General features: G+C 37.4%; 5 protein-coding genes across 6 annotated transcripts; 4 read left to right on the forward strand and 1 right to left on the reverse strand.

Moving 5' to 3' along the window:
- Nucleotides 1-9,562: 9,562 nt before the first annotated feature.
- LOC131643494 (uncharacterized) lies at nucleotides 9,563-16,957 on the forward strand. Its single transcript, XM_058913725.1, has 18 exons — nucleotides 9,563-10,037; nucleotides 10,598-10,822; nucleotides 11,407-11,470; nucleotides 11,565-11,694; nucleotides 11,788-11,932; nucleotides 12,181-12,429; nucleotides 12,510-12,594; nucleotides 13,298-13,400; nucleotides 13,939-14,064; nucleotides 14,145-14,258; nucleotides 14,796-14,914; nucleotides 15,032-15,119; nucleotides 15,228-15,320; nucleotides 15,431-15,520; nucleotides 15,665-15,784; nucleotides 15,897-15,988; nucleotides 16,126-16,183; nucleotides 16,680-16,957. Exons 1-18 carry the CDS (start codon nucleotides 9,848-9,850, stop codon nucleotides 16,755-16,757), a joined length of 2,169 nt encoding a protein of 722 aa, XP_058769708.1. The 5' UTR covers nucleotides 9,563-9,847; the 3' UTR covers nucleotides 16,758-16,957.
- Nucleotides 16,958-18,180: 1,223 nt separating this feature from the next.
- Nucleotides 18,181-19,267, reverse strand: LOC131611981 (early light-induced protein, chloroplastic). The gene is made up of 3 exons (XM_058883798.1): nucleotides 18,985-19,267; nucleotides 18,763-18,864; nucleotides 18,181-18,638 (listed from the first exon to the last, which is right to left on the reverse strand). Exons 1-3 carry the CDS (start codon nucleotides 19,132-19,134, stop codon nucleotides 18,294-18,296), a joined length of 597 nt encoding a protein of 198 aa, XP_058739781.1. The 5' UTR covers nucleotides 19,135-19,267; the 3' UTR covers nucleotides 18,181-18,293.
- Nucleotides 19,268-35,050: 15,783 nt separating this feature from the next.
- On the forward strand, nucleotides 35,051-38,016 carry LOC131643495 (perakine reductase-like). 2 transcript variants are annotated; one of them, XM_058913726.1, is made up of 7 exons: nucleotides 35,051-35,197; nucleotides 35,849-36,019; nucleotides 36,168-36,371; nucleotides 36,463-36,635; nucleotides 36,788-36,884; nucleotides 36,996-37,149; nucleotides 37,361-38,016. In XM_058913726.1, exons 1-7 carry the CDS (start codon nucleotides 35,135-35,137, stop codon nucleotides 37,537-37,539), a joined length of 1,041 nt encoding a protein of 346 aa, XP_058769709.1. In that variant the 5' UTR covers nucleotides 35,051-35,134; the 3' UTR covers nucleotides 37,540-38,016. The 2 variants fall into 2 exon arrangements, with proteins under 2 accessions (XP_058769709.1, XP_058769710.1); XM_058913727.1 differs by having other exon boundaries at nucleotides 35,060-35,197; nucleotides 35,849-36,014.
- A 149-nt stretch (nucleotides 38,017-38,165) lies between these two features.
- LOC131643496 (early light-induced protein, chloroplastic-like) lies at nucleotides 38,166-39,344 on the forward strand. Its single transcript, XM_058913728.1, has 3 exons — nucleotides 38,166-38,465; nucleotides 38,583-38,678; nucleotides 38,790-39,344. Exons 1-3 carry the CDS (start codon nucleotides 38,316-38,318, stop codon nucleotides 39,132-39,134), a joined length of 591 nt encoding a protein of 196 aa, XP_058769711.1. The 5' UTR covers nucleotides 38,166-38,315; the 3' UTR covers nucleotides 39,135-39,344.
- An 18,772-nt stretch (nucleotides 39,345-58,116) lies between these two features.
- On the forward strand, nucleotides 58,117-59,285 carry LOC131611993 (early light-induced protein, chloroplastic-like). Its single transcript, XM_058883808.1, has 3 exons — nucleotides 58,117-58,396; nucleotides 58,517-58,615; nucleotides 58,748-59,285. Exons 1-3 carry the CDS (start codon nucleotides 58,247-58,249, stop codon nucleotides 59,090-59,092), a joined length of 594 nt encoding a protein of 197 aa, XP_058739791.1. The 5' UTR covers nucleotides 58,117-58,246; the 3' UTR covers nucleotides 59,093-59,285.
- Nucleotides 59,286-68,834: the final 9,549 nt, after the last annotated feature.

Below are 68,834 nucleotides of genomic sequence, written 5' to 3' on the forward strand. Positions count from 1 at the left end.
TCATATACATCTCATGACATAAATTCACATTTGAAGTATCTCTAGTGCTATTAATGGTTGAGCATGTTATTTATCATTTCTTGCATAATAAATGTTTGAGAATGTTATAATGGTAACATAATTCTTGAACTAATCATGACACTTCTTATGGAAACATTCTTGATATTGGTTTTATGGTGATGTATATACAGATTATCACCTTGCTAGAGCACATGCATGTGCAGCATTCGGGAGCACCAATTGGAGGTGTCACGTAAACATGAAGCTTTTGAAGCGGCTCAAGAACTTTTGAATAAATTTTACTTCATGATCTTATGTTGCTTTATCGTGCTTTCTATTTTATGATATCATGTTTTTCTATTATGCTTTTCGTACGCCTAATTTGTCAGCATTAAATGCTTTATTTATATTCATTCATTTTCACTTTAACATCATTCTATGTCTGTTCTGTTATTGTTGATCAAATTTATCTTTGGAACACCTCTGAGTGGTCGTGTGTTTTACTTGATGCTTCTTAGGTTTTGTGGCTTTTTCTCTTTTCGATGTTGTCAAAGGGGGGGATATGGAGTTATGCAAGAAAGAACGAAGTTTGATTGCAAATATTAAAAGTATGACGCACATATTCAGAGGGAGATATGATCAGAGACTACAAATACATCATATGTTTTTCCATCATAAAAAAGGGGGAGTATGTGAGTGTAATATCCTCTCTTAGATGTTTTGAATGATGTCAAAACTAGGAATTATGTAGTATTTGTACATTGGATCTTATTTCTTTATGTCTTAGTTGCATTTTCATCTTAGGACACTTAGGGAACAAGTCAAAAGCATTTGGTCAAGTTAACAATATCACTATTTTCTGAAAATCATGTTTGGAGTCGACTCATTCGTGTTAGGAGTCGACTCCCACTGCAGCATTTTGAAAGAAAACTTTCTGTCAAAAAGGAGTCGGTACATAGGGGCTTTGAAGTCGACACACAAAACTAAGGAGTCGACTCCCTCGAGCTGTGGATCGACTCCCACTGAAATCTTTTTGCATTTTTAATCTCTTTCCAAAATGAGTCGACTCCCAGGTATTTTGGAGTTGATACATAACACGAAGGAGTCGACTCCCACGTGTTATGAATCGACTCCTACTGGAGAAAAATTTCTCAAAACTTTTATGTCCACTTGGATTGTAATCTTAGGCAATATGGGTAGACTCCCTTGATCTTAAAAGTCGACTCCCATTTCGAATGGATTGACTCCCACTGTTCAAAATGTCCAATTTTGTATTTTTTTGTCTTATTCTTTCACACACTCACACATATATAGTCATTCATGCATCATTTCTCACCATTGAAACAAAAAATATACAAAGATTTTCATGATTTTCATCATCTCTCATTGTATACATACAACAACTACACCTCATCATTTTTTTTGTGTGATCAAGAGATAGTTTGATAAGGTCCAATTAGGATTTTGTGTAATCAATTGGGTTGAAAGATCTTTGGGAGTTTCAAGATAAATCCATTTGGGGTTTCCTTCCAAGATCAAGGATTGATTTGGGAGTTTTGCATAACATTATACAATTTGGATTTAGCTAAGTGAAAGCTTTGAAGAACGGTGATTTCTGTCAAAGGAGTAACGGTAACCGGAGGATCACTTTGGTAATCTTGGGTCACGATAAGTTCGCAATTTGGATTCAGCTGAGTGAAAGCTTAGAAGAAAAGAGTTAAGTAGAAGGAGTAACGATAATCGGAGGATCATATTAGAAGTATCGGGTTACTTGGTCGAGCTCAAGATAAAGGGAAGAGAAGAAGATAGGATCAACATCAACTATAGGGTTTGAAGGGTTCAATTGCTACTTTTTCACTTGTAAACTACATTTGCAAAAGTTGATTTTTTATTATCTCAATTCCTTTGGAATTGAGGGCAGGCATACCCATAACAAGGCCAATTGGGGGAACTTTCTAACCAGATCCTTCTCTCTCTCTCTCTCTCTCTCTCTCTCTCTCTCTCTCTCTCTCTCTCTCTCTCTCTCTCTCTCTCTCTCTCTCTCTCTCTCTCTCTCTCTCTCTCTCTCTCTCTCTCTCTCTCTCTCTCACACACACACACACACACACAGACACACACACACACATTTGCATGCAAATTGTTAAGCCGTTGATTGTGCACTTGATACATAGAGATTATTTCTTTGTTTAATACTTCAAACAATTTTGCTGAGTTGATTACAATATATGTGATTGTAATTGGTTTCTTATATTAACAAAATAAAAAAATCTAGTTTGAATCAAATGCACTTAAAGTGTTCGACAAATTGTTTAAGTTGATTTTTGTGTATTATTTCATTAGAAATTAGTTACTACTATGTGATTATATTCAAACGCAAATCGCCAAAAATATATTGGTCGTCTTTCTCATCTTACGTATTCGTTCTATCAATTTACGCATATCCAGTCTTTTCCATAACGGTTTGGGATATACGATTCTCGAGCCGTGATTGTTTCCGCGCACCATATTTAAACATTTTTTAATACAAAATTTTATTGAGAAAATTTCTATCTATTCACTCCCTCTAGATTATAGCTTATCATCTAACACTAGAATTAACGCAAATATTTGAAGAAAATATCAAGACAAAGACAACAACAAAGTTAATAAAAGTGATATCAATCATATATTAATTGAAAGTAAATAATTCACAAGGTACATAACCAACATATAATGTTTACCAACCAGTATATCCAAAATACCAAGATACTAATACCAGTTGTTCGAAGATAATAAAGATACCAAAATGACATAATTAAAACCAAAATTAGCAATATAGTCAGGCAAATTGACGCCTGTACTATACAATAAGCATTGAAGTTAGTTGAATTGGGACTTCCTGCAGGTGTCCTGGACACTACATCACTCAATATCGAAATCTCTTGGAATTTTAACGTTTGAAAAGACATCGTTCAAGCTGAGTGTTGTCATTGGAGGCACCGTCATCAACGAGACGTAACCGACGTTGTAACGCCAACCGAAATTAAATCAACTCTTAATTAGAAAATTTCTTCACCCACCTCCTAACCTTCTTGCCCACCCCTGGTGAATTTACCACACTACCCCTTGTTTCGGAAGTTCATTTCTGAAAAGGTACTTTTTTAGTAAAAAAAGGTGTTTTCGGAAATGTATCTCCGAAAACGTGTTTTTTTTAATATCAAATATTGATTTCGGAGATGCATCTCCGAAATAAAGTTACTTTTCAGAAAATGTGGTGTTTTCGGAAGTTCATCTCGGAACGCACCCCCCTTGAGGGAATTCGGAAATGAACCTCCGAATTTATGTCTGGACAGAAGAAAAATGAAAAACAACAACGATTCGCTTTATTTAATCGGGTGAAGATTACAATGATAATATTATTGAAAATTAAAGTTTCATATTGTTGAACACGGGTAGGTGGGGATGAGTCAACATTTTGATAACGTCGTCCGCCGATCTTTGAAGTTTCGCGTCCAACTCGATCGGGCCTTTCGAAGAAAATCGGTCAAACGTTGTCCACAAAACCGCTAAATCTTCGTCGTTCTTGATCTCAAAAGGTGTGAACTTAATGCCTCCCTCGTCGTTAAGCGATGGCGAGCGGTACTCGAGCTTGACAACCTTTCGATTCTCGGGATAATGCAAAAGCGTGTTAAGCGACGTTATCAACTCCGCAAACGGCGTGTCGCGTGAGAAGCGAAATTGGAACGACATCGGGTAGCCGGTTTCAAAGTAGACGAATGCTAGGTGGGGGTAGGTTTATGTCATTTGTGTTTTGTGGTGTGAAGAGGATGAAGAAGAGTGTGTAGTATTTATAGACTTATTGGAGCATTGATGGCCCAACAAACCTTATCCTGCCTCAGGGGACTTTTCGGAAATGAACTTCCGAAAATAGGAGGCAGAGATGTATATTTCGGAAGTTCATTTCTGAATTATGCAGAAACAGACATAAATTTTGCATTTTGTTGATTGCTTAGTGTGTTGTGTAAATTGGACAAATGGAAGGTACATTAAACATAAATTAGACAAAGATGACATAAAACATACTTATATTATATATGTATTGAATCGGTCCGATTTTACATGATAAACAACAATACATACAAAAATGGTCATTACAAACCAAAAACGATCCGGAACGAACTAAAATTCACCGAACCAATCGGTGGATCCTAAGTCCAAAATAGGCACGTTCTTCGACCGCTCTCTATTTTGCTCGCGCTCTTGGCTCATCATTTCTTCAAACTCCACCATTCTTGAAACAAAAGGATCCGGCCAAGTCTGCGCCTCATTTGAACGATGTGCGGTCCATTGACAACAAGTAGCCGGTATAGGACACCCCGGTTTCAAAAACACTTGGACGAAGTGCCGCGATCGTAGATACCCGATGCATATGATCCGGCCCGACGAGTCCAATGGCGGTCGACTATGAAGTGGAAAGAAAGTCTCACTTAGTCTAAACCTCGTCAAATCGACGCATATAATATCATATGCACTTGCTATTAGATGACCCATATCGGGGAATGACATCCACTTCGAGACCAGAGCGATACCGGTAAGTGATGGAACAAGTGAATCATGAATTTTCGCAAACTTTTCTTGATTTTCATATAGTCGGCCGTAGATGTCCCGATACGAAGTCAACTCCGCAATAAGTTCCCGTCGGACTAAAGTGTGATTATTTTCCCCTTTACCGAGCAAACCCGCAACGGCCCGATATCCACAACTGCCGTCGCCTCCAACATCAACGATGTTATCGATATATTTGTGCATAAAAAGTGGCATCTCATCAATGTAGACAATGGGTGATTTTTTTATCGGCGGTGTGCGAGGTGGCTTCGAAATACGGGCACCTTTGTTACCACTACACTTGGACTTAGGTGTCTCATGAATTTCCGGGAACGATGCATCAACATGTTCAAAGTAGGAAGGAAATCGTTTTGTTGACGTGTCATCTTGTGTAATTTTGGACTTTTTCGGTGCACCTTTCGTCTTAACCGGTTGAGATGGCGGTTTCAAATCGGTGGTCTCCAGAAATGCGATCTTTCGCAATTGTTCTTTTATATGCATTTTTGTTGTGTCGTCCGCTTTAGCAAACTTCTCCATTATCACTTCCAACTCGTCGGAGATGGTGATTTTGGAGTCATTTTCTTTCGGCGGGTCAAAATCATCAAAACGAAGTTTCTTCCAATGGTCGGCTACCTCATCCAGGCGTATGGGTGAATTCAACTTTTTCTTTTTTGCAAGTATACAAGCACATGGAAGGCCGTATGTCTTTCTAATGGTGCACCCATATAATGAACTATCCGTCCCCGTGGTCTCCGACCGCTTAGCTTCATGAAACAAAAAATTCAAACCCGTTCGAGATATGTTGTAAATCAATTGGGAGAATAGAATTTGGCCCTTATACCGGTGTTCCATAACCGTCTTTCTCCGACCGTACGATGTTTGAATTTCATTGTGTTGATTTTGGAGCATTTGGTTGATGGTGTCCCATCCCCGACACAAATCTCCCTTGCTATCACCCAACCACCTCTTGAAGACCGCATGTGCGGATTCAACTCGGTTAGTCGTGGTGCAACCAAGATGTCTAACCCGATTTGTCCAAGCGCACACGACTTTTTCTCTAACTTTGTCAAGAATGGTAGATTCGACGTAATGACAAAAAGTCTTAATGGAACCACACAAAGACCTAAAGTGTACCAATTTCTCGGTATACACCTCTTCGGAGTATGCATCCAAAATTTCCCTCCATGCCGCCATTATCCTATCAACCATAACACCGGCTTTGACAACTTTACCATTTTCATCCGGCCTATCTTTTGTCCCAACCGCGGGTTTCAACTTGCTTCTCACGTTGCAAGTTATGTGATACCGGCAAAGTAAAGCGGTAGATGTCGGGAAGACGGTATCGACCGCATTCATCAAAGCATTGTCCCGATCGGTGACAATGACGTTTGGCATAACCTCTTGAACAACTAACAAAGACTTGCAAATTCCCAAGGCCCACGTAAAGTTGTCTTCTTTTTCACACTCCAAAAAAGCAAACCCCACCGAATAAGTCTTGTCCGTCGAGGTCACACCGACTATCTCTAGAAGCGGAAGCCTATATTTGTTTGTCTTGTACGTCGAATCCATGACTAGAACGGTTGGAAATGTGTTGAATAATTTGATACTTTCGGGATGAGTCCAAAAAATATCACGCACCGTAACTTTATCCTCGGAGGTTCGGAAGCTTGAAACATATTTGTTATCGCCTAGTAGTTTCAAAAGTTGTTGCATTTCCGACCGAGGGCCCATATTCAATACTTTGAGATTGTGCCGTTCATTGTAAACTTGCTTGATATTTGAAACGCTATCCGGATTCTTACGCTTCAAATCGGCAAGTATGTTGCGAGGTGCCACTTTGACTATCGTTAGGTCCGATATCACATTCCTCTCTTCGCGGGACAAACGACACGCCATTGGATGTCCGTGTAACTTAACATCCAAGGCATGATTATGAATTCCACAAATTACGGTTAACCGCCACAAATTATCAACCCTCCGAGTAGCACGCAACTTAAACGGACACCCGCACTTTCTCGATCCCGTGTCCTCGTGTTTTAGCACCCGGTTTGATTGTACATAACTACCACCCCGTTTGCAATTCAAAACAACGAAAGCTTTCCGCCTACTATTTCCGTTGTCCGACCTTAAAATAACAATTCCAAATCCATGTTTGTTAGCTTCCTTCCGAACCCAATCAATCAATTGTTCGCGACTACCGAAGCTCCGATCATTTGTAGAATGTTGTCGAACATCGACCGCATTGATCATAGGAGTAACGTCAATAACCGGATCGTTATTAACGTTGACAATTTCCGGAACTAATACTCCATCGTCTCGCACAATGTTGTCCGGATGCACCATACCTAACAAATGAATAAATTAGCAAAATTGGCCAAAACTGTTTTTTTTAACTGCCAGGGCATATTTCGGAAGTTCATTTCCGAAATTTATTAGGTAATATATTTCGGAAATGAACTTCCGAACCATATCAGTTTCAGCATAAAATTTATCAATCAATGTAGTGAAATAGGGGATGAAATGAGTGATGTTTACCTGAAATTGTAGCTTTCTATGCTCCCTTTAACGTGATCAACAATTTGAAACTTGATTTTAGGGCGAAAAATGGATGGAGATTGATTGGGTTTTGGAGAGGGTTTTGAGATGTTTTGGAGAAAAATGATGAAATAGTGAAGGAGGGAAATTTGTATATGCAGGAATATTTTCGGAAATGAACTTCCGAAAATATTCACGTTTTTAAATTTTTTTAACTTCGGAGATGCATCTCTGAAAACACCACTTTTTTGGTGTTTTCGGAGATGCATTTCCGAAGTTAAAAAAATTCAAAAAAAAAATAACTTCGGAGATGAATCTCCGAAGCAGGGGCAGTTTTGGTTTTTCGCTGGGGGTGACCCCCATAGGGAGGTGGGTAAAGAAATTTTCCTTAATTATGTGTATTGGTATAAATCAGTTACAATTGAGTTTTTCTCCGAGCATTCAACAAACATATATGACTACCAAACATCATAACAACCATTTCTTCATTTCCCCAATGAAGCATTCACACCAATGTCACATTCAATCGACCAGTCTGCTCACCAATAACCCCATCAACCCAAACAACACAACCCAATTACAATGACATGGACAACAAACTTAATTACAACAACGTATTTATGTAAGATTGCAAGAACTTCTTAAAGAATCTGGTGATGGTGATGCTCCAGGGATCTCGTATCAAGTACCTCAGGTGAATCAACATAGACCTATACGAGAAAGGATACCTAGAAGATGTGGAACTGATGAAATATATGATCAAATAAGTCGTTATCATTAGTATTGTAAAAAATATTCTCGTATTTGATTCGATTTAAATTAAATATTATTAATTTTATTCAAAAAAATTAATTAATTAATTGTGTTAATTTTTAAAAAATTATAACACATTGAAGCCAAGAATTGACACTTTCTTTTAACATTTACATAGCGCCAATTTGGTCGACTATAGCCAATTCAATTGATGCGTGTTTGCATAGTACATGCTCTAATTGATTTCACTGTACACATAATTTTTTTATTTATTTAAAATATGATTAATTTGGAAATTAAAAGGAAAACGTGATTATTTAAAGAATTTGAATTTTGTTGAAAAACATGATAATGTTGAAAAAAAGTCGTATTTTAATATCGTATAGACAAATGCTTGAAATAAAATCTTGCAAGAAAACAAATAAATACTAGTATATTTATTTTCTTTTTTTGTCGGTGGGATGGGATTGTCAATATAGTTCTATATTCTATATATTTATTCTACTTAGTACTTGGCCAATATCCACTGAAGTGGAGAATGATCTGCTAATAGGAACAATCTTACCCACAGATTGATTCAAAGACTTTCTGTGTTCAACAAGTTTTTTTTTTTGATATTTTTTTTAATTTTTTTTAATATTTACATTTTGAATTAATATACAATATATTGAAAAAGATGGATCGAGTATTTGTTTAAAAAATTAAAAAGATATTTTTTAGAATAATGTTTTTAAAATTATTATTTTTAAGAATATTATTTATACCTATTAGTTTGGCTTAAATTTAGATTTGTTAATAATAAAATTTATTTAATTTAAAATTATCACAAATAAAAAATAATAATAAATATGAATGATAATGAAAAGTTATAATTGATTAAATTTATTCTTTAAATTTTGAAATAAAAATAGGAGAATCGTGTGTAAATAATATTTTCGAGAATAACATTTTTTAAATTATTTTGCAAAAAATTTGAATCAAAAATAAAAATATTGCATTATCATATTCATATCTCTAAAATATTTATCAATTATTGAAACAAGCACAATTATATCTTTTCATAGAATAAAATGCATTTTTTCTCAAACAATTTTAAAAAACTAATTCCAATAGATGTATATATATTGTTGAAGAGTTTGTTATACATTATTATAGTTATATACTTACACATTTATGATAATAATTGTCATTATTTTTAAAAATGGTAGTATATTGTTTAGCATTAGGATTTATATTGAGAATTAGATGAGTCAAGTGTTAGGCTAAATGCAGAATTATGGTAGGTCATTAAAATTATGTGCATAAGTTATTCCCCCATAATTACAACTACTTTATTCACAATATGTGTCGTTATTTATCCATTTGCAATGCAATTGAATTTATATTCATATACTAGTATCAAATCAAATATCAAAAACTCCGAAAGCTAGGTTATACCAACTAATTTCAACAAAATATAAAATTATTGAATATAAGATGTTATTATTGTCTTATTATTCACGAATCACAATAGTTATAGACTATAGTTTAGTTATACTTATCCTTCACTGTATTTAATTAAATAAATAAATATTAGAAATTAAAAAAAATCGATTTCGAGGAAATTAAAATTAAGACTTGTTTGGATTGCATCATTTTATCCCAATCGGCGACGTTAAAACCTTATTACTATTAACAGATAATAACCGCTCATCCAAACAAGTCCATATAATTAATTCATTTTTCTCTGCAAAACCTTCGTTTCGAAGAAGCTCCTCTTATCGTTCTTCTTCTTCTCTTCTTCTCTTCTTCTTCTTCTACACTCTCTCTGTTCCCTTCGAGATTTTCAAAACGCATCTCCATTTACGTTTTTGGATCAAACACTTTCGATCTCTCTGCGAGTTTTCACACAATGCCGTCGCTTTGAATCTTCCTCCAAATCAGAGCAAACGAGATTTGAACACTATCGCCGACAATAACCGTTTTTTTCTCACGAATGGGGTCGATACCGTCAACGCCGCGTAGAGGTAGTGAATTCTCGCCGGAGACGGTGGAGTATCTGATCGGGACTTTTGTTGGCGGTGAATCCTTTCCTCTGTCGTCGGAGTTTTGGCAGAAATTGCTGGAGCTTCCTCTCAATGTTCAATGGCCTGGTGAACGTGTTCAACAAGCTTGTGAGCTATTAGGTTAGTCGTCTTCTTATTACAATTTACTTTTAGGCTTGAAATGGATAGTGGATTCAAGAGGAAACTTCAATTGATCCATTTGTGGACAATAACACTAGCTAATAGCTAGGTTTATTGAATTCAATTGCTAGAATGTTAGAATCTGATTTTCTTTTATCTCAAAATGATGATAATAGTTAAGCCTGCTATTTGTGATGTCTCAAAATATTGGATTCTAATAGAAATATAGAATTAGTTTAGTTTGCATGGTTGATTATTGAAGTGCGATTTACCTTTCACAAAAGTTAAGAGGACAATGAATGTAGTTTTTAAGAGGATTGGGTTTGCCATCCAAAAAGAGGTAGCGGTGCTGCTTGATGCTCGTTTGCTTGCTATTTCTGTATAATATTGATTATATAATTAAATCTTCCTATGAGAAGTGATTCTGGATGATTTTTAGTTTTAATCTCTTCAATTCCATAGAGTACTTGTTATGTTGATTTTAATGTGATTAAATTTACTTGTCGTGGAAAGTTCTTATGTGAATTTTTGCTTTGGGATTTTTTAAAATTGTTTTGCAGCCAAAAACAATTGTCACACCAGGCATCTTGCAAAGCTTTTGTTTCATCTAGCATGCTACTTGCAAGAGTTCATGTCTACTTCTGATGTGCCACCTTTGGTTTATGAGAAGGCTGCTAATGCAGTGTATATCAGTTCTGTGTTTTTGAAGCACCTGATTGAAAGTGGCTTCCAGTTATACCTTTCTTTCGATGGTGATGAAGCTGTACTGAGGGATGTTTTGGGAGGTATGTATAAGTGCATGTTTGATTCTACTCTTGAGATCTGTAGATTAGAACCATGACTTGAGAAGGTTTCCAATGCAAAACGAAACACACTATAACCATAGTTATTTCTTATTTAGAATTTAGATCTGCAAACATACCTCCATACATGTGGCATACAAGACTCATGTAAAAGGCTTGAGCTAGATTTTGGCATTTACTTTGGTTAAAATGTTGCAAATTATTGCATTTGATGTGATTTATGCAGTGTGGTTAAATGGTGGCCATGGCGTGGCATATTGTTTGACAACCGCCATAGGCAATACGTAAAGGGATGCCCACCTTGGTGGCACAATAGTCAATAGGCCTCAACAGCGGGTTTACATGGCAGATTTTTGGCCACCTGCCATCGATAGCACTGGATATATCATCAAATATGCATGATTTTCACTTTTGTTTGATTTGGAAATTCTTAATGTTTCATGGGATTCATAATTTATTTTTCATTTTCTCATTTCAAGTCTCTATTTGTTTCTGTGTGCATTTCCAGGGTGATAAGATTATCCGAAATTCTCTTAACTTTTTTTTTTAAAATTTTTTTTATACAGATCAAACCATTGAAAATCTTGTAATGCGGAATGTACTGAACTTTATAGTATCAGTAGAAGTGAGGTATATCTCGGCTCATAAGTATTTGACGGCTAATTCTTGTTGAGTTATTGTGTGAACTACCTGTCCTGACAGTTTTCTTAAATTATTATTGTAGTCCCAACACATTTCTTCTACATCTAGAGCTGCTTAATTTCATGATTATTGCAATGTCAACTCAGCTTCTCTGTGGACCATCTCCTGGACCAAATGATGTGAATCCATTTCTTGATGCCGCAATGGCTCAGGTTAGAAGTTGAAATTTTAACATCAACTGTTGTTCATCGAGTTATTATTTATTTGCTGATAAATAACAGGTTAGCACATTGTTGTTTTTGCAGGACAGCTCTCTGGTTGGTTTAGTTGTCCGTAAATTACTTCTAAATTTCATTATCCGCCGTAAGGTTCCATTTAATAGGGCAACTTATCCCATCTTGTATGACGAAAGTCAGAGTAGTGTGCTGCAGAGAGTTGGTTCTGCAGCTGGTACGAACTGGTGACTGGATATACTTATCTATTTAATATTTAGGGTTTTTTTGAAGTCAAATATGCCTTTTAGATATCGTTGTTGTTATTATTATTATTATTATTATTATTATTATTATTATTATTATTATTATTATTATTATTATTATTATTATTATTATTTATTATTTTCTAATTGCTTCAAGATTCTTGTGAAAGTTGGGAACTTATTTGATAGCTGTTTTATATTTTGATTTATTGCCTTGCAGCAAATATTGTTTTATTGCCATTCAGTTATTTGGTCAGTTCAAGCGGTGAAGGGTCAAGAAATGCTATAGCGGATAGCAGTCTTGACGCGCTTCTTGTTCTCATTCATTATCATAAATGTGCTGTGAGTGAAGACTACTCTGCCATTGAAAATAAAAAATCTTCAGCTTCAGATTTATTACTCAAAGAAAATCCTCATTTTTCTGATAACCCTTACTGCAAAGCCTTAGAGCATGCAATTGACTGTGAATGTAATACATTTTTCATACCTATATATACCATTTTAATTGATTAAGAAAGCTAGCCGTTTTTAATCAGTCTCTAAATGCAGTGGATCGTGTAGACGTTGAAGGAAATGCGCACAGTGGTCAACACATAAAGTTACCTTTTGCTTCTTTGTTTGATACCCTTGGCATGTGAGTATCTTGGTACCTGTATATGTGTTTGAAAATTAATATACTATTATTATGTCCAGAATGTCCATATATACTTTTATTAATGAGTCAAACTCTGCAAAATTTAATTCACATGTTTGTAATTGTATATTATTATCATGGTGGTAACTTGTATTGATCAGAATATCTGCCAGATGTAGATCAATCTTATTATGATATTGTGAAAATTGACTCACCAATTAGTTTTCTGTTCACCAATCAATACTTAGAAGTTGTAGATCAATCTTATATTTTTCTGTTCACCAATCAATACTTATATCAAAGAGAAGGAAGGGAAAGTAAAAGAAAAGCAGGAAATCACAATTTATTCCATTTTCCCCCATTTCATATTTGCTCTTCAGTCAGGCAGTATGGATTTCATCTTATATATGTTAGCACATAATTGTTATTTATAGTTTTGCGTATCTGTTACCTTATTTTCTTGGTTTGAAGCTCGATTATCGTGTGGCCTATGGCTATAATTCCAGTTTTTTATCAAGTGTTCTTCATTTTCGCTGCTCATAGATACAGCTAGAACTCATGGATTTCTTGCCACTTTGGATATTTTTTTATATGTATTCGTAACTTGACATTTACTGTCCGACACTCGTACTAGTTGCAATTGATTATTTTGGATTTTTCACATTTGTGTTTTAAAAACCAGGCATCTTTAATTCCTCTACAGGTGCTTAACTGATGAGACAGCGGTCCTACTGCTTTACTCGTTGTTGCAAGGAAATTCTTCCTTTTTGGAGTATGTCTTGGTGCGGACTGATATGGATACTTTGGTATGAGACAGCAAACTTGAATTTCTCTAATGAAAGAAAATGGAATTAATTTATTATTATTTATGGGAGAAAATGCAATCGCCTTGTTTGAGATATCTTTAAATGGCATACACCTTTTTATTTTTTAAACAAACACTTGCCACCCTTGTTTTTTGTAGAAGTAGCACTCATTTTCCCGTAGGTCAATTAAATGACACACACACTCTTTATTTTTACGAGATAGAAAGGAGGTCAGTGTAATTGAGGGGAGTTTTGTATTTTTTTCAAAAAAGTAGGGGTATTTATCATTGGGGTATATATTTGAGAAGGTGCGTGAAATTTCCCTTAATTTATATATTTAAAAAGCAAAATAACAATTTTCAGATCAAGTTTGATAAGACTTGTTACTTTGCAAAACAGGTATTCACTTTATTATCATATGATGTGATATATGTAACCACTTGATTTAAGTCATTGTAAATCATATGGGTCCGACTGATAACATCTAGAATGGCTAAAGATTGAGTCTTAATCCGATTCTTGTTTATGACATTAACAGTTAATGCCGATTCTGGAAGCTCTATACAATGCTCCAACAAGGACAGCTAATCAAATATACATGCTGCTGATTGTATGTCTTATACTTAGTCAAGACTCTTCTTTCAATGCAAGCATTCATAAGTTGGTAAGAGTTTTATTCTCCATTAGAATATTCCTAGAACAGCAACAATTTTGTTAAATGTTAATTAGGTTATAAATGAGCAGATATTGACGGGTGTTCCATGGTACAAAGAACGTCTCCTCCATCAGACCTCTCTTGGTTCTCTTATGGTCATAATTCTTATCAGAACTGTACAGTATAATTTGTCCAAACTACGGGTATGATTCTTAAGCTTAGTTCGATTATTAATTTATTCTCTTGTAAGTTGCATCTAATTTATAAAATGTCCTTTTCTACTTGGCCTAGTAATTTGGTTATTACTGAGATGTGATACTGTTATCTGTATCGATTGGTGGAATATATAAACCTGTTGATACTGTTGACTGCTCTGTTTCTCTTTTATGGCAATTAATTTTCCCTGCTCTAGTTCACTTGATGATATTTAACCCGCAATGACGAATATTTAATTTTCTTTTGATGCTTAATTGCATCTGGCATGGTTTACTGTTATAACCTCGGTTTGCCTTGAAATTTTAAGAAGGCATTAAGATTTGTTTTATGTACTAAAAGCAGTGATTATTACATATATCATATGCCAATCGATACATGTAGAATGGACATATTTCAATCTTAGAAATGTTTCTGATACATGGTTAGACAAGTAGTTTATATGGAATGAACTACTAAATTACTCTTATTTTGTATAGATTTTTGTTCTTCTGACAATCTGTTATTATGCATTAAAATAATGATAGGATGTATATCTCCACACAACATGTCTGGCAACTTTGGCTAACATGGCACCTCATATCCATCGTTTGAGTGCATATGCATCTCAAAGACTAGTTAGCCTTTTTGATATGCTTTCACGCAAGTATGTTCCCCTTCTTTCTCTACCTTCATAATGTACCATTTCCATTTAAAATATACCTTTTAGAGCTGATTGTGATCTCTGGTATTAAAATTTGACAATATCCTTCCTTCTCATTAGGTATAATAAATTAGCTGATCGCAGAGATAATAAGCTTCATATTGCTAAAGGAAACTCAATTGAAGGAAACAACTTTGTAGAAGATGTGGTATATATATATATATATTATATATTGTCTTAGTGCTTTTATGGCTCTTATTGATTACAACCGTTAGATCACTCTTTTTCTAAATTATTATGTATTTGTTTAATGCAGTCAACTGAATTGCAAATTTATACTGACTTCTTGAGGCTTGTACTAGAAATAATAAATGCAATTCTGACTTATGCACTGCCTCGGAACCCAGAGGTTTGATTTGATTTTCTACTTGATTAATTGAAAATTTATCACATCTATTTTTATCTAGTTCAAAATTATCCAAATTTACATTACTGTTATGCTTTATTCGACTGGAGCAGGTAGTGTATGCAGTAATGCACAGGCAGGAAGTCTTTCAGCCATACAAGAGTCACCCACGCTTCCACGAACTCCTTGAAAACATTTACACCGTAAGTTTTATATATATTATATTTTTGTGAGTTATAATAGATGCTTACCCTTTGAGACCTGCAAATTTTAAAGGAGTGTGTTTTGTGCAGTTTTTACATCAATTTGTTGTGTCATTGAAAAATGTACTTATTGAATATTTGCAGGTATTAGATTTTTTCAATACTCGTATGGATGCTCAAAGAGTGGACGGTGACTGGTCAGTCAATGAAGTGCTCCAAGTGATAATCGTCAATTGTCGTTCTTGGAGGGGTGATGGGATGAAGGTAACATAAGAAAAGAATTGTGATTTGTGGTTTGTTTTCAGTTGGGAATATATGATTAAGAATTTAATAGTATTACTTGTCCCATTTTTATGACACTGTTTATTTTTGGCAGATGTTTACTCAACTGCGCTTCATGTATGAACAAGAGAGCCATCCAGAGGAGTTTTTTATCCCATATGTCTGGCAGCTTGTACTATCCCATTGGTATGGTTCTTAGTCTCGACGCTACCTGTAGATATTTTACACTTAACAGTTTCAAATTTGTGGTTTTATTTCATTTCTTTCCTTTCAATTTTTTCATTCTTTGCATGTCACTAATGCAAAAATTGTGTCCTCTCCAGTGGATTTACATTCAACACAGAAGCCATAAATTTGTTTCCAGTTGATCTACACCCAGAAGTACGTATCTGACTCTCTCCTTTTATGTTTGAGTATACAACTTCTAATCGAGTTGTATAACTGCACTTCCTCTTTTTTTTCTTGGGTGATAATAACATTTCTATATTTTATTATATTAGTTTTTATTATGATGGATAAACATAAATGCACTTTCTTTTTTTTATTTCTTAGGTGATAACATTTCTATATTTTATTATATTAGTTTTTGTTATGATGGATAAACATAACTGCACTTTTTTTTTGGGGTGGTAATATTTATATATTTTATTATACTAGTTTTTATTATGATATGGATAAACACCAACAATAATTATGATTTTGACATCTCATTTGTTTAGTGTGCATAATTGAAGACACATTTATCATCTAAGAAACCTAAGTCTTGTCTATTAGACAAAATCAAACCCCACAATTTATTATACAACATGGTCTCAATTCTGTATTGCTGATTTCTTTACATTGTTTCTGTCATTGACTTTTTATGAATGAATTGCAGAAACTTGAAAATGGGGTGGTGGAAAGCACACTCCTAAATGGTGATTTTGACAAGCCTGAGTATCAGCTTGATCCATAGATGCTTGTATTGTTAGTACAAACGTGGCTGCCAATTATAATAGCTATTTGTACATATAAAGTAGCTGATAAGATTTCTGAATTTAAAAAAAAAATAGATGCTATGATGTGTATTGTTTTGTCATTCTTTCTGTTCATATAATATGTGAGTGTAGAGGTTCATTCCTTTAGATGAAAATGAGATATCCATGTATTGAATAAGCATAGTGTGTTCATGCCAGTTCCAATTGCACGGGTTTTGTAGATCAAAGAGTTCCACGTTCTCTATTACGTGTCTACATTTGTGTCAGCATTCTTGTTAAGTTTATATCAAATTATACAATGTGTATAGTGTTATACCAAAGTTACATGTTTATCATGATTCATCAATTTGTTAAGTGTTAGACAAGAGAAAGGGATATGTAATATTGTTTCAGTTGTAGTGTATCTTTTCTTATACTATTGAAAAAGTCAAAATTGATATTGATTTGTTTAGATGTAATTGAATAAAATTGATTTTGTCTTTAAAGCTGATTTTCATTTTAATCTAGAAATTGGAGTGTGTGATTGTAAAATCGTTTTTACATTTAAACTAATTAATCAGCTAATATTTAGATAAATGTATTGAATTATTTATTACTATCTAATTTTTCTTTTTGATAAAATTAAAACTTAATTCTAATCACCATGTTTTAATATGAATGTAGTTATTCTCATTGCGAGGGCATAAGTTTCTGATATGAACTAAGTTTTGTAAGAATGCAAGAACTATACGATTTCCTTATTATACTTGGTTCTGGTATATTTTTCTATAATTGTTGTAATTTATTTTTTTACAATAGAGACTTTCTTTGGAAATCTCTCACGTCACCCTTGGGATGCGTTTCCAAAACTTTTGGAAGTGAATTTACATACAGTAATTTTTTTTTTCTATATTTTAATTTAACATTAAATATTATTCTGTAGATGTATTTACAAACTTTTTATTTAATATTAATTAAATGATTCCGTAGATATATAGTGCTTTCAAAAAATGCACCTCCGAAAATAAATTTCACCAGGTGCCTGGCAATATAATGGGTTGAATTAAGATATACTCCTTTCTTTTTAATTTATTAAGCTTTCTCTATAGTAGTATATTAATTTAATGGGTTGAATTAAGATATACTCCTTTCTTTTTAATTTATTAAGCTTTCTCTATAGTAGTATATTAATCTAATGGGTTGAATTAAGATATACTCCTTTCTTTTTAATTTATTAAGCTTTCTCTATAGTAGTATATTAATTTCAATTCAAAAGTACAATTTCTTTCATTTTCTAAAAGTGTTATCGCTGTTATGATTTTGGCAGATTATGGACGTTCCCTTTGATTTTTAAATGGTTATATTTACCAAGCAAATATACCTCAATTTAAATTGGACAATTATGAGCTTTAAGGCTTCACATTATATCAAGAAAATAGCTTAAGATTAATGTTACAATTCTTTATGACATTACATAAGCATGTCTGACCACATCCTGTAACCTAATAAGCCATAACGTGTGCTGTAAAAATCTATTACACAAGGGAAGTACCCTTAACATACTCTGTGAATGCCAGAGCAACTAAACCTAACATAGCAATTCTTCCATTCCACAACTCTGCATCCGAGGACATGATACTTTTAGATTTAGACTCAACACTAACACCTTGCAAAAATGGAATCAATGAAGCAAGTGTCAACAACACACTTGTCCCCAAGAACCATGGAACTCCACCACCAGATAACTGTTCACCCAAACCCTGCCCTTTGGCTATCTCCACCCCTATTGCGGCTACAAAACCAATCATAGCCAACCTTCCATTGATCCTTTCAGGTGCCGGCCCACTAAATGCCATCAAATCCGAAAACTTTGTGCTCATCTGTCATTATAACATCAATATTATTATTAATTATAGGGTCACATTAATTTCTACCAAGATTAATGCTTAACATAAATAATCAAACATATAAAACAAAGTAGTAATTATGTGTTACTATGGTCACCTTTGGTGGACGAGTATAGGCTGGTTGCGGTGTTGGTATGGGTGTTGGTGCAATTGGTGTAGTTGGGTCTACAGGCACCTTTGATTGCTCTTTCGGCTCTCCCTGAATAATTTAACAAGTAATTAGCAACCCATCATCCTTAAATCGTAAATATATTTCATATGCACAAGCAAAAATTACATAAAAATAACCTTAAAATATGTTTGATAAAATCATAATTACCTCAGCCATAGATCGAACTTTGAGGCTAACATTCCTTCTGAGGCTTGGACTGTAGACAGAAGGGATATTGGTAAACTGGTTAACCCTAGATCTGCTAGAAATGTTAGTCATGGAGCTTGACATGATTGATTGATAAGATGAAACAGCCATTGATAACAGTTTCTTAATGTAACAATGCAAAACTCAAGAATCAAAGAGATAGACCAAAGTCTTTCCTGAATCTCGAAAATAAAACTCTTACAGAGCTAATAACTTAGATGGTTAAAGTTGGTAGATGAAGCATTGAAGAAGGTTGGTTATATAGAATAGAATGGAAAGCATATTGTGGTGGATATTTAAGTTCCACGTAGTGTGTAAAAAGATCCTAAAAGGTAATTGATTCACGTGGACTCATTTGTCGACACATGGTAAAAGCAACAGACGTGGCTATAGTTACAACCACAAAGTACTGCTGTACACAGAATTTTTAGGTTGTAAACTTGGTTCACTCGGGACCTCAATTGTTGCTTTTACTGTTTTATTAATATTAAATAGTTTCTAGATTATTCTTTAGAGAATTAAAAAAAAGAAGAAGCATAAACCATGATTTAAAAAGTATTTATGCGTAAAAAATAAAATCATTCATGTCAAATAGTTATTCTTATATATGATAGAAAAAATATAGATTTCATAAATTAATCAAATAATAATTTATTTTCAACAACAAATTATTTTTTAACAAAAGAATTTTAAAACAAATTTACATACAAACTAAAATATAACAAATATTTTTTAAAAATCTACAAAAAAAAAGCTTAGTCTGGAATATTCGTTGCTCTATACGGGACGAAATGAAAAATTAAGAGTTAAATATATTTTTGTTCTCTATAAAATAATTATTTTATTTTTGGTTTCTATAAAAGCAAATGACATGTTTTGATCTCTATAAAATTATTATGCACGTAGTTTTATTCTTTATTGTTAAACCAATGTGTATTTTTGAATTATTATTTTGCAGACATATTAAAACGTTTTAAAAAGTTTCTTAAAAAAAACGCAAAATTTAAAGTAAATATTTGAAACTTAAATGGAAATTTAATATTTATATAAATTAACAACATTAATATTACATTATTCAAAATATTGAATAATAATGAGAACATGAAGTTATTGATCAAAATATTTCGAAATCAACGGGAACCTGAAGTTATTGATTAAAATATTGATTATTAATGGGAACATGAAATTACTGATCAAAATATAGAATATTAACGGTAATATAAAGTTATTAATCACAATATTAAATATTAACGGGAACCTGAAATTAATGATTAAAATATTGAATATTAACATGAACATGAAATTACTGATCACAATATTGAATATTCACGAGAACTTGAAGTTACTAATTAAAATATTGAATATTAACGGGAACATGAAATTACTGATCAAAATATTGAATATTAACGGGAACATGAAGTTACTGATCACAATATTAAATATTAACGAGAACATAAAGTTACTGATTAAAATATTGAATATTAACGGGAACATGAAGTTACTGATCACAATATTTAATATTAGCAAGAACTTGAAGTTACTGATTAAAATAATAAATATTAACGGGAACATGAAGTTACTGGTCAAAATATTGAATATTTACGGGAACATGAAGTTACCAATCACAATATTGAATATTAACGGAAACCTGAAGTTATTGATTAAAATATTTAATATTAACATTAAGTTAGTGATAAAAATATTGAATATAAACGGGAACATGAAGTTACTATCAAAATATTGATTATTAACGGGAACATGAAGTTACAAAAGGCTATTTAGACACAATTTTATTTTGGTGCTTTCATTTTTGTTCTTGATTTTTTTAGATACAATTTGTTCTGGACCGGCCCAATCTAGTCAATTGGGCCATTCCCGCCTTCGGCCCAATACGCGTCAGATTACATATGGCAGTTTCCGTCCGACCAGACCGGGCAAACTTGCCAAGTAACCGACCACGAGGACCCCTCGTGCTCGGCAAACAACCAGTCCACGCGTCTCCTAAATATCCGCCCCAGAAGGAGGAGTCTAATCCGCTCAAAAAACATCCTATAAATAACCCTCTACATACAGAGGGCGAGGTAATCTTTTCTTACCCCAAAACTCTTTCACGTTGTTGTACCTTGTGGAATACATACTTACTTTGGCATCGGAGTGCCTTGCAGGTACAACCCCTTTTTTCTCACATCCATCATCCCGAACTTCAAGCCTTCATTGTTGCTGGCCACCTGATCTGCTCGGTAAAGATCACAATTTATTGTTAATTATTTTTATTTTTTTCACAAAATATTAATTACTTTTAAGGGTTAATAGTAGTTTACCCCCCTGTAATATGAGCGTGTTTTGATTTACCCCCTACCGTTGCCAAAGGCAGCTTTTGGCAACGGTTTTTTTTGAAAAAACCGTTGCCAAAGGGTAGGGAGGGGGCAAAAACAAAATTCGCTAACATTATAGGGGGGGTGAATTACTATTAACCCTACTTTTAATATAAATTTTTTCTATTAAAAAATATACATATGAAACAAATGCGCGTTCCGTACCAGAACCCGTGCGAACGCACGAATTTGTTACTAGTTCTTATATATGATTGAAAAAATATAGATTTCATAAATTAATCAAATAATAATTTATTTTCAACAACAAATTATTTTTTAACAAAAGAATTTTAAAACAAATTTACATACAAACTAAAATATAACAAATATTTTTTAAAAATCTATAACAAAAAAAAGCATATTTTTGTTCTTATGAAAAATTAAGAGTTAAATATATTTTTGTTCTCTATAAAATAATTATTTTATTTTTGGTTTCTATAAAAGTAAATGACATGTTTTGATCCCTATAAAATTATTATGCACGTAGTTTTATTCTTTATTGTTAAACCAATGTGTATTTTTGAATTATTATTTTGCAGACATGTTAGAACGTTTTAAAAAGTTTCTTAAAAAAAACGCAAAATTTAATTTCTAAGTCGAGATTTTCATGACTTTTATCATTATCTTTTAAATTTTGAAAATTTCATATTCAATTCTTCTATTTTAAAAAATTCTAAAATTTTATAACTAAATATTTTATATTATTCTAAACATGTATAAAAACTATAACAAATATATGGTAGAAAACCGAACAAATAAAGACACAAGAGAACATTGATATTTAATGTGAGAAATCTTTAATATGAGAGTAAAAAACTCCGAGATACTCAGACTACAAAAACAACTAAATATAATCAAATAAGGGTAAAGAGAATGTCAAAGTGATTCACAAACTAGTGCTAACAACATCCAAATCACAAAATTGAAAAAAAAACAAATCAACATATTCAGTGCAAAGCAATTATCTCTCAACTCAAACTTTGTTTTGAAAATCCCAACGATTAAAAGGTAGATACGGATGTCGCGAACCTGTCATCCATAAATGAACTCGATCCAACAGTTAACGAATCCAAAATCGCTGATTTACTGAGACTGGTTTTAGAAAAACGGGAATTGGTTCCTCTCATTTTTTTCAATTCTATAGCTGATCTTTCTACTTTCTTCTCTCTCTCTCTCTCTCTCTCTCTCTCTCTCTCTCTCTCTCTCTCTCTCTCTCTCTCTCTCTCTCTCTCTCTCTCTCTCTCTCTCTCTCTCTCTCTCTCTCTCTCTCTCTCTCTCTCTCTCTCTCTCTCTCTCTCTCTCTCTCTCTCTCCCTCTCTCTCAACCCAAAATTGATCATCTCCATTTAAAATAAGTGAGACACAAGTGATATATCATATTTGGGCTTTTCTCCACATAGGAAAAAAGTCCAAACCCAACAAATTCCTCTCACACCTATGCGGAGGAAATCTCCAAATCGACTATATCATAACAAACTTCAAATTTTCTTCTTGGTAACGCTTTAGTCATCATATCAACACTATTATCATCTGTATGAACTTTAGATAAATCCAACAACTTAGCATCCAAAACATCATGTGTCCAATGATATCTCACATCAATGTGTTTGGACCTATTTTGAAAAGTCGAGATCTTACCAAGATGAATAGCGCTGTGACTATAAACAAATAACACATATTTGTCTTAAACAAACCTATGCTCCTGCAAAACATTTTTCAACCATAACAACTCTTTGCATGTTTTAGTAATGACAATGAACTCAACCTCTATAGCAGACAATGCTACATATTTTTGCAATCTGAACTGCCAAACCACAACCCCCTGCAAATTTAATCATGTAGCCCGAAGTGGACCTTTTGGAATCAATGCCTCCATTCATAACAGATTTAGACCACCCCTGTAGAATAAGCTTATCTCCTTCAAAGCAAAGTCTCACACAAGTAGTACCGCGAAGATACCTTAAAATCCATTTTTCAATATTCCAATGCTATATACTTGGATTTAACAAAAACCTACTTATTATACCAACAACATGTGCTATATATGGTCTTGTACACACCATTACATTCAATAAACTACCCACAACATACACAGGAACACATTTCATATTAAATGCTTCATCTTCACTAGAAGGACTTTGATTAGAAATCAAGTTGAAACAAGTTGCAAGTGGAGTGCTTATCGCCTTATAATTTTCCATTTGAAATCCTTGCATCACTTTTGCGATATAATGTTCTTATGAGATCTATAGTTTCCTCTTCTTCTGTCATGCATGATTCTAGTGTCAAGAATCAGTTTAACTATTCTCATGTATTTCATGGTAAATGACTCACCCTAATGCTTCTTTAACTTGTCAATGTTAGAAATACTTTCCCTACAATAAGCATATCAGCAACATATAACAATAGGATAATGAAGTCATCGTAAGAAATTTTCTAACAAAGACACAATGATCTGAAGTAGTCAGTCTTCTAGTATCCTTAATCACACATAACAGACTCAAACTACTTGTACCACGACCTTGGAGCTTGCTTCAACCGATACAAACTCTTTCTTAATCTATACATATGATATTATTTGCCTTTAACTGAAAAATCATCAAGTTGTTTCATGTAGATCTCTCCCTCCAAATCACCACGAAGGAAAGCCGTTTTCACATCCATTTGCTCAACCTCTTAATCAAGAGTAGTAATCAAACTCAACACGGTTCTGAATGATTAAATCCTTACAATAGGAAAGAAAATCTCATTAAAATCAACACTCTTTCTATGACGGAAACCTTTCACCACTAATCTGACTTTATACCTTGGACACTAAGAGTTGCTCTCATGTTTAACTATATAAATCCACCTATTTTCCAAAGCCCTTTTGCCTTCAAGAAAATTCACTAAATTATAAGTGTGATTAATTTCATCTCATCATGCATTGCATCCAACCACTTTTAATTTTCATAACTTTCCACAACCTCTTGAAAACAATTAGGTTTACCCTCATCAATCAAGATTGCATACTCATCAGAATTATACCTTGTAGAAAATAGTCTCTGACTGTTAGACCTCCTAAGTTGAACTTGAAATGATTATGGATCTTCACCAAGATTCTCATACTATGGCGTATCATTATCCTCTTCATCATTATTACTTAGAATATTTACCTCATCTCCAAGTTGTTGATTAGCAACATAATGCTTTGGCTCACCATTCTGACCACCACTACTAATAGCATCCAAATTATGAATAGGTAACTGAATTGGATCAATATTAGACAAACTGATATCTTTCTTGGGTGTAGGATTCTCCACCTTATCAATGTATTCAATAGTTTAGTCTTCCATGAACACCACATCACAATTTCTGATAAGCTTCTTCCATATAGGATCAAACAACATATAATCAAACTTATCTTTCCCATAGCCGATAAAGATACATTATTTTGACCTTGCATCTAACTTGGATCTTTCATCCTTTGGAGTATACACAAAAATCATACAACTAAAGACTCTCAAATAATGATATTTGACATTTTTTCAAAACCAAATTTTGTCTGGAACTTCACTGTTCAAAGCAACAGTAGGAGTAAGATTAAGAACATGCACTGCTGTGTAAATTGCCTCACCCTAATAATGATTGGACAACTTAGCTTCAGAGAGCATACACTTAATTCTCTTAATTAGTGTTTGATTCATCCTCTCTGCTTAAACATTCAATCGAGGATTTTTAGGAGTACTCTTTTCATGTGTAATACCATGATGCTTGCAGTAGGAATAAAATGGTCCACAATACTCACCACCATTTTCAAAATGAACACATTTCAACTTCTTGTCCATTTGCCTTTCAACCAAAGCATTAAATTCTTTGAACTTATTAACACTTGGTCTTTACTTTTCAAAGAATAAACCTATAGTTTCCTGGAACACGCATCAATAAAGGTAACCAAATAAAGTGGACCACTAAATAATTTTACCTTTAATGGACAATAAACATTAGAATGTACCAATTAAAGCAACTTTGACTTCCTTAAGGGAGGACATCTCTCGAAGGATACTCTAGTTTGTTTACCAACCATGCAATTATAACATTTCTCCGAATTCACATTCTTTAATCCTGGAAGAACATCCTTTTTGGCCAAAACATTTAGCCTATTTTCATTAATATGACTAACTCTTCAGTGCCACAAAGATGCTTTAATGTCGATGGCATTCACACTATCCCTAGTAGCCAAAGCTTTTGTCCAATACAATTTAGAAAGCTTCTCCCCTTTAGCCACAACAAAGTTACATTTGTTGAGTTTCCACTTTCCAAAACCATATTGATTGTCATAACCACAATCATCAAACATATGCACAGAGATCAAATCAAAGTGGACATCTGGAGCATGTTTGACACCTCTAAGCAACAATTTTGTTCCCATGCTGGTTTGTAAGAAAACATCACCAAAACCAATTACCTTAGATACACCATCATTACCCATCTTCAACACTCCAAAGTCACAAGAAGTATGAGATGTGAAGAACTGCTTCCTTTGTGTAACATGCAATGTAGCACCACTGTCAACCATCCACGTGCTCTCGTATGATACGAGATTAAAAAAATCATGATCATGTAGAATAATAATATCATCACTAGTAGAAGTAGTAACACGCTCATCATCATGATATTTATGATCTCTTTGTTTAGAATTACCCTTCTTACCTTTGTTATCTCTTTTCCGCTGATAACAATACTTTTGAACGTGTCATGTTTTGTGACAATAATGACACTCTAGATTCTTGTATCACGGTTTGGACTTGCTTGTGTTATTCTCTTTACCACCCTTTGGTTTTTTTCTAACTTGTCCCCCTATTTTCATTGACAAGTCTCAGATTGAGATGAAGAACCCTGTGCATTCCTTCTTATTTCCTCTTTAAGAATACCACTCTTAGCCATTTCCAAAGAAGCAACACCTTTAGGAGCAAAACTTGTGATAGAAACCCGAAACTTCTCCCAAAAAGCTGGTAAAGATAACAACAGAAATAGTCCCAAAAGTTCATCATCAAATTTGATATCCATTATTGACATTTGATGAAGGAGACATTAACATTCACTCAAGTGATCTGAAATACAAGTCCCCTCCTAATACTTCAAACTTATGTAACTATTCAACAAGAATAATTTATTATTTCCTAATTTAGAGACATACAAGGACTCTATCTTCTCCCACAATTTTTTTTTGCATATGTCTCATTAGCAATAAACAACATCTTCTACATATTTCTAAATAAAACTTTGTAGATGTTGAAACTCTCTGTTAGCTCCATGGTTTTGAGATTGACATTAATTTTGCTAAAACATGGTTCTTAACAGATGTTGAACAAGATGTTAAAATATCTTGACAACTGTTATAATAGGTTCAGCTGTTATGTATTTTGATAGATGTTTTGCTTGATGTTGTGACATCCTATACCAGAACATCATGACAGATCAGACTGAATTTTAATCCTTGAAGATTTGATTGAAAATATGAGATTCTGGAAGATTCCGACACTCATACTGGCACAACAAATCAAGGAGTTTTTAAGAAAAATGCATATTTGTTGCACGGGGTAGTGATTAGGAGAAAAATTGTAAACTGGAATTGTTTAAGCTTTAAACTAATACTATTATAGTGGATTTCCTTCCTGACTTGGTGGCCCTCAAATTAGGTATTGTTGCACTGAACTGGGTTAACAATTTACTGGGTTATTTATCATTATGCAGTTTGTTTCAGTTTTGATAATTGTGTTGTTAGTCAGCAGATGTTATGACATATGTTTTGTAAGTGCCAGAATTGCACTCTCATTCTTCGGACGCAAAATTTGGCTTTGCGGAGCAAAAATCAGTAAATCTGATTTCTTCATAAATAGTATGTCTTTGATCTTGCCCTTCAACAAATGGTAATTAGAACCATTTAACAATATCTTCATATTTGTATTTGACTCCATTATTAAAACAAGTAAATAGCCCTTAACCAAGTGCTTTTATGCCACTATAATGAGAAATTAACACGCAATAACAAACCAATACGCAACAGAAATAAGATTCCTCAAACTTGTAAGAACCTATCAGGATCAACAACAATATGACTATAAATTGAACAAATTAAGACACAAGAGAATACTGATATTTTAATGTGGAAAACCCTCAATGTGAGAGTAAAAAATCATGGGTTGTTCAGACCAAAGAAATAGCTCCACTATAATCAAATAAGCGTACAAGAGAGTCTTAAATTGATTCACAAACTAGAGCTAACAATAGAAAAATCACGAAGAAAACTAGCTTACAAATAAGAAATAAGAAGCTGAAAAATTCCAAAATCTACAACTTTAGTGCGAAACAATTATCTCTCAACTCAGACTTTTTTTTGAAGATCCGAACAATCTAAAGAAGTGTTCCAAACATGCATTCTAGAAAAGATCTAGATCTAGCGGTTAACAAATTCGGAATGTTAAAAATTCTTTTTAACAAATTCGGAATGTCAAACATGCCTTTTAAAAAAATGCCGATGACATGTGGAAACAAATCAAAAGACGAAAGCCCATAAGTAGTATATGTGTCAGATGTTAAAGATGAAGGCCCATGTAGCAGTATACATGTCGGATTTTGAATAGTTAGCCATCGTGACAGTTGATAATGTACCTAGTATATAAGTGGATTTCAACTTAGTAGTCAGAATTTGCAATTCTTTTTTGTTCTCTTTAGAACTCGTACATTCGATGTATGAGATAATGAATTTGTGAGAAATGTATGAACCCGTGTTATTCTCGATTCATGCGTTTTAGTTGTTTTATTGTTGTTTACTTATTTATTTGCTTTTGTTAATTTAAGCACTTCTACTCTCTGTTTCTCTTGTTATTAACATTAGAAATTCTTTAAGCACAATTATATTTTCTTGAACATTTTACACAAAGTGATCTTTAGAATTTTCGAGTTTGATTTTACAAGTGAATTAAAAACATCAATAAACACCAAGCTATATGTAAATACTTTTTATTTTTTTAAAGAAATAAGTGTAATCAACAAAGTTAGCACTTTTGAGATTAGGAAGAATACAATAAATATCTAACAATTTAATTGTTGATGTCCACAAGTGAATTTAAAATTGCAATCAAATAATAGATGATTATAGTTTTCATTTAACCCGTATCCTTCTTAATAAACCAAATTATTATGATTTAATATATATATATATATATATATATATATATATATATATATAAAGAGGGCCGAAGTCCAAGTAAAGAAACTACACTGGAATTAACCTAGGGATGGATACCCCTAACGAATCATCCTCTAAACAAAATCGGAGAAACTCTGGAGCAACGGAATAATAAATACAATTGTCGTATATCTTGCAGCCCTCGTTAGCTATAGCGCATCTGCACACTTGTTTGCTTCTTGAAAAGTATGACTAACTTCCACATTCTCATGCATTCCATTAATCTAGTAATCTGTCGTATGAGTGCATGACCTTCGTAACTTGTCGACGCACCCTTTAGAATAACATCAACCACCGCTATTGAATCAACATAAGCTCCACTTTCCTTCTTCCCAAGTGGAGCGTATACTTGAGGCCTTCGAACACCCCCCATAATTCTGCAATAAAAGCAGAACTAGTACCCGTGTACTTGGCAAAGCCACCTACCCATTCCCCATTGGAATTTCGAATAATTCCACCACAACCTGAGAGTGATACATCTTTGCACGCGCCATCTGTATTGAGCTTTACATAAATTGAATGTCTCTTATTAAAATAATGTAAAAAAAAACTAACTCCTCTTTTGTTAAAATAACATCAAGTAGGACCAGGGATCGGCAGTTGTGATGGATTGAACCGTATTTTTCACTAGCAAATTTAGTGTCAATTACCACTAAATCAACTAACGATTGATTTTATCCTTTTGGTTTTAAAATATATACTAATCTCTCTGTGAGTTATTGGATCGAACTCTAGTATTGTCGAAGGGTAGCTTCTTGGTTCGACAGTTCGACAGAGTTAAGCATGAAGTCGAAGGATTGTTCACATGCTGGTGTCGAAGTGTGCATGCTGTAGTCGAAGATGGGTCTAGCATGCAGATGTCGAAGATGCTAGGGTTGTTAGCATGTTAAATTAGGTTTTAGTGTTTAAACCCTAATTTGTTAAGTTAGCTTGTTTATTAAGTTGGCTTGTGTAATGGGCCTTGCTGAAAAAGCCCATTAGTTAGTATGTTAGGTTTTATTATAAATAGCATACTAGTCTCTCATCATTGCTAAGCTGCAAATCCTAATTTAGGGTGAGAGAGGTTATTTGTTATTCTTGTAAACTTGTAATCTTGTTTTAAGAGAAAGTAAAAGAATAGCAGTTATAACCAATTCTTGTGTTCTTATTCTCTTCCATAATTCCCTATTATACTTTGTTATTGGTATCGTTTTTCACAACAAATTGGTGCGGTGAGCGTGGAGAAGATGCCTTCAACAAAGTATGAGATTGAAAAGTTCACCGGAGTGAATGATTTCGGTCTGTGGTGCTTGAAGATGAAAGCTCTACTGGTTCAGCAGGGTTGTTTGGAAGCGTTGAAGGGAGAGGCAGCGGAGAAGACGAATATGATCGAGAAAGCACACAGCGCAATTTTGTTGAGCCTTGGTGATAAGGTTCTCCGGCAGGTATCAAAGGAGACGACGGCATCAGGGTTATGGGTGAAACTTGAAAGTTTGTATATGACCAAATCGCTGGTAAATCGACTCTACCTGAAGCAAGCTTTGTATTCATTCAAGATGATTGAAGACAAAGTATTGGCTGAGCAGTTGGATATGTTCAACAAGCTGATTCTTGATCTTGAACATATTGATGTGAAGATCGATGATGAAGATCAAACGCTGTTACTATTGTGTTCTTTGCCTCGATCACATGCTCACTTCAAAGAAACTCTCTTGTATGGAAGGGAGTCCCTGACGTTTGAAGAAGTTCAATCAGCCTTGTACTCTAAGGACTTGAATGAACGAAAGGAGCATAAACCTTCGACTATTGGCGAAGGTTTGGCCGTTAAAGGAAAACTCTTACGAAAGGATGGTAAGTTCGACAAGAAGAAAGGCAAAAGCCAGTCGAAGACTTACAGTGGCGAAGCATCTGGCATTCGATGCTACCATTGTAAAAAGGAGGGTCACACAAGAAAGGTGTGCCCTGAACGCTTGAAATATCATGGAGGTAAGGATAATGGCAATGCTGCCATTGTTCAAGATGATTTCGAATCATCTGATGTTCTTGTGGTTTCAAGCAGTGACTCTAAGAAGGAGTGGATTATGGATTCAGGTTGCACTTGGCACATGACTCCAAACAAAGACTTGTTCGAGGAATTATGTGATCAAAATGGTGGATCAGTATTGCTGGGAAACAACAAGGCTTGCAAGATTGCAGGTGTTGGATCTGTGAGATTCAAGCTCCATGATGAGTCAATAAGGTTGTTGACTGAAGTCAGGTATGTTCCTGATTTGAAGAGAAATCTGCTTTCTCTTGGTGAATTCGACAAGAAAGGATATGTTTTCCAAGGAGAGAAAAGTATCCTAAGAGTCATGAAGGGTTCGAAGGAAGTCTTGAGAGGCGTGAAGAAACAAGGCTTGTATACCCTTGAGGCTGAAGTTGTAAGTGGTTCGACAAATGTTGCATCCACGAAACCTTTGTCGAAAACAGAAATCTGGCACATGAGATTGGACCATGTCAGTGAAAGGGGTCTGGTCGAATTAGGGAAACAAAATCTGCTTGGTGGAGACAAAGTCGAAAAGCTGAAGTTTTGTGAACCCCGTGTACTTGGAAAATCTTGCAGAGTGAAGTTCAACAAAGGCAAACAAAGAACACATGGATCCCTTGATTACATCCATGCTGATCTTTGGGGGCCTGCAAGGTGTGCATCACATTCAGGAGCAAGGTATTTTCTATCCATAGTAGATGATTATTCCAGAAAATTATGGGTATTCATCCAGAAGACTAAGGATGAAACTTTTGAGAATTTCAAAAGTTGGAAGACTCTGGTTGAAAATCAGACTGGCAGGAAGGTCAAGAGGTTGACAACCGACAATGGTCTTGAATTTTGCAATGAGGCATTCGACAGTTTTTGTGCTGCCTTTGGTATTGCAAGGCACAGAACTACTGCAGGTACTCCACAGCAAAATGGTTTGGCTGAAAGATTTAATCGAACTATTTTGGAGAGAGTCAGATGCATGTTGACTAGTGCGGGGTTAAAGAAGGTGTTCTGGGCTGAGGCTGTTTCGACAGCAACATATCTGATAAACAGATGTCCTTCGACAGCGTTAGATATGAAGACACCTGGAGAAGTTTGGTCGGGACATCCACCAGATCTCGAAAAACTGAGAGTATTTGGCTGCGTAGCCTATGCTCACATTAGGCAAGACAAGGTCGAACCTAGAGCTCTGAAATGCATGTTCATGGGATACCCTGATGGAATCAAAGCTTATAGGCTATGGTGCCTAGAGCCAGGTCACAGGAGGTGTATCACCAGTCGAGATGTAGTTTTCAATGAAGTTGAAATGGCTTTTAAGAAAACTGATGATGTTGGTCGAAGTACAGAAACATCTGACGAAGAGCTGGAACAGGTAGAGATTCCTGTTGAGGTGGAGCATATTGATGCTGAATTGCATATCCCAGATGAAGTCGAAGAAGAAGCAGAAGATGCTGAAGTTGAGGAAACTGACGATGACTACCTATTGTCGAGAGATAGGTCGAGAAGAGTCATCAAGCCACCTCAGAGACTTGGATATGCAGATCTTATAGCTTATGCCTTAATCTCTGCAAGTGAGGTTCTAGACGAAGAACCTAGAGACTATAAGGAAGTTATGAGGAGTCGAAATAAGACTGAATGGCTGAAGGCCATGGATGATGAGATGAAATCTCTTCATGATAATCATACTTGGGAACTAATCAAGAAACCTGTTGGGGCAAGGTTAGTCAGCTGTAAATGGATTTTCAAAGTTAAGGAAGGAATTGAAGGAGTGACGTCGAAAAGATACAAGGCAAGGTTAGTTGCAAGGGGTTTCACTCAGAAAGAAGGTGTCGACTTCAATGATGTGTTTTCTCCTGTTGTGAAGCATAGGTCCATTCGAATGTTGCTTGCCATGGTGGCACAGTTCGATCTTGAACTGGAACAGATGGATGTGAAGACTGCGTTCTTGTATGGTGATCTAGATGAAACGATCCTGATGAGGCAACCTGAAGAGTATGTCGAAAAGGGGAAGGAAGATTATGTGTGCAAGTTAAAGAGATCTTTGTATAGGCTGAAACAATCTCCTCGACAGTGGAATAGGAGATTCGACAATTTCATGGCACGCATAAGTTTCATTAGAAGTCAGTTCGACCACTGCGTTTACTTCAGATTTCGACCTGGTAATTCATTTGTTATTTTGTTGCTTTATGTGGATGATATTCTCATAGCAAGCAACAATGTTGAAGATGTGACGAGGGTGAAGGCTGAACTCAATAAGGAGTTCGATATGAAGGATCTGGGAGCTGCTTCCAGGATTCTTGGAATTGACATTCGAAGAGATAGAAAGAAGTCGAAGTTATGCCTATCTCAAGAGGCATATCTACGGAAGATTCTTGAAAAGTTTGGTATGTCGAATTCGAAGCCAGTTGTGACTCCAACAAACCCTCAATTCAAGCTGAGTATTGATCAGTGTCCCAGTACTGATGTCGAAAGAGCCTATATGAATAGCATTCCGTATGCTAATATAGTTGATTCTTTGATTTATGCTATGGTTTGTACTAGACCCGACATAGCTTACGCAGTCAGTCTTGTAAGCAGGTACATGGCGAATCCTGGAAAGGCTCACTGGCAAGCATTGAAGTGGATTTTAAGGTACATAAATGGGTCTCTGATTAGAGTCCTAATTTATGGTGGAGCCTTGGGTGAAAATAGTAAAGCAGTAATAGAAGGATATGTCGACTCTGATTATGCAGGTTGTATGGATTCTAGAAAGTTTATTTCTGGATATGTTTTCACTATGTTTGGCACAACAATTAGTTGGAAAGCAACTCTTCAGAAGGTTGTTGCTCTATCAACCACTGAAGCGGAATATATTGCCCTAACTGAAGCTGTGAAAGAAGCATTGTGGCTTGAAGGTTTTGCGAAGGAGCTGAAACTTCAAGGTCGAGGTATCACTGTTAAATGTGATAGTCAAAGTGCAATACACCTGTCGAAGAATTCAGCCTATCATGAGCGAACTAAGCACATTGATGTGAGGCTGCATTTCGTCAGAGGAGTAATCGAGCGTGGAGAAGTCCAAGTGCTGAAGGTTTCGACTGAAGACAATGCTGCTGATATGATCACCAAGACATTGCCGAGTTGCAAGTTTTTCCACTGTATGCAGTTGATAAAGCTGCATGAAGAAAGCTAGTTTGTTCCTTGACGTTGTAGAGTTAGGTCCAAGGTGGAGATTTGTGAGTTATTGGATCGAACTCTAGTATTGTCGAAGGGTAGCTTCTTGGTTCGACAATTCGACAGAGTTAAGCATGAAGTCGAAGGATTGTTCACATGCTGGTGTCGAAGTGTGCATGCTGTAGTCGAAGATGGGTCTAGCATGCAGATGTCGAAGATGCTAGGGTTGTTAGCATGTTAAATTAGGTTTTAGTGTTTAAACCCTAATTTGTTAAGTTAGCTTGTTTATTAAGTTGGCTTGTGTAATGGGCCTTGCTGAAAAAGCCCATTAGTTAGTATGTTAGGTTTTATTATAAATAGCATACTAGTCTCTCATCATTGCTAAGCTGCAAATCCTAATTTAGGGTGAGAGAGGTTATTTGTTATTCTTGTAAACTTGTAATCTTGTTTTAAGAGAAAGTAAAAGAATAGCAGTTATAACCAATTCTTGTGTTCTTATTCTCTTCCATAATTCCCTATTATACTTTGTTATTGGTATCGTTTTTCACAAGACTCTCTTAAGCATATCATCTATAAACTACATATAATTTTAGGTGTCACTAAAATTAAAGGGGATGTCAGTCTCATTTTAATAAACCTCAAAGAATGTTAGTACATATTTTAATATTAGAGGAGTATCATTGTCATTTTAATAAAGGGAGGTGAGTGTAATTTTCTCAAAAAATTAACACAAAAATGGTGTAACTTAGAACCATTAACTAAGTTCTCATTCAAATAAAATTCCAAACAAAATTTTGTAAAACCACCTTTAGTTTTCGTCTTTTAAAAAACCAAAACTAGTTCCTCTAGGACATGAAATTTTAAAACCTTCTGAGTTTCAGTTTATTTTCTCTACATTTGTGGTGTAATCAATTATCATAGTTTTGAGTGTGATTTTGTTGTAAATAAAAAAAAAGTTGATATCTCTTGGATTAAGACTCTTGTTTATAATGTGTTTTGTAAGTTGTAAAAATTGCAAGCTTATTCAGTGTAATAGTTTGAATTATGTATAGCTTAGAGTGTTCTAGTCCAAAACGATCAGTGAGCCTAGCCACCTGAACCACCACTTTTTTTTTTTCCCGATTTTTCACATGCATCAATGGGTATATGATATAATTTATAGAAATTGTGGTTGGTAAGGTAATTATTATTATTTTCCAATAACTATTTCATATTTATCATATTTTAAGAAGTAGGTAGCTAATCATTTTGTATCATACCAGCAAATTCTAAGTAGTATTTAATTATTTGTTTGACAACAGTTTCTGTTTCAACTTTGCACCTTATAGGGGAGACAAGACAATAATAGAGTTGAAGAATGGAGAAGAAGAATGAGATGGAACAAGTCCCAAGAGTCAAACTGGGTAACCAAGGCTTAGAGGTAAACTTTCTTGATCCTAATTGTATCATACTATAGCTTACATCACATGTAAATTGGGAATTCTCAATTTCAAATCAAATGCTCAAATCTTTTCTGTTTCTAAAGTTAGAGGAGGCTTATAAATAAAGGATCCTTCACATATATTCTTTAATCATACATAATACTACTCTCTTCTCCGAATTTCACATCCATGTTTCCTCTCATGTTTATACTGATTTACCATCATGTTATTTATTGCTGCTACTTTGTAGAATACTAGCTTTTACTATTCAAATTTGGGGTTTTGTTGAATGGCTTTGCCTATTTGGATCACTCTACACTCACAGGTTAATCCAGTAGTATGATGCTAGTTGAAGTGTATTATGTGTCTCACTTCTGCATTAAAGCTTTCAATGGACCTTATATCTTGCTCTTTCTGTTTTCACAATCAACTTACAAATTCAGAATTCCATTATGGTCTCAAGTCTTTCTTGTTGCATTTGCACCACAAATGAGTTAGAGACGAGATTATCAGCCATACAAAACTAACTATACCATACAAGATACATAAATTACAATTTCAGCGCCTATTTAGCTGGTCCAGCCTTTGGTTTAAGATGTATGAATCGTGATAAGATAAGCTCCTCTGTAATTTCATTTTGTGGAATGCAGGTGTCTAGGTTGGGATTTGGATGCGGAGGTTTATCTGGAATTTACAATGCTCCCCTCTCACATGAAGATGGATGTTCCATTATTAAGCAAGTATTCAATACAGGGGTTACCTTTTTTGATACATCTGATATTTATGGACACAAACATGATAATGAATTCATGCTTGGTAAGGTAACATCTTTTTTACTGCAAGTCTGAGTGTTGAAAATACATAAGCATTGTATAATATGCACACCCTTTATGATTAGTGGAAAAATAAATATATTGATTTCTATTGTTAAAAACAAACTTATGGATGGCTCTTTTCTTCTGTCACAAGGCATTAGAAGAACTTCCCCGAGAAAGAGTGCAATTGGCTACGAAGTTTGGTGTTACTATATCGGATGGGATGGATTTTGGGGTAAAAGGTACCCCTGAATATGTAAGGGAGTGCTGTGAAGCTAGCCTTAAGCGGCTTGATGTCAATTATATAGACTTATATTATCAACACCGAGTTGACACTTCAGTCCCAATTGAGGATACCGTAAGTTTTGAATGATTTTATTCTCCTCTTGTTTATGCATACCAATCATTCTAGGCAATTAAATGCTTTAACATTGACCTCTTTGTAAAAGATGAAGGAGCTCAAACAACTGGTTAATGAAGGAAAGATAAGATATATTGGGTTGTCAGAGGCTAATGCAGACACTATAAAGAGAGCACACGCAGTTCATCCTATTACCGCTTTACAAATGGAGTATTCCTTATGGTCTCGTGACATTGAAGAAGAGATAATTCCACTCTGTAGGTATACAAATTGAAATATTCTCTTTTCATGGTGCATTTGGTTGCAATTATACTCCAGTTGGTTTGATATATTTCCCAACCCTTTCAGACATGCTTTAACATAGAATGTGTAAACATCTATAATTGTGAGCAAGAATTATTGTGTACTTGCAGAGAACTAGGCATTGGAATAGTGGCATACAGCCCTCTTGGCCGTGGCTTTTTTGCAGGAAAGTCAGTTGTAGAAACCTTGCCTAGTCAGAGCTTCCTGGTATGCAACTAGCTACAAGTAATACAGTAATATGTTTGTATGAGGGACAATTTGTTATATCACATCTCTGCAGTGGTTTTCTACTGAAATTTTTTCTTGTTTTTTTAACAGAATATGCATCCCAGGTTCACGGGAGAAAATTTGGAAAAGAACAAGTCTTTCTATGAAAGAATCAATGACTTGAGTTCAAAGCATGCATGCACTCCTTCTCAATTAGCCTTAGCATGGCTTCTACATCAGGGAAATGACATAATTCCTATCCCTGGTATTATCATCATTATTTATATTTTGGAAGAATACTTGTGTTGTGTGTTCAACATATGTGATGATTTTTTCGCTTTCTTTTGTTAAATTCTTGATACGATCTACCAATTTATTTTTCTGGATTTTGCTTAGTCGTCTTAAATATTGTAAGCATGAGAATAAATTGATTCTATTGACCAAGTGCTTTATGATATATTTGTTTGATACCATAGGGACAACTAAATTAAAGAACTTTGAAAACAACATTGGATCTCTGAATGTGAAGCTTACAGAAGAACAGTTAAGGGAAATTTCTGATGCAGTCCCTGTTGAGGAAATTGCTGGCAAACGAGACTACGGTAGTTTATTGAAATATATGTGGGAGTTTTCAACTACACCACTGCTAAAGTAATTGCATACAGAGAACTGTGCAATTCGGTGATAACAATGGTTTGTATTCCAACAGTATCTGTAATAAAAATTGTGTGTTATTTGCATATTTATTAACACTAAGGTTCAATAACAGTATTCCTTTTTTACTACCTACAGACTTGTGATATTTTTCTAAATAAACTGATTTATAGAGAGGTTTTGGATGAGCCTGGTAGTTTCCTATGAAACTAAAAAGTTAGCTTCACCTGAAGAATTCTAATTACAAAATAATATTACCATTAAATAATAATACAAACAGTTAAGTAATAATACAAAATATAATATCTTATACTTCCATTGCAAAATTGAATAAATATAAATAACCACCAACTATGTTAATCTATAGAGCTATAGAATATTCTAGATTATACCAAAGTAATGATAAGCAGTAAAAACATTATTTGAGGTCCTGAAAGTTCCAAGTCTATATCCCCTCTTTGAACCTCAAATTCTGAGTGCAGCAGTTTCTGGTTGTTACTAGAGCCACGTCTGTTGGTTATACCATGTGTGGACAAATGAAGCCACGTGAATCAATTACTTTTTAGGAGCTTTTTACACACTACGTGGAACTTATATATCCCTCACAATATGCTTTCCTTTTTATTCTATATAAACAACCTTCTTCCTTGCTTAAGCTATCAACTCAACAATCTACAGTGTTAAGAGTTCTATTTGTGAGAATTACAAAACTATTCTCAAACTTAGAAAATACTTTAGTCCATCCCTTTGTAAAACAAAATTAAGAAACTAGTATCAATGGCTGTTTCATCTTGTCAATCTATCATGTCAAGCTCTATGACCAACATTTCTACCAGGTCTAGAGTTAACCAATTCAGCAACATCCCTTCTGTCTACATTCCAAGTTTCAGAAGGAATGTTAGTCTCAAAGTACGATCCATGGCTGAGGTAATTATGGTTTTATCAAACTTATTTTAAGGTTATATACTACTTGCTTATGCATATAAAATGTGTTTATGATTTAAGAATGGATGGTTGCTAATTACTACTTATTACATTGTTCAGGGACAACAGAAAGAGCAACCAAAGGTGCCTGTAGACCCAATTACTCCAATTGCACCAACCCCAACACCACAACCAGCCTATACCCGTCCACCAAAGGTGACCATTTGTCTTTTATATTTGATTGGTTATATAAAGCATTAATTTAGATCTAAGTTAATGAGACTGAGACCCTTTTAATAACTAATAATAATGATATTGATATGGCAGATGAGCACAAAGTTTTCGGATTTGATGGCTTTTAGTGGGCCAGCACCAGAAAGGATCAATGGAAGATTGGCTATGATTGGTTTTGTAGCAGCAATGGGGGTGGAGATAGCAAGAGGGCAGGGTTTGTTTGAGCAATTGTCTGGTGGTGGAGTTCCATGGTTCTTGGGGACAAGTGTGTTGTTGACACTTGCTTCATTGATTCCATTTCTGCAAGGTGTTAGTGTTGAGTCTAAATCTAAAAGTATCATGTCCTCAGATGCAGAGTTGTGGAATGGAAGAATTGCTATGTTGGGCTTGATTGCTTTGGCATTCACAGAGTATGTTAAGGGCACATCCCTTGTGTAATTGAGTTCTTTGGGACACATTTAAAGTCTATAGAATTTGAGGTTAGAAGCCAATCTAGGAAATAATTATGTATATTCTCATGTAGTTACTCCTTCGAGGTAATCTTATTCCAGTGTTCCAAGAGAGTGTAGTTGAACTTTCTTTATATTTACAAGGCTTCTCTAATTTCTTCCTAAAAGAGTTTAATAAAGTGTCTTGTTTATTTCATCATTAGTCAATATCTATACAAACTACAAGACTCCTATTTAGGCCTTCTTTTAGATCACTAATAAAACCTATTCAATACAGAATAAAAACATTACTAATACATAATAATATACAATTAATTCTACTTCAAAATATTGAATATTATAACCTTTCACACATCCGGCGAAGCGGTAACGTCATCAGCGCTAATATTGGTTTTCAATTGTCGTTCTATAAGGCTCCTATTAAAGTAGTCAAGGAAATAAGAAATATTCAAAGAAAGTTTCTATGGAATGGTTTGGTGGAAAGGAGAGGAGTAGCATGGGTTAAATGGGACACTATTTGTAACTCAAGAGAGAAAGGTGGTCTAGGGGTCAAAGACATAGCTAAGTTCAACCAAGCTCTTCTTAGCAAATGGATTTGGAGGTTCATGTTGGAGGGCCTGTCTCAAAAACAAAAGAATCTCTATGTTGGAAGGACATTTTGCTATTATGTGAGGATCCCCAAGGCATATTGCAAAAGATCACAGCAAGATTGGGTGATGGAAAGGAGATACTGTTTTGGAAAACAAGCTGGACGGGCTATGGGAATTTGTCAGCACAATTTCCAAATTTATATGTGGAGTATGACTCAAAGGAGGCCTGTATAAATGGTATGGGGCAGTGGGGAGGCGAGGGCTGGAGGATGCTGCGGCTAAGGAACTCGAGGAGCTGTGTGCAGTGCTTGAGGGTGTTCAACAAATTATTAATGTTGTAGACAGGTTTGTATGGTCACTTGATAAATCCAAAGGCTACACTGTCAAATCTGGTTATGGTATATTGATGCAGGAGCGGGATGAGCCTGTGTTGGAAGATAATAACAGGCAAGCTTTGGAAATAGTTTGGAAGGCCAATGTTCCATCTAAATTGAGCATTTTTGGTTGGAGATTACTGAAGGATAAATTGCCTACGAAGAAATAGTTAATGAGAAGAGGAATCTTACACCATATGGAGGAGGTTGTTTGTGTCTTTTGCAATATGCAGGTGGAAGATATTGACCATGTAATTCTGCTTGCCCTCAGTTGAAAATCCTATGGCACAAAATCTACCTCTGGCTGGAACTGGATATAAACGACAGAGGAGTGCTGCAGCCACCTATTAAAATGTGTTGAAAATCAAGAGGGGAAGCTCTTAAGGAATAGGGTAGGCACAATTTGGTTGACTGCTTGTTGGAGCATTTGGAAGATGAGAAACGACATTATATTCAACAATGCAATGTTGGATGTGGATGAATTATTTTTTATGATTTTGAAATTTTCTTGGTGGTGGTTAGCCATATAATCTAAGGAAAGAATCCTTTGTAGTTTTTATGAGTGGTTTAAAAATCCTCCGTTGTGTCCTTGAATTCTCCAGTGTGTAGGCTTTTCGAGTCGTTCTAGTAAGGGTTAGAGTACCTCTGGTACTCATTTTCTTTAATCAAGAAGTTGCTTATAAAAAAAACCAAGCTAATACTGTTCGGAAAGTCTTCAAATAAAATAAGGGTAATGCCTTAGTAAAGATGTGTGCTATGATAATGAGAGAGGACGTGACAAACACAAATTTCTCCACATCCAACTATTTTTTTTTTGGATAAAATGAATATCTATGCTTAGAACCCACATGTTGGACATGATGGACGAGGTTTCCGGAAAGATAAATGACACTCACATTGTTGTAATAACTTAATGTAGTTTTTCGCACAAGACAATATAGTTCTAAAAAAGATTGTGAATTCAAAAGAATATATAAACAACATTAGCCACCTCATGTACTCTGGCTCTGCACTAGAACGAGATAGAGTAGGTTAACTTTTTGACAACCATGAAATCAAGTGGTCTCTTAGATACACATGATATCTATACGTGGATCGTCTAGTATTGAGTCATCCTCCCCAATCAATATAAGAAGATAAGAGGCAAGATTTGCAATGAGGAAGGACACATGTGTAAACCAAGAGGAGGAGTGCCTTGTACATGACGTATGATACGTATTAGATCATTCATATGCTCATCACGTGGGTCATGCATATGAAGATAAATTAGTTGGACATCATAAGAAATATGAGGCTGCAAAAATGTAAATATTGTAATGCACCTGCAAGATTGCAGTATTTTTTCGGATCTGGATACAGATTACATGTTTAAGCACTAATTTTAAGTTTAGTTCTAACATGAGTTTTACAATCGGACATGCCCGCACGATCAATCATTTCCGCCACATATTTACGTTGTGATAAAAATAATCCTCCCTCATAGCGCACCACACTTATTCCTAAAAAATAATTCAAAGAACCTAAGTCATTCACGGCTAACTCGAAGCTAAGACTCATTAAAGAACGAAGATGACCATCTGTAGAAGCATTCAAAATATTATCATCAACATACAACAATAACAACAATAGGTAGATCATATCAGATCCATTCTAGTAAATAACTAAAGAATTATTTGATTTATTGTTAGTCAGTCTAATTATAGAAATAGAATTAGAAAATCTATTGTATCATGCACATGGAGCCTACTTGAGTCCATAAAAAATTTTTCTCAATAAACAAACATAATTTGGATGTGCAGAATCCCTGAAACTCATTTGTTGATGCATATAGATTTCTCCTTGATCTCATCATGTAAAAAAACATTTTTTAAATTCAACTAATGAATTTGTCAATTTTTCGACAAAGAAAGAGTAACGACAATTCAAATTGTTGCTGGTTTATATGAGTGAAATTTCCTCTATTAGATGTTTTGAATGATGTCAAAACTAGGTATTATGTTGTATTTATACATTGGACCTTATCTCTCTGTGCCTTGGTTGCATTGTCATCTTAGGTAACAAGTCAAAAGCATTTGGTCAAGTTAAAAATGTCAAAAATATAGTTTTGTTGTTGTGAAAAATCATGTTTGGAGTTGACTCATTCGTGTTAGGAGTCTACTCACACTAACATATTTTTGAAAGAAAAGTTTCTGTAAAAAAGGAGTCGATACATAGGACCTTGGAGTCCATACATTACACAAAGGAGTTGACTCTCTCGATTTTTGGAATGACTCCCACTGAAAGCTTTTTACATTTTTATTCTCTGTCCAACATGGGTCGACTCTTAGGAAATTTGGAGTCGATACATAACAGGAAGGAGTCGGCTCCCACGTGTTATGATTTGTTGAGTTGATTGTAATCTATGAGATTGTAATTGGTTTCTCACATCAATAAAATTCAAAGAAAAATATGGTTTGAATCGATTACACACAGAGTGTTCGACAAATTGCTTAAGTCGCTTTTGTGTGTTAAATTCTTTGGAAATTGGTTACTACTGGTGATTTATATTCGAACGTAAATTGTTGGAAATATATTGGTTATCTTTCTCATCTTACGTATTCGCTTGATCTGTTAACGCATATCCGGTCTTCTCGGTAACAATTTGGGATAGACGATTATCGATCTAAGATTGTTTCTGCATGCCATGGTTAAAATAATTTTAATACAGAATTTTAATTAAAAAATTGCATTTGCGATCTGTTCACCCCCTATAGATCGTAGCATATCGCCTAACAAATGGTATCACGAACGCCAAATTTATCTTGTGATTTGAAATCACTTATTAGAAAATGGATTTCGAACCTAAAGGAACGTATAATAGAGCGCTTGTTTCAATGGCAAAAACTATGGTTATCGGAAAGATTCTATGCATATCCATCTAAATGTTGAGATCGATGTCTTAATAAGGAGTGGAAACCAAAGTTTTTTTTAAATTAAGGAAGCTAATTATCTATTGATATTGAACATCACTACTTTGTTTGACAAGCTTGAAGAACATGAGCAAGAGCTCATTTTCCGATAGAATCATGTGAAGAAGATTAAGAAAGAAAATAACAAGGATAAGAAGATAGACAAGAAGTCAATTGCTCTTATGACTTCTAGCTCTAAGGTCTCAACTCAAGAGTAAGATGAGAGTGACTCTAGTGATGATGATTGTTTGGATGAAGAAACAGGGTTGTTTGTCAGAAAATACAATACATATCTCAAGAATTATGGAATGAAGCATTGCGACAAAGGTCTCATCAACTATAGAAGACAATAAAATTTCTCAAGACAAGATGAGAATAAGAAAGAAAAATCTAAAGGTTCATGCTATAATTGTGGAAAGGTCGGTCACTACAAACTAAATTATCCATTTCCTAAAAAAGATAAAGGAAATGGTCAATAAAAGAAGTCTAGCAAGCCTAGAAGTGCATATATTGCTTGGAAAAGTGATAGTGAAGATAGATCAAGTGATGATGATGAAATAGAAAACTTATGCCTCATGGCCCATCATCATAAAGGTGAATATAACTCAAATAATAGTGATAAAACGACAAACATTTTCCTCATGGCCCACCAAAAGAAGAAGAAGAATGTAAGTCACTCTAAAAATGACCCTATTGATGAAATATCTTATTTTAATTTACAAAATGAATTTGGTAATCTATATGGTGAAGTTAAAGACGCTTTTAAAAGGTTGGCTTCAAATAAAAGAATAATTTCACACTTAGAAGCCAAAGTTTTAAAAACGAAAAAACAAATGGAAGCTCCTAAACAAACCATGTTAAATGTTCCAAAAGTTAAAATTGAGGATGAGAAGCCTTGGTTTGGTTGTGAAACTTGTCACATTTGGAAAAAAAAAGTTAATACTCTAAAAGCTAAATTGAACAAGGCTTTGGAACTAAAAGTCACATATGCTATTGATGAAACAAGTTTAAAAAAGCTTTAATATTACTTTACAAAAGGTATAGTTTTGTTGAAAAGGAATCAAATAAAAAAAATCATTCGCGTCATTATTTGACTTGTCACTTTTGTTGCAAGAAAGGTCATACCATTGAATAATGCATATTTAGGAGAATTCTTGTTCCTAAAGGTTTGTTTCAATGGATGTCTAAATACAACATAGTTTCTAATTACTCTCAAGGACCCAATGAAAATTGGGTACCTACCATCTTTGTTTAATATTGTAGGTTGAATGTCTTTACGTGTCCCGTTGTATCTCTCGCTGACACTCCTAAGTAGCCAAAAGAAAGTTCAGCAACAAACTCTTTAGTGGCATGTTTGGGGCTCTAAAACATGCCTTGATGGACAGGTGAAGCAGACAAAAGACGTCGTTCAAATTAATACTCATTTCATCAAATGACATGTGAAATAAATATGTCTCTAGATGGCTTATCACTACAAATGCGGATACCAGGTTTGGGTCTATCTTTGTCAAACTGATTCTCAAGATAGACCAAACCTAGACATCCAACTCCCATCTCTGGTGGGAGAGCAACAAGAACCATTTGGGTAAGCTTTAGCCCGTGTCCAACAACTTTCAACTCTTTTTTCAGACCTCTCTTCTAAAAACAAATAAAAATACACATATTATAAAATACAATTAAAAATTAAAAAATTTGTTCTGGGCTGGGCCAAGATTTGGCCCAACCTAGTTTCAACCCATTAGGCTTAAAGGCCCAAACCAACCTAAGCTACTGGCAGACGATGCTTCATGCTCGTCTCGGCATTGCCCGGCGCCACTCTCCGTCTTCTAGCTGGTGCTCGGCACAGTGCTGTTCACGAGCAGGTGGATGCTCGGCACACAACTCCCCGCGAGCATCTACTTGCCGAGGACCCTGCTCCACGCAGGGGTCCTTCACACCCAATCCTCCGAATACTACGGAGTCCACGTGGCCCCTATAAGACCGCGTCTCCCTTGGATTCCGGAGCGGTTAACCAGGACAGAGGTCATCACGCACCTCCGATATTTCCGCCTAGGAAACCTGGCAGTCTCCTAGTTGGGCCTGGAAATCCAGTCCACTAGCGTGATCATGGCCCAGCGCTGGGGGCTATAAATACCCTCTCTCAGTAGAGGGTCAGGTATTCACTTCCTTCTAACCTTTAGCTAGTACTTGCACTCCTTTGCTCGTCTTCTTACTTTGGCATCGGAGTACCTTGCAGGTACACCCCCCCTCCTCCTTCCTAGAAGATCCAGTCCGAGCAGCCTACGACGATTCTCCTTATCAGGTACGATCAGTGGCGCCGTCTGTGGGAAACTTGCTTCCCCGTCTTTAGAAAAACAAAGATCAAAGCTAATCCTTTTCCAATCGTCATGGCTGACAACAACATCCCAAGTGCTGATCCCTTCCTCCTGCAACACCTGATCGACGAGTCCACCCGTGACGGGGCGAATCGTCGTCGACAGGTGGGAAATCGGCCTACCCCCACCGGGCAAAGAAGGCCCGGGCATGAAGCCTCACCACCCAGGAGGCAGCAGATCCATAGCATCCAGCAGCTGCAGGGCCTCCAACAGGTTCAGAACGTTGACCAAGTCCCTCCCGAAGGACACGTTCAGAACGGGGAGGACGGGCAGCACCGAACTCACAATGGGCCAGAACATGCCCAGAATGTGAATGAGGCCGACACCAGAGACGGGCAGGCTGCTTCCTCATTCACCCACACCTCCGAAAGGCGGAGAGCCCGTCACGGAGAAGAAGAGGAGCCGCTCAACATTCCCGAGGACGCTGACCCCATCACCGTCCGTTTGCTCAAAGAAATACAATTAACAAACAGCCTCCTCCGAATTCAGGACGACCGAATTCACGAGCTGGAAAGACAGAGACGACGTCGCTCCCCTCCGAGGAAGCACTACAGGTCACGCTCCTATTCCTCCTCGCGCTCACCGCCAAGGAGGTACCGCCGGCGTTCCCCATCCTCTTCAAGGTCTCCACCAAGAAGATATCGCCGCCGGAGGACACGTTCCCGTTCTCCGCCAAGAAAGAGCAAGAAGAACCAGAGGCCAGAAGCCACTGAAGCGAGAAGCCCCTCCCCCGAACAGGATCATCAGGGCCCTTCCAAAGCTGCACCGAAACCTGGCGAACGTCCCCCTCGGGACAACCGTACCAGTTCGGACGATAACCAAGGAAAACCCCGGCGAAACAGACACTACACTTCACCGGGACCAAGCGACGAGGAGGACTTCCGCAGCCCCTTGTCCGGCAGTATCCGGAGAGCCCACCTCCCTCAGGGGATGGAAAAACCGCCAGTATTGGACCAATACGACGGGACCACTGACCCCGACGACCATATTCGGAGCATCGAAGCGGTCATGGACTATCACGTCGTCAGAGGCTCGATCAAGTGCCGCATTTTCCCGACCACCCTCAGGAAGGGAGCGATGAATTGGTACAGGAACCTCCCTCCGAACTCCATCCATTCCTGGACCGAGCTCAAAGAACTCTTCTTGAGCCACTTCACAGCCTCCCGACGACAACCCAAATCGGAAGCCAATCTCGAGGCCGTGATACAAGGACCCAACGAACCTCTTCGGGATTACCTTGAAAGATTCAACAAGGAGGCCTTCCAAGTGCAGACGGCCGACTACATGAAGAGATACATCTTGGAGCGAGGACTACTCCCCGATAGTGACTTCAAGAAGGCCATTAAGATTGAGAAGGTGCACTCGATGAATGCCCTCCTCCGCAAAGCAAAGGCATTCATCGACTTTGAAGAAGGCGAGGCAGCCGCGATCAAAGCCTCGAGGGGCAGTGATTTTGCTCGCAGCTCAAACCTCGAGGATCCAGGATCACGCCGAGGACAGGACAAAAGGAGGAACGACAGGTCCCGAGATGCCAAAGAGCGCCGAGGACCGGCAGGACGGTTCAACGACTACACTCCTTTGAACGCCTCGCGGGAGAAAATCCTGACCGACTGCCAGAACACCGAGTTCAAGAACTCCAGCATCAGGCCCCCGAAGTCAAAACCTACAAGACCGGGGACAGACAAATCCAAATACTGCAAATACCACAAGAGTCACGGGCATCTGACCGACGAATGCATACATCTCAAAGATGCCATAGAGACCCTGATCAAAGAGGGACTCCTATCAAAGTACACGAAGAAGAGAGAACCCTCCCGAAGAGATGTCCCTCGGAACTCTGACGAGGGGAACTCACCAGATAGCAGACCGCTTCAAGTCGCACTGTCCGTAACCCGACCGGAAGACTTCATCCCTTCAGTCGGCGTGACGACCGCCCTCAGCACCTGGGAAGATTTCCCCACCGTAATGGTCATCTCCAACGGCGGCGACCCCGGCTCTCTTACCGTCAGTTCAGTCAAGAGAAAGTTCGATGAGCTGCTCAGCGCCAACGCCGATCTCGGCCCTACTCTGCGAAAATTCTGAGGAAAGTCAGAACCAATCACTTTCTACCTCGAGGAACTGCCCGGCGGAGCTCCAAACGCCACCATTCCCCTCCTCGTCCGAGCAAGAATGACAAACTTCGATGTTCGACGGGTCCTGGTCGATGAAGGTAGTTCGGTCGACATCATGTACTCTCACCTCTTCCGAACGCTTCAGCTGGACGACTCGCACCTCACTCCCTATGTGGGTTCCGACCTCCAGGGTTTCAACGGAGCCACCACCAAACCGTGGGGCTACGTCGAGTTGATTGTCACCTTCGGGGAAGGGGAAGCGTCCAGGCAAGTCAAAACCAGGTTTTTGGTGATCGACTGCAAAACATTGTACAACTGCATCATCGGACGCCCAACACTGGCCGAGCTAACCGCCGTGCCCTCCACGGTCCATCTGAAGATGAAGTTCTACACGAGGACAGGGAAAGTGGCCACCATCAACGCCGACATTGAAGCTGCGAGGAGGATCTTCGACGCCTCCGTCAAGGGACTAGAGCTGATCGCCCCTCCGACCAGCTCCAACAAAAAACCAAGGGCCGAAGACAAGCATCCTCGGGAAGATCAGCATCCAACGGCCAACGTCAGCTCAGTCGACCTCGATGCAAGGTTTACACAAGAAGAACTGAAGACCGGGGAAGAGACACAATCAAAGGCCCCTCATCCCGTCCGGCCTATCCCCGACGGAGATTTCGAGCTGATCCCCCTGGGGGACAACCCCGACAGAGCAGTGAAGATCGGCAAAGGCATCCCTGACCTGCCGAGGAAGCAACTCGTAGCCTGCCTTCGAGCCAATGCCGACCTGTTCGCCTGGAGCGCCGCAGAGATGCCCGGACTCGACCCTGAGGTCGCCTGCCACCACCTCTCCATCAATCCGACCGCCAAGGCCGTAGTACAACGTAGGCGTCGGCAGTCTCCCGAGAAAGCGGAGGCTGCCGAGAAAGCTGTAAAAGACCTCCTAGAGGCAAATTTTATTTCCGAGGCCAAGTATTCAACTTGGCTCTCAAACGTTGTACTTGTTAAATTATCTAATGGAAAATGGAGAATGTGTGTTGATTATACTGATGTTAACCGGGCATGTCCAAAAGACGCCTATCCTTTACCTAATATTGATAGACTGGTCGACAACTCGTCCGGCTATAAACTGTTGTCTTTCATGGACGCTTATTCAGGTTACAACCAGATTCCCATGGCGAGATGCGACAAGCAGTGCACGGCTTTCATGACCGAATCGGGCAATTATTACTACAACGTAATGCCCTTCGGACTCAAGAACGCCGGGGCAACATACCAGCGGATGATGAACAAGGTCTTCCGAGGAGAAATCGGCGACACACTCGAGGTGTATATGGACGACATGATCGTCAAATCTCGAGAAGACTCCAACCACACGATACATCTCGAGCGGGTCTTCGAGCAGGCCAGGTCCTGCAGGATGCGCTTCAATCCGGAGAAGTGTACCTTCGGAGTACGGGCAGGCAAATTCCTCGGCTTCTACTTAACAGAACGAGGAATAGAAGCCAACCCTGATAAGTGCCGAGCATTCTCGGACCTCCCTACCCCCACCAATAAAAAATCCATCCAAGTACTAAACGGAATGCTCACGGAATTATCCCGCTTCGTCGCGAAATCCGCCCAGCATGCACTTCCATTCTTTAAGCTTCTTCGGAAGGAAGCAGCTTTCGAGTGGTCCGAGGAATGCGAACAAGCATTATCCCACCTCAAACAAGTGCTCTCCAAACCCCCGGTGCTATCCCGACCAGACAGCAACGAGGTTCTCTATCTCTACTTGGCCGTTTCAGGCGAGGCGGCCAGCGCAGCCCTGATCCGAGAAACGGAAGACGGGCAGAAGCCAGTGTACTTCACGAGCAAAGCCCTACAAGGGCCCGAGGTGCGCTACCAACAGATAGAAAAAATCGCACTGGCCCTAATAACGGCCGCCAGGAGACTGAGGTACTACTTCCTCGCCCACACTATCATCGTCCGGACAGACCAACCGATCAAGCAACTTCTCAGCCGACCAGACATGGCCGGGAGAATGCTGAGATGGTCCCTCGAACTGTCCGAGTTCGACATACAATACGAGGGCAGGAAAGCGTTAAAAGCCCAAGCACTCGCCGACTTCGTGGCCGAGATGACGACGATCTCCAACTCCCCAACACCCACCGAGAATAAGTGGACCATCTATGTCGATGGCGCCTCGAGCCACGCGGGAAGCGGAGCCGGTATCATCTTGGAGAACGACGAGGGGCTCGTCATCGAAGTATCCTTAGTCCTATCCTTCACCACATCGAACAACCAGGCCGAGTACGAAGCCCTCCTAGCGGGCCTACGCCTCGCCGAGGACGTGGGCGCTCGGGAAGTCATGATTTATACCGACTCTCAACTGGTCGCGTCCCCAGTTAGCGGCGATTACCAGGCCAAAAACGACACACTAGCCGAGTATCTATCGCTCGTCAAAGAAAAAATGAAAGGATTCACAAAGGCAGACGTCGTGCACATCCCTCGGGAACATAACTCGCGGGCCGACCTTTTATCCAAGCTTGCGAGCACGAGAAAGAAAGGAGGGAACAAGTCGGTGATACAAGAAATCCTGTCCGATCCGAGCATAGGCAAAAACACGCAAGCCCTACAAGTGTTTGCCATCAGAGACGACCATTGCTGGATGACCCCGGTGTACAACTACCTCACGAACGGCGAGCTCCCCGACGACCCGAAGGAAGCCTCAGCCATTAAGAGGAGAGCCTGCTCGTACACAGTCATCGAAAATAAACTCTATCGACGAGGCTTCTCCGTCCCCCTCCTTAAATGCATCGACGGCTCGCAAGCACTGGAAGTACTACAAGAGCTTCACGAAGGGATCAACGGCCAGCATCTCGGCGGCCGGTCGCTGGCGAGGAAAGCCCTCAGAGCCGGTTACTATTGGCCGACCATGCAGCAGGACGCCAAAGAGCATGTTCAGAAATGCAACAGATGTCAGCGGCATGCCGACATGCACCTAGCTCCCCCCAACGAGCTTAAGTCCCTCTCCTCTCCTTGGCCTTTCTCCACCTGGGGAATGGACCTCCTCGGCCCTTTCCCGGTCGGATCATACCAGAATAAGTACCTGGTGGTCGCCGTGGATTACTTCACGAAATGGATAGAGGCCGAACCTCTCGCCAAGATCACGTCTCAAAACGTGCTCCGCTTCTACAAACGAAACATACTCGCTCGGTTCGGGGTACCACAGGCTATAATCACCGACAATGGCACCCAATTCACTGACAGGAAGTTCCAAGAATTTGTGACCAAGCTCGACACAAAACAGCACTTCACCTCAGTCGAACACCCTCAAACGAACGGGCAGGCAGAGGCAGCCAACCGAGTCATCCTCCGAGGACTGAAAAGGAGGCTCGGCGAAGCTAAAAAAGCTTGGGTCGAAGAACTGCATAGTGTACTTTGGGCGTATAGAACGACGCCCCATTCGAGCACAGGCGAGACCCCTTTCAGATTAACCTACGGCACCGAAGCCGTAATCCCCGTGGAAATCCGAGAACCTTCTCGGCGCACCGAATCCTCCCTCGAGGAAGAACTTAACGACGAGGCCATGAGGGAAGAGCTCGATATGGTAGAGGAGATCCGAGCAGGATCCTATCTCCGAGAAGCTAAACTAAAACAGCAAATATCTCTTCGCCATAACGCCAAAGTTATAAAGCGCGAATTTGAAATCGGCGCCCTAGTGCTCCGCAGAAACATGAAAGACTCGCGCGAGGGCAAACTAGCCCCGAACTGGGAAGGCCCATACCGAGTTTATGACAAAACCGAGAATGGCGCCTACTACCTCGAGAATCTTCTCGACGAAAAACTTGCTCGACCCTGGAACGCTGAAAAACTCAGACGTTATTACAGTTAAACATAAACTAAAACGCCCGGCACCTTGGCCGAACACAGGTAACAGACGGGCACGGATCCACGTCGTCGGTACGGACGTGAGTATTCCACAACAGCAACTGTCGATCCCCCTCGTCAAATGGACGGACCGACCCCTCGGCGGATTCTAGACCTAGACCCTCCGTGGAAGTACCTGCATGGCAGAACCCCAGCTCGCGATGGGATCGTTCACGCCGCGAACTCTTGGCCCCAACCGCGGTCTCGCGCTCGCTAATAGCGCACACCTGCTCTGCGCCCCCGGATCGTTCCCTACACCTCCGGGCAACCAACCAAGGCCGAGCACAGTTCAATTGTTATCAATTATATTCCAAGTATTAGAATATACCCCCGGGATGTCCAAGCATAACCAGCAGCCCTCAATTATTCTAAATATTGAGGCAGCTCTCCGGTATGCTCGACTGCGGCATATTGCTATCGAAACAACCAAGTGTTGGAGCAAGTCCCCGGAGAACTCGAGCACAACCGAAAGCCATACAATATTCTAAGTATAAAACATACAATCGGAATAGACGATCATATTCAAAACGCTGTAAAATATTCTAAGTATGGACTATATCCTCGGAGCATACGAGCATAGCCTACAATCAAAGACGATATACGGACATGCAGCAAAAACAATTTAAAGCATACAATGCTAAAACAAACATGGAAAAATTGACGGACATTAATTGCCGACCAAATTGGCCGACGATGTTCTAATATTACAACAAAAGACGGGCACGCAGGCCCCAAATATCCCGGGCTTCAGCCCCAACAAATCATCATAAAATTAATTGCACGCAGGCCGGGAAAACAAGGACGCGCAGGCCCTAAAACTCAATCGTCTTCAGGTGTGTCGGGGATCAGCTGGCCGTCCACAATCCTGCTCGACACTCCAACGTTGTCCATTTTTAGATCCGGATTCAAGAGCTTCAACGGTTGAACGGCGCAGTTGAACCCCGCATCAGCCATATCGGCAAGCTCGATCTTTAGGTCGTCGATCTTCTCGACGAACTCCGCCCTCGATTTCAACACCGCCGCGTCGGCAGATTCCTCCGGCGTCGGCTCCCAAACCTGCTCGAGCTCGGCAACCTTCTTCTTCTCCCTCTCTAACTCCTCATCCTTCTCGGTGACCTTTCTCTTCTCACCCTCCAACTCATCATCCTTCAGCTTCAGCAGATCCTCCATCCTCTTCTTCGTCTTCTCCCGAAGAGCCTTTTGCCTGACAACTTCTTCTTCGGCGATCCGCTTCTCGTCCTCCACCTTCTTCAAAACATCAGCAGAAACGCCGCCCCCTTGAGCAAACAGTTGGGCCATGCCAATGACCCTCATGACGGCAGCACTGTCGCCGGCCAACTGCTTCTGACGAGCAGAAGAGGACATCCCCTCCACTCGACGGACCTCGTCCGGGGAGACAGACAAAGGGAACTTCTCGAAAAACAAGCCCTCGTTGAAGCAAGGGGGGAGAACAAACCCGCGCTCAGATCCTGGAGCCGACATTTCATCTCTTTGCGTCTCCGTTCGACGCGGCCTCTTCGGCGTCCCGCCTTCCGGGATTACCAGGGGGGCCTGCAGATCCAGAGTGGTCACCCGAGGTCGCTCCCCGGTTCTCGTTCTTCAACGCCCGAAGTCTTTTTCCGTCCTGGGCTGCTTTCAGAACTTTGTCTTCCTTCAAGGGCATAGCATCTGAAACAAAACAAACAGGTTAGCGCCGAGCATCAACCAACAAAACAAAACAAACAGGTTAGCGCCGAGCAGCAATCAACAAACAAAATAAAAAGACTAAAAGTCCACCTAACAACGCTTTCATCTCCGCCGTCGTCCGGCACATCAAAAGAGCCCGGGTGTTGATGGCTCTAACTTCGGTCATCGGGACCCCATCCTCGTCACAAATGGGCTCCCCAGTCCTCGATACCCATGAACTGAGGGTGAAGCTGTCCACCCACTGGCAAAGACGAAGGTACGATGCTGCATCTTGCTCGTCCAAATCCCCGTCTTCCCGAGCATAATGTTTTGGGGGGAAACTGAAGTGGGCCTTCCACCAGACAATGGGGAATACACTGCAGAGTCTGGTCTGAACATTCCCTTCCTCGTCCCTCTCCGGGGCCCCGTCCTCGCCACGCACTGTCACCATTTTCGACAGTGAAGTGTAGGCTGCCCGGCTGTGCAGACGAATGACATAATACCGGTCTTTGAAGTCCTTAACCGAGTCAACAAACATCTTGAAGAGCTTACGGTCGGCGTTCTTGAAGGAAACCCAGCCATACCGCCCGTCGGCCATCTTCCGTTGGACTCTGAAACACCGGAAGAACAGGTCGGTCGTGGCCCCGATGCCCAGATACTCGCAGACAATTTCGAAGGCTCGCATAAAAGCAAAGGCGTTCGGATGTAGTTGAGACGGGGCCAGTGCAAGACTAGCCAGAAGCAAAACCTGGAAGCTGGTGAACAGCAGACGAAATCCGAGCTCCCGAAAAACATACTCATACATGGCGAAACTATCTCCATGGAAGTGAGAGCAAATGCGCTCATCGGCGGACGGGCATACGACCTGAAAGTTCAGTTCATCGCTCGGCCCTCGTTCTTCAACTTCACGGAACGCGCCGAACAGTGACTCGGTGTATCGCGACACCTCCAGTTGAGGCTCCTCGGCCACCCAATCTAGGTCCACTTCAAAGTCATATTCAAACAAGGGGGTCATGGGGACATCCTCGTCGGACCCGGCTTCCTCGTCAGACCCCGGGGACACCCCCTCATCGTCACCCTCTTCTATCACTGAAAGAGGTGCGCTCTCGACCTCCACCACCTCGACCTCGGAGCTGCTCGCACTCGTCTTTTGTGACTCATCCCACGAGCTCGAGCTAGACCCTGAGCTTGATTCCGAGCTGGACCCTGAACCTGATTCACCTGCACGCAGAAGGAAAAATGAATTCGACCGGTCATCAAATCCACCCTTCCACTGCGAGGCAAGTGAAAGGGTGGAACAACGAGCAATAAAGCCACCGACCAAACCCCTTCAATGAATCAACCAAGACCGCGGCCAGGACGCTCGGGTCCACCTCGGCAAGACTCAACGGGGCCTTAATAAGGCCGGCGATGTTCTGGAACGAACCGATTGGAAACTTAAACATGCCGTCCGTTCTATGAATACGATGAGTTGAGACATGAAGAAGCCGGGCGGAAAATAAATAGCATCTAACGTTTACATTGGTTCCCCCCGAGCATCGCATGAATAACCCGAGGAAGATACCCTACTCCGCAGCAATATGCCGACTTAGATGGCAAAAAACGGCATAATCTCCTAGCTAAACTTATCATAAAAATGCAGGAAATCATTCAAAGTCCAGTAGGAACACAGTCGTACCTGATCCAGACATGATTTTGGGAAAACTCGATTGCTGGAAGAAATTCTTGAATGAGAGGCTTGAAGATCGACCCCAGACGCCGAGCACTTGAACAGAGGCAAAAAAATGCCCTAATGAGAAGCCTCGTTCCTTTTATAGGAGGTTTTGCCCGGAATACGAAACGTCACGTCGGCTGACACAGATTCCCTAGGCGCCGCCTCCTACCCCTAGGCAATCATTACACTGCCACGTCAGCGCGTGCCCTCCACGCGCGACCTTCCGACTTTCTCCTCGAGGTAACGCTGCTCGGGGTGGCCGGTCAGCAGAAGTAAAACTCCAAGCTCCTTCCTCGAAACTCCGACTTGGGGGGCTCCTGTTCTGGGCTGGGCCAAGATTTGGCCCAACCTAGTTTCAGCCCATTAGGCTTAAAGGCCCAAACCAACCTAAGCTACTGGCAGACGATGCTTCATGCTCGTCTCGGCATTGCCCGGCGCCACTCTCCGTCTTCTAGCTGGTGCTCGGCACAGTGCTGTTCACGAGCAGGTGGATGCTCGGCACACAGCTCCCCGCGAGCATCTACTTGCCGAGGACCCTGCTCCACGCAGGGGTCCTTCACACCCAATCCTCCGAATACTACGGAGTCCACGTGGCCCCTATAAGACCGCGTCTCCCTTGGATTCCGGAGCGGTTAACCAGGACAGAGGGCATCACACACCTCCGATATTTCTGCCTAGGAAACCTGGCAGTCTCCTAGTTGGGCCTGGAAATCCAGTCCACTAGCGTGATCATGGCCCAGCGCTGGGGGCTATAAATACCCTCTCTCAGTAGAGGGTCAGGTATTCACTTTCTTCTAACCTTTAGCTAGTACTTGCACTCCTTTGCTCGTCTTCTTACTTTGGCATCGGAGTACCTTGCAGGTACACCCCCCCTCCTCCTTCCTAGAAGATCCAGTCCGAGCAGCCTACGACGATTCTCCTGATCAGGTACGATCAAAATTATTCAATATAAAATAAATTTCTTTTACTTACCTCACCGAACCATAACTGTCGAGCAATATGATGCTCGTACTTTACCAAAAGAGATGTATCGTATGACCCTCCTGGAAAGCCAACTGGCTATGGATTGGAGTGGATGCAGATGCACCAATATGCTCTTCCTATCCTGTCAATATCGGTGGAACACCCTATCCTAAACTAATATCTGGAATCTTACTGCCCTTGCCTCGTGTTCGCGCCACTACCAAAATAACAAAAAAAACACATTTTAAAAAGGTTCCAGAATATAAAAATATAAAAAACTGGAACACTCTGTGAAGGAGTTTCGATATGTAAACTTCGGAAAAAGAGTTTCGATTTAAAGCATAAAACCGAAAGACTCACTTAATCCGTTCCAACCGGAAGAATTGTAAAAAGTGTTCCGGTTTGAAGGACTTTTTTGTATGAATCGAAAAAGTATGAAGCGTGGGGGTTAGGGGTGGAAATAGGCTAGGCTAGGCTAGGCTTTAGAAGGCCTGAGCCTGGCCTACGATAAACTTAAAAGGCCTAAGCCTGGCCTAAGGCCTATCATAGGCTCAGTTTTTTGGCCTAGCCTGGCCTTTTTAAAAGCTTGGTCTGACCTGAAAGCCTATTTAAAAAGCTTGTATCTCATTAAAGTTTTCATTAAATCTATATAACTTAAGAAGTCTTGTAGGTCGGTCTATATATACATATATAAGTGAACGTATTTAGCATTTGTTATATATATATATATATATATATATATATATATATATATAAATATATATATATATATATATATATATATATATATATATATATATATAGAGGTTAGTCTATTTAGTTTTTTTTCTAATATATATGCATACATGAACCAACTTATTTAACATATCTCTAGTATATATGAAAATATAGGCCGGCCTATAAGGCTTCATAGGCTTTTTTAATAGCCTAAGCCTGGCCTATTTAATAAAATAGGCTTTTAAAAAAGCCTAAGCCTAGCCTCTTTATTAAATAGGCCTGGCCTGACCTAGGCCTATGTAGGCTGGGCCGTAGGCTCCTGTAGGCCGGCCTGGCCTATTCCCACCCCTAGTGGGGGTGGAAAAGTGATTATTATTTTCAAATAGTAACTATTTATATGTAGATATTTGGGTAAAAAATTTAATGTTGAAGTATGGAAATAATATATTTTTTTTAATAAGTAATTTGTATCTAACGGGTTTCGAACCTGAGACCTTGAGAGGAGCACACTCTCAAGACCCAAGCATTTCACCGCTAGACCACACACACGCACACTAAGTATGGAAATAATTGATGGAATCTTAGGTAAAATTCTCAAATAATAATAATGATTTAAAATATTAAACCGAGAGGAATTATCTTAGTTATTTGACGTCTCTTATTAAAAAAAAAACTAGAAAAACTAGAAATTCCAGATACAATTCATGGATTAATTACTTTAGAAATTAACACAATAATGGTGCAACTTGAACCATTAACTAACTTTTCATTCAAATAAAATTCCAAAAAAAAACTCATAAAATCTTCTTTAATTTCTATCTATAAGTCTTTTAAAGAAACCAAAACTAATTCATCTAGGACATGAACTTTTAAAACCTTATGAGTTTCAATTTATTTTATCTACACTAGTTGTGTAATCAATTATAATAGTTGAGTGTTACTCATACGTTTAGTGTATGGTGATGGTTACTATTACAAACTGAGTTTTATTTTGAAGCAACAGAGCATGGATTTACTTGAGATTCAGAGGGAATATGTGCGTTGATTATTTCATAGTGCATTTAGTTGCAATTATATTCCAGTTGGTTTGATATATTTGCCAGCAACTCTTTCATATATTCTTTTAACAGACTATATATCTGTTAAACATATTTATTAATACTAATCTTCAAAGAGAATTTTTTTGAAGAAGTAAATGCATGTCATCATGGTTGCAAGAAAGCATCAACTAGAGAAAAAATAGTCTTAAAATTAAAGTAAAATTTTTAGGTTCTTGGTTACCTAAGAATCATTCAGAACCACCCAACTATGTTATGTAATCTATAGAGTAATAGAATATTCTAGATTATACCAAAGTAATAATAATAAACAGTAAAAACAACATTTGAGGTCCTGAATGTACCAAGTTTACAATCCCAAACAACCTCAAAATTCTGAGTGCAGCAGTTTCTGGTTGTTACTAGAGCCACGTCTGTTGGTTATACCATGTGTGGACAAATGAAGCCACGTGAATCAATTACTTTTTAGGAGCTTTTTACGCACTACGTGGAACTTATATATCCCTCACAATATGCTTTCCATTTTTATTCTATATAAACAACCTTCTTCAATGCCATACTCACCAACCCAACCTTCCAAGGAATAAGTTCTGTAAGAGTTTAATTAGTGAGATTTAGAAAAGACTTTGGTCTATCTCTTTGGTTCTTGAGTTTTGCATTGTAATATCAAGAAACTACTATCAATGGCTGTTTCATCTTTTCAATCAATCATGTCATGTTCTATGACTAACATGTCTAGCAGATCTAGGGTTAACCAGTTTAGCAACATCCCTTCTGTCTACATTCCAAGCCTCAGAAGGAATGTCAGCCTCAAAGTTAGATCTATGGCTGAGGTAATTATGGTCTATTCAGACATATTTTAAGGATATATGTATTTAGTATATGCTTATGCATATGTAATATGTTTATGATTTAAGGTTGATATGTTGCTAATTACTTATTATATTATTCAGGGAGAGCAGAAAGAGCAACCAAAGGTGCCTGTTGACCCAATTGCACCTTCATCTACACCAACACCATCACCACAGCCTGCCTACACTCGTCCACCAAAGGTGACCATAGTAACAGTCAAATACTACTTTGTTTTTTTTTAATGTTTGATTAGTTATGTAAAGCATTAATCATGGTCTAAATTAATAAGACTCTTTTAATAAATGATGATAATGATGATTATATAATGGCAGATGAGCACAAAGTTTTCGGATTTGATGGCTTTCGGTGGGCCAGCACCTGAAAGGATCAATGGAAGGTTGGCTATGATTGGTTTTGTAGCAGCAATGGGAGTGGAGATAGCAAGAGGGCAGGGTTTGTTTGAACAAATATCTGGTGGTGGAGTTCCATGGTTCTTGGGGACAAGTGTGTTGTTGACACTTGCTTCGTTGATTCCATTTTCGCAAGGTGTTAGTGTTGAGTCTAAATCTAAAAGTATAATGTCCTCAGATGCAGAGTTGTGGAATGGAAGAATTGCTATGTTGGGTTTGATTGCTCTGGCCTTCACAGAGTATGTTAAGGGCACATCCCTTGTGTAATACTAGAATTCTTTTGAAGACACATATAAGGTCTATAGGACTTGTGGGTAGAAGCCAATCTAGGAATTGTTTATGTATATTCTCATGTAGTTACTCCTTTGAGGTACTTCTTTTCCCATGTTCCAGAGTATAGTTAAACTTTCTTCATACGTACATTGAATGAACTTCTCTTATTCTTTACAAAAGAGTATAATACTGTGCCTTCTTTACTTCATCAACCGTGGTCAAGGCATTATTTTAGATTATTTTAAATTTCTAATTAAACGTAGTGACTACAGAATATTATACATAGCAAAGTATATTAAGAATATTTAATAATCTATCACACTTCTGGAGTCGAAGTGGGAGCATCAGCAAAAGACTATTTTGAAAGTTTTCACATAAAATAAGAAGCACCCTCTTAATAAAGATGTGTAGTATCCGATAACGACAAGAGGCTTCTTGACGAACACAAACTTCTTCACATGCAATTTTTTCTCAGACAAAATAAATATCCATTTCAATATGCTTTTTACGAACTCTTGGAGAGATAAATGAAATCCACAGTGTTGCATTAGACTAATGTCGCAATAATCCTCCCTTATGGCAAACTTATGTCCAAAAAATCATTCTAAGAATCTTATTCCTTTGTGTCAAACTCGCGCTAAGATTGGTCATTAAAGAACGACAAATATCATCCGTAATAAAAGTCAAAATAATGTCGTCGACATACAGTGAAAATATACTACATCAGATCCATTGGTAAATGAACAAAAAAATTAAATTTAGTGTTAGTGAACGTAATGATAGAAACAAAATAAAAAAAAATCCATTGTATCATACACGAGGAGTCTGCTTGAGTTTATAAAATTTTTTTCTCAAACAAATATGATTTGAATGTGCAGAAACCTGAAACCCATAGATTGTTGCATATAGACTCTCTCCTTGAACTCACCATGTAAAAAGACATTTTTTTACATCCAACTAATGAATTTGTCAATTTTTTTGATAGAGCAAGAGTAAGGACAATACAAATTGTTGTTGGTTTAACCACTGGACTGAAAGTTTCGCCACAATCAATATTTACATATTGAGTTTTTATATCACCTACTTGATGAGCTTTATCCAAGGCCGGCCCATAGTGGTTAGAGGCTCTGTTCTATTTTAACAATAGGGCCTATAATAAAATAAAATGGGAAGAATTTGAAAAATATATTGATAAATTAAATAAAGCATCTTTAAGTATATAACATATTTCGATCAAAAAATGAAAAGAAATTAACAAACCATAACATATATTATTTTAACATAAAATACTCATAAAACTTAATAGCTAAAGGGTTAATTCACGGTTTGCACTTGAACTATATGAAATGTTTATTGTTGGATAAAACTATATAATTAAAAAAATAAAACTGGAAGGATCAAACCCTCCTCTGTTGGAAAAAAATAAATCAATCACTATGCTACTGTTATAATTGTCTCATGTTCTTAAAAGTAATATATAGAGTTTAACATGTAGATAGATATTTGGGGCCCCCAACCATTTGAGGCCCTGTGCTGTGGGTCAGGTTGCACAGGCACAGGGCCGGGCCTGGCTTTATCCCTCTCAAAAGAACCATCCATTTTTTCCTTAGGAGTAAAAGTCCATGTGGATTGAATAACATTAACGTCAAGTGGACGAGGTACTAATGTCCACGTTTTAGTTTTAATAAGAGCATCAAATTTTATCCCTAGACAATTTTTATTTCGGATAAAGAAGGGAAGTAAGATGGGTGCGGGGAAGAGGTGATTTCATAGTGGAGATATTATAAGCATAGTCCGACCTGTATCTTAGATTGAGTTTAAAAATACTATTTTGGTTACGGTTTACAAGGCGTGGTGGAGTAGGTGGTTGTTGTTGAATTTGTGTAGGTTGAATGGGTTGAGTTTGTGTGAGTCGTATGAACTTTTTCGGCGTGGGTTAGTTAGTGGTGTGATTGGTTGTGTTTGGGCCTTGGGAAAGGGACTTAAAAGTTATGATGTGAACAATGCTTGTAACCATTGCCCTCACAAACAATTGCCCTCTCAAGCAAGTTGATGTGAACAATGCTTTTCTTAAAGGCTATCTTGATGAGGATGTATACATGAATCAACCTCTGGGTTTTGTCTCCAGTGATGCCTCTCTGGTTTGTAAACTTAACAAAGCAATTTATGGGTTAAAACAAGTCCCAAAGGCATGGTATGATCGACTCACAAAAACATTGATTAATTTTGGTTTTCAACATTGCAAGTGTGATCCTTCTTTGCTCATATTCAACAACAAGGATTGTTGCATCTACATGCTTATCTATGTCAATGATATTATACTCACTGGTTCTTCACCTACTATGATTCACTAGCTCATTACAAAACTAGACAGTGTTTTCTCTCTCAAACAACTTGGTGATCTAGACTATTTTCTTGGAATTGAGGTTAAGCGCACTTTCAATGGTAATTTACTGTTGTCTCAAGGAAAATATGTGAGAGATCTCCTGCAGATTGCAAAGATGGATGGCTGCAAAAGTATTACTACACCTCTCCCTGCTGCAGTTAAACTCTCTAAAGCTGGTACTGATCTATTTGAAGATCCAACACTTTACAAGAGTATTGTATGTGCTATACAATATGTTACAATCAGCAAACCTGAGCTCGTTTACTCTATGAATAAGTTGTGTCAATTTATGTCTTAACCTCTTGTTTCTCATTGGTCTATAGTAAAGAGAATCTTAAGGTATCTTAAAGGTACAAGTGATTATGGATTGATGTTCAAACCACCTAGTTCTGCTATTCCTATTCATCTCAAGCCCTAGTGTGATGTTGATTGGGCATCAGATATGGATGATTGATGCTAAACTTCTTATGCTTATGTATTTTTGAAACCTAACCTTATCTCTTGGTGGGCTAAAAAGAAAACTCTTGTTGCCAAGTCTTCTGCTGAAGCAAAATATCAAGCCTTGCTCTTGCTGCCTCTAAAATTCTTTGGGGTTCAATCGTTGCTTCAAGAATTGTGTTTGCCTATTCATACTCCTGCCATCTATTGTGGTAATCAAAATACAGTTGCTATTAGCCATAACCCTGTGTTGCACTTAAGGACAAAGCATATGGAGTTAGACATATTATTTACAGGACAAAAGTACTCAAGAAATCGTTGATAGTTGAACATGTTCCTGCATAATTTCAAATTGCAGATATTCTCACAAAATCTTTGGCTCGTCCTAAATTTTGTTTCTTAGAGACAAACTCAGAGTGTCAAACATCGCCGAGTTTGTGGGAAAGTAATATAGAATATGATGAATCCTACTCCTATTTCACATTAATAGCCTAAGCTTAATTTTCAGCAATATCTTAGGATATGAAAGATTAACACTATCTTAGAATACGTAAGGCCAACCTTAATTTAATATAATAAGAAATGTCATTCTTAAATGTAAAACTTGAATGTTCAGCTCTTATATAAATAGAGCATCATGCTCCATTCCAAATCAATAAAAAATATATTGAGATTATATAAATTTCTGAATCTCTTATACCTAAGTGTTTCCCAATCTCTCTAACCATCAACATAATAATCACACAAAACAAACCCAAATGTTTAGATGTTTATAAGTATTGTCTGATCCTTCTAGATAATTTTAAATGTTTCCTTAAACCCTAAACTCTTATTTCTCCATTTTTCTCTAAAGTTCTAAAATTGTCACATTGCAATAATAGAAGAGATACATATTTATAATTATTAAAACCCAACATATCCATAACAAATCACAAACATATCTCATTAATTATTAGAATAAAATATATTATTCATTTATTATAATATCCCTTAAAATATTATAGATATCTTATAATATCTTTTAGAATATTATAAACAAGACTTTCTTGCTGCTTTTTGGCTTTTTGATTTCTGGCAGTCTCCAAATATGTTTTCTTTCTCTTCATCACATAAGGTTTTAAGGGATACTTCAACAATCTACACCTTGACTTTAAACAGTGGTGATGCCAATTTAACCATCAACCATCTTGTTGCTCTCTACTATGTTGAAACCTTATTCAACTACCTATATCAAGTTTAAGGCTCTGTTTGGCTAGTCATTTTTTAAACTTATAACTTATAGCTTATAAGCTCATATGAAAATAAAAGACATGTTTGGTAATAGTCTTTTCATCACAAGCTTATAACTTATTTTACTAGCTTATAGCTTATTTTACAGACGTTATTTCAAATAGTGTTTTACCTTATGACTTATAGCTTCTAATTTTTCTTCCATTTTTCCCTTATTATTTTAACTAAAACTCACTTGTACCCTTTATAATTTTTTTAAAATTTAAAATAAAACAATTAAATATTAAATATCTTTTATGTAATTTTAATTTATTATTTAACTGAACCGCTAATTTTACCAAGCACTTCAACTATCTTATCATCTATAAATCATCAACCATTAGCTATAAGCTATAAACTATCAGTCATCAGCCATCAGTCATAAGCTATAAGCTAGCTTATCAGCCAACCACTACTTTTACCAAACGGAGTCTAAGCCACCCTTAAACCTTGATCTCGCCTCTTGCATCCACTTGTTTCCAATTCCCCTTTTCTGCCTAGGTAATCTAACAAGCACACAGATGATTTTTTCACCATCGTTGACTTCATATGCCTTCGAATGCATCCTTGAATGTCCCTGTTTCTGTATGCTGCAACCTTTCAATAACATTCAAATCATAACACCCAAGGCTATCATAATTGTCTCTTTGAGATACTACAATTTCCCTCCTTACCTTATCACGAGTCAAATGATAACCATATGCCTCTATAATCGTTTCCTCATTATTACTTGTATTCATAGTAGGAAACCCCACCTTAAGCCGAGTTTTCTTTGCCATAGTTTCTAAAAGCTTTATCCCTTGGTTTTTACTCTTCTTTCCATGACGGAACTCTCTGCCAGCCAAGTTAACTGCTATGACACCAACCTTACCCCAGAAACTTAATGTCAACTCAACGGTCTCATGCGTTTTTATCCATTGTCTTCTGAAAAACTCATCAAATTTTTCTAAAACAACTTCAAAGTAATCTTCATGCATTGACCTAAAATCCCATAGCCCATTCTTGTCATAAAAGTCTTCACTAGCTGATAATGAATGGACAACAACATTTGAACCTTTTAAAATATATAGGCCATATATTTTAGACCTTTTTGCTATAATAACGTTTAACTCTGGTGCAATAGCCTAGATCATCAAACATGCTTGTGGACAAATTTTTTTGCTTGAGTATTGGAACATACCTCATGTTGTGAAAAAGAAACTTATGGTCATCGAACATTTTAAGTCTTACTATACCAATACGACTTGCAAGCCTTATTATCACCTTGGAGAACTACTCCGCCTTTCTTCAGTTTCAAAGTCTCTAAGTATTCTATTTTTGGACTCATGTGATAAGAGCAACCTGAGTCTATGACCCAACTATCTTCAATGTCCAAAATTAATACCACTAGTGTACCATCACTTTCGTAATCATCCTCATCTAAGGCAACCGCAACTTAAACAGAATAATCATTGTCCTTTATCTCGGGACAATCACTATTGAAGTTACCGATTTTTTGACAATTATAACATTTTACCTTTGACTTGTCAAACCTCTTTAATTTGCACGCCCTCCTACGCACTTCCTCATCCTGAGACACTCAAACCTTCAACATTATCATTAATTTTCAAAATTTTCACCTTAGAGAATTCTTTGGATCTCACAGCTGTCTGAACTTTATCTGAAGTAATAATAACTTCCTTACCATAAAAAGGGCATCTTTAAATTGCTCAAATGATCTGGATAATGAGTTCAATAAGAATAAATTTTTGTCCACGTCAATAATTTTCACCTCAATATTTTCAACAAAGAGAAAAGCCAACCCAAACAAAACATACTCAATAAGATTGGAAAATCAAAGCTTCTTAACTAAATTCATCATATCTTTGGCTAAGATAAACAACAAATCCCAACAACTTTTTTTAATAAAAGACAACAATTCATCACATTTCTACACGTGTAACCGATGTGATTAAGGGTGTCCCCATACAATAACAATACCTATATCATAATTAGTAAAATGTATCAAAAAATTAATATGAGATTAAGAATAACAACAATAATTAGGATTCTACATCTTCTAGCTAAAATCACCTAAATTCTTTTACCATGTGTTGTTTACAAATGAATCCACATGAATCAATTATCTTCAGAACATGTTAGTTCAATTACTAGCTATTTATTGACACCAAAAATAAAATAATTAAAAGATTAAAATTTAGAAAATATTAACATAGCCACCACTTATAAAAATAATTATTTGTAAGACCTATTTAAGATTTTTTTTTAAATGAAAATTCGGTGCTTGGTTGAGATAATATAAAAGAAAAATGTTTATAAACACATGATATTAGTATTTATCCAAACATTTTTTAAAATTTATTTTATATATATATATATATATATATATATATATATATATATATATATATATATATATATATATATATATATATATTAAAACAAATCTTCCAAATTTGTTTTTTATCTATCATATAAGAAAAGTCATTATACTTTTTCCACAACAAGTCACGTGTCTAGTCTAATATTCCACCATTTTGTTTTGAAACGTTCCATTTTTTGTATTCTTCCTCTGTTTCTCTCTTGTGCATCGTTCTCCTTCTATGATTCTATGACGGTTTCGCAGAACAGTTTATTTTCCATATGTAAAAACAATTTATGATTTCAAAAACAAATCCAAATTTTCTATGACAATCTCACTACCTCTTATTCTTCTTCTTCATTCTTCTTATTTTTCTTTGTGTTTTATATTCTTCTTAGTAATGGTTATTGTTGACAGTTTTTTTTTTTTTGTGATTTAAGTTTTGGTATTTTGTGTTTTACTTTAGGTTTTGGTTTTTCGTGTTTTAATTTAGGTTTTATATTCTTTTTGCATATTTAACATTGTTAAAGTTTCATTTCAGATCTCAAAGTTTTTCATGTTTTTAACATATTTTCAGGTTGAAGATAGATATGATTTAGCTTTCTTCAAAACAAGGTATAATTTAAGTGTTCCAACTTTATCTTCTTTAGTGTTGGTAAAAGTTTCTATGTATAGGATTTCTTGCGAATTTCTATCTCATTCCCTTTCAAAATTTTAAATTAGTTTGTTATTTCATAGATTGAATCTCATGTATTTGTTTGTCTTTTATTTTCTTCTTCAGATCTAGAAAATATTGTGGATGACATTTTAGATGCGAAGACAATAACAGATCTAGAATTTAAGATTTGATTTATACTCATTTAATTTATTATGAACTGTTAAAAAAATTCTTTTCTTTTATGATAGATGTTTATCTTAGGAATGTTTATGGTACCATAAGTTTTTGTTCTCTTTTATATTTTTTTTGGTTAAATGAGGAGAAATCTTAAAATATAAGTGAGAATATGAAAAAGACCAATAAGGAGGCAATATGGATAGCCTGAGAAGAGAGATGGTGTAATACCCCGATTCTTCGACACCAATAATTATCATCTAATTGGTTAGATGGTAATTAGAGGGCACATTGGTATTACTTCATATTAATCTAGGCATGGCTATATTTTACTAGAGGCACTAAGAAGAGCTAATGGATTTAGTTGAATTTGAACTAGATGGAAAAGTGGTAAATGTGGACTAGTTGGAGGGCATAATGGACATTAAACTCTATTGCATGAACTTAAGGGCTTGTATGGCTTATAAGTTATATTTTTATGAGTGAGGTAGAGATTGGAACAAAGAGGGAAAGAAGAGCTCGTGGTACATGTCTCCATTTTCGTATTCATGGTGCAACCTCCACTAAACAGGCCATAAATTTCTGATCACAACTCCAAATCAGGTAATTCTTGAAGATTCGAATTCTACATGAAACTTCCTTCAATTTGATATACTAATTCGCTCATGGAAGTGTTTTATTGAAGGAGAAAATCAAGTTTTAAGATTGGAGATTTATGCTGAAAGTGAAGATAAGAAGGTTACAGGTTTGATGGAGATGAAGGTGAATCTTTGATCAAGAAAGAATTGTAGGAGCAGCATTGTCATCATCTTCACCTCTACAACTCAGAATCTTCAGGGGATAAGGTGAGTTCCATTACATAGAACTTGGGTAGGTAGTTTGGGGATGATTGCATGTTGGGTTTAGGGTTGAGTGTATATGTTTATAATCCTTGCTCATACATGTTTTAGACTCCCTTTTTAGTATAAATTCGTATACATGTTGTTGTTATGTTATTATTCAATTAAGGATGAATGCATGTGAAGATTTGGGGTTGGGGAACCCCAATCACGTTTATGAATTTTCTGGGTGTAGCAGCGTTCGCTGTAGCGAACTTTGGTTCGCTGTAGCGAACGAGTAGCGAATAAGTCTGGGAGTTGATTTGATTTATTCGTTGGAGCTCGCTACTACTCGCTGTAGTGAATCGGGGTTTCGCTGGTAGATTGTTGTAGCGAACTTACCTGTGTTGAAGAAGTTTGCTTCTGTTTGAGTTCGCTGTAGCAAACAGAAGTTCGCTGTAGCGAACTAGTCTGATGCAGAATTTATATTTTTCCCTCTCGAGTGCAGTTTCGTTCCGAATCGAGAATCAAAAGCCTCTTGTTTTGATATAAGAATTATCATGGAATTTTTTGATTAAAAATATGTTTCTATGAAGATTGAATGCATAATTATTCTATGTTTATAACATTGGTATGCATGTTGATGGTTTATGAATTACATGTAATGTTATGTATGATTATGCATTGTTTCCGTCTGTTCAGGTTGAACATTCGGATGTGATTGCCAGTGTGATGGCTAATACCGTGCTGTGTGATCTCGGAGATGTGTATATGGCTCTTTGAGCATGATTGTTATGTATGCTTGAATCGGAGTATGCTTAAGCTACTAGGTGGTAAGGCCTATTTATGGACTTAGTTCCATTATTATTGTTGCGATGCCGCTGAGAGGGTCTTTAGGGTGTTTCCTCCAGCAAGTTAAACATCTGCGTTCTCGGTATGTTTTGCACACCTGAGCTACCATTGCGATGCTGCTGAGAGGGTCTCTAGGGTGTTTCCTCCAGCATGTTAAACATCTGCGTGCTTGGTATGATGTAGAAGTAATGCCACATAGGCAATATTACTTCTGATTCACCTCTAGTGATGCCACGTAGGAAAGATCACTAGGCTTTCACCCGGTGGGCTCGTATTGTCAAGATGGCGTATTTGCACTCAATGTTAACTCATCTGTGTATGGACAATGATAGGGTCGGACGCCACTTAGGAAATGTCACGGTTGTAAATCATCTCAGATGAATTCCATTTAGGAGGAGTATCCGATTAGTCTTGTGATGTGCTTGTGCAAGTCTCTTGATGTGATGTACAGGTGTAACTCACCGGGGGTGTGGTTTGGCAACCTAGGTAGACAGGAGGATATTACTTCTGGATTCCTCGTACACGGATATGGGTTTTCATACTTGTGTGTTGCTTGTGTGATTTGAGGACAGTTTCCGATAGCAGAAAGGCAGGTAAACTCGGAATACATGACCTCGAGGGTCGCGCTCGACAGGAGGCAGGCTGGTAAACCCGAAAGACCTATTATGGAGGAAACTGATACTCATGGTTGTTTGTTGATCTCATTGGTTAGTCAAGAGACTTCCAATGTGGATTGTATCCTTGTTGTGTGTTTGTACCTGGCTGTGAGGAAAACCACA

Source organism: Vicia villosa, linkage group LG1, assembly GCF_029867415.1.
Source record: "Vicia villosa cultivar HV-30 ecotype Madison, WI linkage group LG1, Vvil1.0, whole genome shotgun sequence".
Taxonomy (NCBI): domain Eukaryota; kingdom Viridiplantae; phylum Streptophyta; class Magnoliopsida; order Fabales; family Fabaceae; genus Vicia; species Vicia villosa.

What these genes read in the sequence shown, in the direction of transcription:
- LOC131643495 (XM_058913726.1), top strand. Translation starts at nt 35,135, where the DNA reads ATGGAGAAGAAGAATGAGATGGAACAAGTCCCAAGAGTCAAACTGGGT. An exon ending in TGGGTAACCAAGGCTTAGAG is followed by an intron (nt 35,198 to 35,848) that starts GTAAACTTTCTT and finishes TGTGGAATGCAG; the next exon opens with GTGTCTAGGTTGGGATTTGG. An exon ending in CAGTCCCAATTGAGGATACC is followed by an intron (nt 36,372 to 36,462) that starts GTAAGTTTTGAA and finishes TCTTTGTAAAAG; the next exon opens with ATGAAGGAGCTCAAACAACT.
- LOC131611993 (XM_058883808.1), top strand. Translation starts at nt 58,247, where the DNA reads ATGGCTGTTTCATCTTTTCAATCAATCATGTCATGTTCTATGACTAAC. An exon ending in AAGTTAGATCTATGGCTGAG is followed by an intron (nt 58,397 to 58,516) that starts GTAATTATGGTC and finishes TATATTATTCAG; the next exon opens with GGAGAGCAGAAAGAGCAACC. An exon ending in CCTACACTCGTCCACCAAAG is followed by an intron (nt 58,616 to 58,747) that starts GTGACCATAGTA and finishes ATATAATGGCAG; the next exon opens with ATGAGCACAAAGTTTTCGGA.
- LOC131611981 (XM_058883798.1), bottom strand. Translation starts at nt 19,134, where the DNA reads ATGGCTGTTTCATCTTATCAATCAATCATGTCAAGCTCCATGACTAAC. An exon ending in AAGTTCGATCTATGGCTGAG is followed by an intron (nt 18,865 to 18,984) that starts GTAATTATGATT and finishes TAAATTATTCAG; the next exon opens with GGAGAGCCGAAAGAGCAATC. An exon ending in CCTATACTCGTCCACCAAAG is followed by an intron (nt 18,639 to 18,762) that starts GTGACCATAGTA and finishes TTATAATGACAG; the next exon opens with ATGAGCACAAAGTTTTCGGA.
- LOC131643496 (XM_058913728.1), top strand. Translation starts at nt 38,316, where the DNA reads ATGGCTGTTTCATCTTGTCAATCTATCATGTCAAGCTCTATGACCAAC. An exon ending in AAGTACGATCCATGGCTGAG is followed by an intron (nt 38,466 to 38,582) that starts GTAATTATGGTT and finishes TACATTGTTCAG; the next exon opens with GGACAACAGAAAGAGCAACC. An exon ending in CCTATACCCGTCCACCAAAG is followed by an intron (nt 38,679 to 38,789) that starts GTGACCATTTGT and finishes TTGATATGGCAG; the next exon opens with ATGAGCACAAAGTTTTCGGA.
- LOC131643494 (XM_058913725.1), top strand. Translation starts at nt 9,848, where the DNA reads ATGGGGTCGATACCGTCAACGCCGCGTAGAGGTAGTGAATTCTCGCCG. An exon ending in TTGTTTGATACCCTTGGCAT is followed by an intron (nt 12,595 to 13,297) that starts GTGAGTATCTTG and finishes ATTCCTCTACAG; the next exon opens with GTGCTTAACTGATGAGACAG. An exon ending in GGAGGGGTGATGGGATGAAG is followed by an intron (nt 15,785 to 15,896) that starts GTAACATAAGAA and finishes TATTTTTGGCAG; the next exon opens with ATGTTTACTCAACTGCGCTT.